The sequence below is a fragment of the Nymphaea colorata genome, chromosome 13 (assembly GCF_008831285.2).
Source record: "Nymphaea colorata isolate Beijing-Zhang1983 chromosome 13, ASM883128v2, whole genome shotgun sequence".
In the NCBI taxonomy this organism is placed as follows: Eukaryota; Viridiplantae; Streptophyta; class Magnoliopsida; order Nymphaeales; family Nymphaeaceae; genus Nymphaea; species Nymphaea colorata.
Window position 1 is genome coordinate 17,678,870 of NC_045150.1, and position 72,089 is coordinate 17,750,958.

The 72,089-nt window shown below is 35.7% G+C and overlaps 1 protein-coding gene and 1 pseudogene across 1 annotated transcript; both read left to right on the forward strand.

Moving 5' to 3' along the window:
• The first annotated feature begins 31,033 nt into the window (after positions 1 to 31,033).
• On the forward strand, positions 31,034 to 43,186 carry LOC116266778 (malate dehydrogenase, glyoxysomal-like; annotated as a pseudogene).
• A 4,563-nt stretch (positions 43,187 to 47,749) lies between these two features.
• On the forward strand, positions 47,750 to 55,055 carry LOC116266619 (probable aquaporin NIP-type). Its single transcript, XM_031647902.2, has 5 exons — positions 47,750 to 48,181; positions 51,658 to 51,879; positions 52,148 to 52,345; positions 53,161 to 53,222; positions 54,687 to 55,055. Exons 1-5 carry the CDS (start codon positions 48,053 to 48,055, stop codon positions 54,895 to 54,897), a joined length of 822 nt encoding a protein of 273 aa, XP_031503762.1. The 5' UTR covers positions 47,750 to 48,052; the 3' UTR covers positions 54,898 to 55,055.
• Positions 55,056 to 72,089: the final 17,034 nt, after the last annotated feature.

Here is a 72,089-nt window from a genome sequence, read left to right on the forward strand (position 1 = left end):
TCTTAGGAGGTTGTCATGGTAAATAAAATATTGGATTTTGGACTCGTGGGGTTTGTGCAGTAGTGGTCTTGGAGGATTCTACTTCCATAAAATTTTTGGATATGCCTATTATAATTGGCTCATCTTCTTCCATATAATTGTCAACTGGCTTCAAAATTGACATTTACCCTAACATTTCCCATTGTGCCTACAAATAAATTAACTTCTTCATGGATTTTACCTTCTTAGATTAATTTAGTTTCTGATCTAAGGATATAATCTTCTAATAGGTTAAATCCTTTAGGAAGTAGGATACAATTATGTTCTAATTTATGCATTATTCCTCTATTCGGTATGAAATGCTTCTAATTCATTTCCATCACTTAGCTATTTTTCTTTATAGTCTATAAATCTTATAGTATAACTACCATTAGGATTTTTAAACATTAGGCTTTCTTCTGGGATTTCAATATTGCAGTTTATCTCCAAGTTTTTACAAATATTCTAGTCTAATTCTTCTAATTTTCCAAGATCAATATCCATGGGTTTGATCATTTTTGTACCCTTACTTGTCATAGATTCAATGATTGCTTTTATATTATTTTTGTATTTTTTGTACTGCTGTTAGTTATTTTGCCTAGAAATCCTAGATTTATGAGCAAGTTCGCTTGTCCTGTAAAAATTTCATATCCTTTACTTTGGATTCTTACTACTATATGTTTAAGATCTCTTATACTCAGTAAGAAATCATGTGCACAATCAAATAGTGCTTTATTCTCTGACATGTCAATCTCCATACCAGCTATGATAGCTTTTTTGGCATCACTTGCCTATCTTTTATGTAATAAAGTGATCAAACCTTTTGTTCTTAAATTTCTCCTAGCCAAACCCTTAATTCCTATCACTATGAGTCCAAGATGAATAAATCTATTTTGGTTACATAGCAATTTTTTGATACTTTCTTGACTGACAATACCTATATTTTGGTGTTCTTTGGTTACATAGACTGTTATCACCCCAAAATTTTCCAAAAAAGATTGCAGTTTTTTTTTACCCCAATGCAAATTCAAAACTCAACATTAGACGTGAGATTTAAATCCAAAACCCAACTCTCAAATCCAAATAAGATCCAAAATCCAAGTCTAGACCCAAATTCACCATTTCAAACTCAAAACCCAAAAACTGAAACCAAGACAATAAAATTTGAATTTATGAGCACTGCACGTGCATGCACAGACCTTCCCTTTATTTTATGTTTCGTTCTCATGCCAAAACATGTTTTTAAGCTTAAGTCATGCGCTAGAATGAGTCAACCATCAACTGAACTCAATCCAGATTTAAAAAGAGCCCAGAGTCAATCAAAACGGAGTCGGCCCACCTATTTGCAACAAAAAGCATTTTTACACAAATTTTAATTTAAAAAATGGTTTTATGCTCTTTACGAACATTCCCTTTTATTTTTATTTATTTATTTATCTATTTTATCTTAATTTATTTTATTTTATTTAATTATATTTCAAAAGAAAAAGAAAAACAAAAATAAATAATAAAAAATAAAAAATTTCACGTCACATGACTGCCTTGCGCAATGTACGCACAATCGCTACAGCACGCAATAGCACATTGCATGCTGTCATGCATGTTTTTCGAGACGCCACCCGAGCCACTCACTACACAAGCCTCATTTTCTTTCAAAAACCAACCGTTGGAGGGTGATTTCAAACTTTTTAGGTGGGCATTAGCCCTACCCACAGCCAAAAGGGTGTTTGCAGGGCTAGTGGCCAATCTCAGTTAGTCAAAACCTATTTTTTTAAACAAAATTTGAAAATAATTCAAAAAGATTTAAAATTCGTATGAAAATATTGTCAAATTAAAAAAAAAATCAAATTTTTAGTTTTGGCTCAAAAACTCCCTATAAATACCCCCACAATACTCCCTCTTGAGCATGAGCTAACTCTTGGGAGAACCAGATTTAGAGCTTTTCGTAAGCTCTGTTTCCCCATTTCTTCTTTTCTTCTCATTCTTCTTCTTGTTTTTCTACTCCAACCTTGGGAGCGAGCTTCTCCAAGATCAAACTCTGTAAGGAAGCACAAGGAGATCTCTTGGGGCAATATCTTCATTATCTTGTAGCCTCGCTCAAAGTGAATCTAGGATCATTCGAAGAAAGGGTATTCATTTTCCTAAAATCACTTTCGTTTGAGGTATGTAACCAATATCTCAACCCATTTCTTTCTCTTGCATTCTCCCTTCTTCATCTCTCTATGGTCATATAAGATAGCTCTCAAACCTCCTTTTCGGAGTTAACAGCTATTCTTCAGTGCACCAGGAACATGAGAATGTGAAACAAGATTTCATTTTATAATTGAAGCATGTTTCTTTCTTGTCTTGAATGTTGCTTTGTTATACATGCTTAGTTGATTGTTTTTCCTATACGAATGAGAATAAGATTTTATTTTATGATTGAAGCATGTTTATTTCTTGTCTTGAATGTTGATTTGTTATATATGCCTAGTTAATTATTTTTTCTATATAAATGGATGGTGAGAATGAGTGTTTGGAGTTTCAGTTGTTCTTATTTTTATGTTAGTTTTTGAGGTTGGGACTTGTCCAACTCGAGAAAGCCCTTTACGTATATGTACATGTTAATATGCATCTTCATGTCATTCTTACGTTTAGTTTCTTTCTTAATCACCCGATTAGAACACTAATGAGTGCACTATTATGTTCCTTAACTTTTTTTCATACCCAACGGTGGAAGAAATATATTCTCTTCTAACAAACAAATTAATTATGTTTTATGTTCATATATAAAAGTATTTGAAATCATGTTTTTCAAAAGAATTTTGAAAGAGAGGAGCCTCTCTAATGAGACATTGGAGACTTAGCTTAGGCTAGGAGTCTCTTCTCTGGCCTACATAAAAATTGAAGTAAGATATTTTAAGTCTTTTCTTGATTTTTAATCCCATGAAGACATATATGTACATACATGTTATATATGTATATGTGCACATGATGGCATTCTTTCTCCTTCTTTCTCTATATTTCCACATTTTATCTTACAAATTTTTATGTACACATGAATGCATATATATATGTGTTCTATTTTCTTTCTGTAGAATCTTTTATTTCTCCCTTCAAGTTAAATGTGTTTTTCTACAAATTTCTTATATATATATATATTTCTCTCTCTCTCTCTCTCTCTCTCTCTCTCTCTCTCTATATATATATATATATATATATATATATTTCTCTATTTCTTTTCCTCTAAAGTCTCTTTCTTTCTTCGAATCAATATCCTTCTTTTTATAAACTTGCATATATGTGTATGTGTGATAGTATGTATACATATATATGCATTTTTTTTTCTCCCTCTTTTTTTTAAGAACCTCTTTTTCCTCTCTATTTAGGTTAATATTTCATTTTCAAAAGCTTTCACATATATACATATACATACATGTATACATATACATATATGCATGTATGTATATACATATAAAATACATATAAAGACACAGATCTTCCCCTCTTTTAAAATCTTTCATTTACTGACCTTTAAAATCCCTTTCTTTCTCTCTCTCTCTCTCTCTCTCTCTCTTTCTTCATTTACTAACCTTTAAAATCTCTTTCTTTCTCTCTCTCTCTCTCTCTCTCTCTCTCTCTCTCTTTCTATAGAGTATTTTATCTTTTCCATTCTTTTGGATATTTTTCTCCAACGATCTAAGGTTTTGACTTCCTATTTGTCGACTTCACCAAGACCAAAAATCAAGTAATGACCAAATATTGGAATCATGTTTGATGGTGTATAACCTCATTCCATTTTCAAAAAATTTTCTCTTTTCATAACGATATTTACGATAATCTCATAAATAAAAAAATGAGAAACTTTAATGTATGTGATGGTAGGAATGTTTTTAAATGAACGTTATGGTAGAAATGAATTATTCTCTTCTAAACATCTAGGATCATTGCATTCATGCATTCACACTCACTTAACATCACTTATGATCACAAGCACCCCCCAAAAGAATTTAAGCAAGATGAGATGGAGGTCGAACTAAGTAGTAACTGAATTAGAGCAAAACCTCAAACCTATTTAAAGCCTTAAGAGAACATTAAATCAATTTCAAAAATGATTTCCCAAGCTTTCCAAAAATTATTTTATAAAGATTTCTCAATTCAAGATTTTCTCAAATCAAAATGTTTTACACTCTCAAGTGATTCTTCAAGATTTTTTTTCAAAAAGTTGATACATCAAATCTTCAACATTTGCTCAAACACAATACCAGATTTAAAATGAAAAAGATGTTTAAGACAAAACAAAATATATATAAAATAAACATAGCCTTTGGATTGATTACCCCTGTTAAAGGTGTTAGGAATGGTCAATCCTCATACTGATGGGCGAGTTCCGTTCTATCTCATTTCAAAACAAAACTTCATTTTTCTAGAGCACTTCAAAAACCAAATAGATTTTTGGGGATGCGAACAGATGACAATCGTGATGGGACCCATCATCATTTGACTATTATTATTATTGATGCATTTCTACAAACTTGAACATCTCATATATTGCCGATGATAAAACATGTCCCTTACTTTGGCCTTGACCCCATTGGCTTTTCATTGTTTGGTGATTGTGTTTGCTTTCTTACATATAAGACTAATTGCGAAGGATTAATCATGTTTACATAGATTTAGGATCAAAGACAACCCTCCTCAATTTAAGGCTTGATTGAAAATAATGCTTACTCTTCTACGTATTTTAATCACCATATTAGGAAACATTGCATTAGAAACAACCGATTTTACATTTCTCATATTTCAAAACTCCTCATACCTATTTGTCTCGGTCATCATGTTGTCGAACTTGGTCTTAGGTGGTAGCACAAGACTAAGCCTTACAACTTGACCATACCTTGGTCGGGAAAGCTCTCCCGTTAATACCATGAGTAGCAACTTGTGGTATATCGACGAGTGTCCAAGATGAAGTTTGATAAACTCTGCCATTAGCTGCTTAAGGAAGAATCTATGATATTACTAAGCCATTCAGCTAAAGTATATAAGCATAACTTGATATTGGATTATCGTGACACAAAATTATCTCAATTAGGTCCCTATACCCCTTTTCTCCAAAACTATTTCACATGATCGAAGTATAGAGAGTGTTGATGTGCATAAAACGTTATGTGATGATTTACATATCTCTACTTCATATCATCCTTATCAACCTAGTTAATCTTTCCATTAATTTAATTTTTACCCTTCAGAAAGTCATCATTCAAATGTATTCTTTCCAACGTGGTGTCATCTTCCCTTATGATCACATCCTCTTCAGGGAAGGACCCAAATGATCTACCTATATCTCTCTTGAGTCTAAACTTTTGGCTCCCGAATGGTATCGGTCTTGGCATCCCACTTTCTCTCGAATGTTTCATTCCTACTTTGAAGAATGTGGACTAGAGACAGTGGTAGCTGGAGGAATGCAGTCAGTAGATGAGAATTTAGTGCATGCAATTGCTGAGCGATGGAATCCAAGGACCTCCTCTTTTTGGTTTTTATGGGGAGAAATGACAATATTATTAGATGAATTTACCGAAATATTAAATCTCTCCACCCTAACTTGTGACCCAAATGATCCATTGGAGAAATAGTTCCTCATGAACATAACTAAAGTTAAAGCAAATGGCCTTATAGCCCATTTTTCGGGATAAAAAACTTGGTCTCTAGTAGAAAACCATGAGAGTCCAAGCATCAACCTGAAAAATTTGTATGACGAATTTGGAGCCTATGCTGAACCTTCCACCTTATCTCGAAAAGCCATAGGAAGAATTAAACATTGTATGATGTTTTGCACAGGGGGAGTGACCCTTTTCACCAATGGAATTGTCCTCCTAGATGTTCGTATTGTCCAACTTTTCTGGATATAGGGACATAGTAGGACCCAACACTTATGAATAGCAATGAAAGCCTTGGCTTTCCTTTACCAAGGATTCACCCGCCTCACCATTGGAGATGCGAATTCATAGAAGGATGCACATATGCTTTACAATTGTGGTTCTTCAAACATGCGGGATCCCAAGCCAGTCTATTCAGGAACACTGATAGGGCATTGACAATCATAGAACACTACCGCTAATTGATCGAGCAATTGGATTGAGATGAAATCATTTGGGACTATTATGATCATCATCAAAATTTGCCTCGATACACTCACCATTATCATGGACGTATCACACTCTTGGCCCCTTACTTCATAATTGATTTAATGCTGATAGGTGCATGAGACAATTTGCTCAGAGGCAAAAGATGGTTTCAGTGCATACACCAATTGGGGCTATTCCTAAATTCGACCTCAGCTCTCCTCAATGGGCAGCATTGTTTGCAGTACCTCGACAAGAGTGAAAGACACACATGTCATGCACTTGGTTCGTAGGCCCAGTGGTAAAGAAAGAATATGCCGAGTCATGGGATGCCAACCGACCACCATCCATCCTTCCTTAAAAGTTTTCGTTGTCAACTTTGTACTCCTAATTTCATCTTTAGTCGTTGCCATCTTTGTTAGTGTTTTCTTTGTATGTAACTTTTAAAACTCTTAAGGCAATATGAACCTCATTTTGTCATCATTTCCTTTCAATGACTCTTCATTTTCCTATCTCACAAGGTGAATACTTGAAAGCCAACAAGATGGTACAAGTTATGCAGACTCCTCAGAACGAGGCTTCATTTTCTGAGCTTATGTGAGAAATACTTGGCCGCCCAACAATGGAGCCAGAAGGCTACCATATGTTCCACTTGTTCATGAAGCGATTCATTAGGAAACAAAAAGAGCAAAAGACCCTAATGTTTACTCTAAAACCAGAAACTGAAAAGCTGATCAAGCAAAAGAGAAACAATAAAGACAACAAATCCTCTCCTACGGATCGAGATAAAGGTCATATAGATTCAGACATAGCAATTAGTGAGAAGGAAAAACCCAAATTGCTTCCTCTCATAAAGAAAAGGACAACAAAGAAAAACAAAAAAAAAAGAAAATAAATTGTAGAGAAAAGCAGTTCACCTAGCCCTCTCACAAGCGAAAGTTCAGAGAAAAAGCAAAAAAGAAAGAGAAAGCTTACAAAGAAAGGCAAAAGGGAAAAAAAGTACATCCCAAGCAATAGCTCAGACAACGAGAGTTCTAAAGAAAAAAATATAGGAGATCAATGGCAAGAAGAAAAAGACAAAGCCAGAATTGGTCAAATCAAGTGATGATAAAAGTTTGACTAAACGCAAGTTTCATGAAATGGAGAAAAGAATGAGCAACCTCAAACTTTGGGGGAAAGGAAAACACTCATACTCATGCAAACTACTTCGGTATTGAAGGAGACGAAGACATGAAGAGTTTGCCTAAGGAGTTCATCAAATATGATAGAACCACCTGTCCCCACGTTTATCTTTCAACATTTCTCAATGATTGCTACAAGATTCAGGCAAATAACAGAACTTTGTTTCGCTACTTTCTAAGACGCCTTGATGACATCGCTACACAGTGGTACAAAGAAAATGTCAACCCAGTTGAATTGAAGGAATTTGATAGATTGGTTAACATGTTTGTCGAAAGATTTGAGCAAAATGCTCCCATGGCTCCAACCCTCAATACCATTTGCAGTCTCCATAAAAAACAAGGAGAAAAGGCACGAGAATTCACTTAAAAATGGAGAATTCAATGTAACAAGATGAAGGAACTCATTTCTGAAACACAGACTTTGTCACTCATCAGAAAAAATCTTGCCCAATCCTTGAAAAGTCTCATCCGCAATGCTCCAATCAAGACCTTTGCAGAGTTGATTGAACACGAAGGTTCAATAGAGGAAGGCGATTTTGATGGAATCATTGTTCCTAAGTACAAAGAAGATGGTAAGAAAGGAGAGAGGACATAGTTGCCCGCATACTTCATAGTTAATGTCGGCATGACAACAATTATAAGTATGACAAATAAGTCAACCACAAAAATAACACATAGTTGTCTATGGGAAATGAAGAAGGGAAGAACAAAGACCCAGGCTGGAGCTATGACCCAAAGTTCACTCCTCTCAATCAGTATCGCAAGAAGTTCCTAGAGTACCTTCTTGCTAAAAATGTCAGAGCCTCCAAAAATGATGGGAGGTAATAAAGAAAAACCATGTAAGTTTCATAGTACCCCTAGTCATGACACTGATGATTGTTTTGTCCTTAAGAATATTATCCAAGATTTCATCAATAAGGATATCAAGGTTGATGATGATAGCATCCCTAAGGTTTTAAGAAATCTGTTTCCTAATCACGAGAAGATGGCAATAGCCACGATCACCATAGGCACTCCACTCCCATATCATCCATAGGAGCACATCCGACCTTGTGATAGAAGCAGTTCACACAAAATCATGATGATAAATCAAGCAAAAAAACTTTTAGATTTTATTGCTATGATGAACAACAAGGCAGAAAGGTGATTCAAAAAACCTGCCATAATTTCAAAAACTTTTATCTTACGAGGTGGTGATGATGAATCATCAGATGACTCCTCAAATGAGGATCCATGCCACTTGGATGATGTCTTCCCCTTGGATGTATGAATGATTGAGGAAGACTGGATTCAAGCCTCTAAGGACCAGTCAATTACCTTTTCAGAAAATGACGTCTCAAAATGGGGATATTATAATGAAGATGCTCTTTACATTGTCATACAGGTCAACAAGATGGCTATGCCACATGTATTGATCGATGGAGGAAGTATTTTAAATATTTGTCCTGATCTCACAACTAAAGTTTTGATATTTTCTGCAGATAAGTATTGTTTCTATGATACCAAGATCTACGGATACGACGACCAAAACATGAATAGTAAAGTTACCCTAAAAAATAGACGTGATCATTGAATGCACCAGTCATTGCATTACATTCCATGTGGTGGATGCACCACCATCATATAATTTGCTCTTGGAACGACCTTGGATCATGAAGTACGAGGAATCTTGTCCACTCTTCATCAATACCTCAAATGAAATTTTGGCCCATCGGTCGTCACCGTACGTGCTGAAGATCCGGTTGAGAGATTGGTACAACCAATGCTCCCTAGGCCAATTGGTTCAGTGGACATACCCAACATAAGAACAATGAAAGAAGGACCTTTGGAAGAATGAATGGATGAAGTGGAGATAGGCGAATCATCCGGGAGTGCCTATACTGTTTCAAGCAGTCATCTAAGTCACCAAAAACATCCCTTGTAGGCTCATGTCGTGACAAACCCTAAGGGATTTCAGTTGCTTCTAAAAAGCGGTTATCGTCCATTCACTAGCCTCAAAAAAAATGAAGATGGTATGCTGTAGCGAATTAGTTTCCCTTTTCAGATGAATACTAGAGGATTGAGATATCATAAGGAAATTTGAAGATCTTGTGGGCTGATAGTATTCGCCTTTTGTTAAATCCTCCAATGAATTTTATAATCTTAAGTTCTATTTGTCTGGTCTCATGAGAGGAACCCCCTCTATGAACTAAGAACTTTTGATATGCAATGCAAGTAAACTTTTGTTATCAATTTTAATTTTGTTCAATTTTCCTCTATCCTCCTCTTTCATGATGTTAGAACTCAACATGTTTTAGTTTCTTCTTTTTGCTTGGAAGTCCCCCCAGAAAGCATTTGTCAAACAAACAATCGGTGAAGTAGAACCAATGACAATACATGAGTCAGAATTATCAGAATTCACTCAGATTTAGAAACAAGAACATCTTTCATCCTTAGTTAATGATCCATTTGAAGAGATTAACATTGGAACCTAAGAGAATCCTTAGATCCTTCAAATTGGCACCAGTTTATCAGTAGACGAGAAGAAAAAATTGATGGACTTTCTTATAATCCACAAAGAAGTTTTTTGCATGGACCTATGAAGATATGCTATGCTTAGACCCTCAGTTGGTTGAACATCGTTTGCCCCTAAGTCTTAGTTTCAAGCCAGTTAAGCAAAAATTACGCAAGCTTGATTCTCAACTAGAAGGGCTCGTAAAAGAAGGATTAGATGACCTACTAAATGCAAAATTCATTTGTGTCATAGATTACCTTAAATGGTTGGCTAATATTGTCGTGGTACTCAAGAAAAATGGCAAAGTCATGTTGTGCATTGACTTTCAAAACCTGAACAAAGCCACGCCGAAAGATGATTATCCACTTCCAAACATTAATTTATTGGTAGACATTACTGCAAGACATGCCATGATCTCTTTTATGGATAGATATTCGGGTTATAACCAAATCAAATTAGCAGTTAAGACTGCTTTTACTATACCCTGGGGCACTTTCTGTTTTGTGGTGAAACCATTTGGATTAAAGAATGCTGGAGCAACTTATGAAAGAGCCATTGCCGTTATCTTCCATGACCAGATGCACAAAATCATAGATACATATACCGATGACATATTAATCAAATCACATATTAATCAAATCCAAGGCAAGTGAAGATCACATTGAAACCCTTGCCTAGGTGTTTAAGAGATTCTTATAGTACAAGCTTCGTTTGAATCCTCAAAAATATGTGTTTGGGGTTGAATCGGGTAAACTTTTGGGTTTCATGGTTAGTAAGAGGGGGATCGAGATAGATCTTACCAAAATAAAAATAATCATTGATATGCCACCACCTACCAATATCAAGGAACTACGAAGTTTGCAAGGGCGAATCCAGTCTATCAGACGATTCATTTCCAATCTAGCAATGAGATGTGAACCATTTAACCAGCTGCTGAGGAAATGCGTCAAGTTTGAATGGGTTTTTTAGTGCCAACAGTCATTTGAAAAGATCAAGAAATACATTTTAAATCCACTAATTCTAAAACCCCTAGTGTTGGGTAGACTATTGCTGCTTTACATTACAGTGAATGAGTAAGTATATGGTGGCTTTTTGGCACAATATGATGAAGGAAGTTGCATCGAGCATGTAATTTATTACATTAGCAAAACTTTTGTCCAGTATGAAAAGAAGTAATCTCCAATGGTAAAAACTTGTCTAACATTCGTTTGGATCTGTCAAAAGCTGAGACATTATTTATTAGCTTGTAAAATCAAGATACTCTATAAGCTAAATCCTCTTAAGTACTTCTTGGAGCAGCCCTTTCTTAGTAGGCGCATCGATAAATGGCAAGTTTTGCTGATGCAATATGATCTTGAATATGTGTCCCAGAAGTCAATCAAAGAACAAGCAATTGCAGATCAATTAGCAGACTTTTCCCAATATGAGGAAATCAGAACAAATGATGAGTTTCCAATCAAACATGTACTAAGATTGGAAACAGTTTCAATGTGGAAGATGTACTTTGATGGATCCAGGAACGTGATGGAAGGCATTTTACTTATCACTCTGGAAGATGAAATGATCTTGTACTCTTCGAAACTTGATTTTTCATGTACCCATAACATGACCGAATATGAAGCTCGTATACAATAACTCCGTTCTTTATTGAGTTTTCAAATACAAAGGGTACATGCCTTTGGCGAGTCTCAACTTATTGTCAATCAAGTGAATGAAGAATGGCAAGTCAAAGATAAAAAGTTGGTGCTGTATCAAGAGAATGCCACTACCTTGATCCACGTCTCTTTTCGAACAAACAAAGCAATCCGTTCTTTTGAGATTGGAAGATTAGAACACCCTGCTTTTGAAGTGGTAAAACATGTTCAACATAAACAAGAGGGGAATACGCTGTGGTATCATGACATCAAAAGATGCATTGAAAGTGAAGAATTCCCGACTGGAATGCCAAAAAATGAACAGAAAACAATTCAACGTATGTTAGCAAGGTACTTTATTCTTGCAGGAGTGCTATACAGACGTGGATTTAGTACTGAATACTCTTGGTGCCTTAATGAGGATGAGACAAAGGAAGCCATCAAAGAATCATATCGAGGAGATTGTGAGGGCAATTTTGGTTACCAAACCCTCACCAAACAGATAATTCAAACAGGGTATTATTGACCTACTATGCAAAAAGATTGTTTCTAATTCATTAAAAGATGTAAAGAGTGTCAACTGCATGCTCCAATAAACCATGCACCAGCCTCTCACTTGCATTCTGTAACATCTCCTTAGCATTTTCAATGCAAGAATTTGACGTAGTCGGACCAATATCCCCTGCAGCTTCTAATGGCCATAAGTATTTTCTCACTACAATGGACTATTTTACCAAGTGGGTAGGAGTCGTCACACTCATAACAGTAGAAGGGTGTCACGCAGTGCTTTTCATTCACAAAAGTCTTCTTTGCAGATTTGGAGTCCCTCATGATATAGTATCTGACAACGAGACTTATTTCAAAAATGAAAAGATGAGGTAATTGTACAGCAAATACCGTATCATGCATCATTTTTATGCTCCTTATTACCCTTAAGGTAATGGGCAAGTGGAAGCCACCAACAAGATCTTGATATGCATCTTAGAGTGGACAGTAGAAACTAGAAGACATTGGCACAAAAAGATGCATAACACTGTATGGGCATATCACACAACTATAAGAACTCCAACAAATACCACTCTAGCGGAACTAGTCTATAGAACGGAAGTGATTCTACCATTACATGTACTAAAACCTGCTTTGAAGCTTGCTTCTTTCATAGAACTTCTCCTAAATAAATATCAGCAGAAAAGGTTAATGCAACTCGATTTGTTAGATGAAAAGAGGTTAAAAGTGGCTGAGCACGCTGAAGCCTATCGTCAAAGGGTGGCTCGACAATTTGCCAAGTTTGTTATTGAGAGACATTCCAAAGTGAATGATTTGGTCTTACTATCTGTGGTATACCTCAGAGGATGACCACGTGGTAAGTGAGCACCAAATTAGGAAGGCCTACATGTTATTAAGGAAGCCTGGCCCCGTAATTCATACTGATTGATTGATGCTGATGGGGTGAAACTTACCGATTCTGTCAACGTTTTTCACCTCAAGAAATTCTATGCTTGCTCCTTTTGTATTCACTTTCCAATCAATGGCAATTATTGTGTTTTCCACATTCAATCTACTATTTATTGTGGATTCTTCCCAGTTGTAAAACATAACGATTACACTGGTGTATTTTTTTTTATTATTATCAATCAAGACTTGAGAGTAACTTGTGCAGCTAAGGGGTTAAACATGCAATGTGAGGCAACCCATGCAGGTAAATGGTGAACCTACAACACAAAGCAACCCACTCAATGGCCATTATTGTGTTTTCCACATTCAATCTACTATTTATTGTGGATTCTTCCCAGTTGTAAAACATAACGATTACACTGGTGTATTTTTTTTTATTATTATCAATCAAGACTTGAGAGTAACTTGTGCAGCTAAGGGGTTAAACATGCAATGTGAGGCAACCCATGCAGGTAAAGGGTAAACCTACAACACAAAGCAACCCACTCAGGTAAGGGGTCAAACCTGAATTCAATCTTGTCCAAACCCACTTAGGTAAGGGGTCAAACTTGAACTCAATCTAGCTCAAATAACTCATTGAGGTAAGGGATTAAACCTTAAACATTCCTCTAAACATGTTCTGTTTGAAAAATCTGGGGTGTTTATCTTTGTCATTAAGCACGGCTAGCGCCGGCTTAGTAACAAAGAGAGGCATTTGTTATAACCCTAAATTTTTCCAAAAAAACTGCATTCCTTTTACCCAAACACAAATTCAAAACTCAACTTTAGACGCGAGATTTAAATCTAAAATCCAACTCTTGAATCCAAATAAGATTCAAATCCAAGACTAGAACCGAATTCACAATTTCAAACTCCAAACCCAAAAACTAAAATCAAGACAACAAAATTTAAATTTATCAGCGTCGTGTGCGCATGCACAAACCTTCCCTTTATTTTATGTTTCATTCTCATGCCAAAATACGTTTTAAGCCTAAACCGTGGCTAGAACGAGTCAACAAACAAATGAATCCAATCCAGATTTAAATTGAGCCCAGAGTCATTGAAAACAAAGTCGGCCTAACTATTTGTAACGAAACGCATTTTTACACACATTTTAAATTAAAAAAATTGGTTTCAAATGCTCTTTATGAACAACCCTTTTATTTTTATTTATTTATTTATCTATTTATCTTACTTTATTTTATTTTATTTCATTATATTTTATTTTTTGTATTAAAAACAAAAACAAAAAATGAAAAATAAAAAAATTTGAATGTCATTCACTTTGTGCTACGTGGTCGCTCGTCATGCAACGTGCCCGCGATCACTTGTGCGAATGTGTGAGTGATTGCTGCAGTGCGTTGCCTGTTGCTGCATGTATTTTTCCGAGACACCACCTGAGCTAGGGCCTGCCCACTGCGCAGGCCCCATTTTCTTTTAAAAACCGACCGCTAGAGGGTGATTTTAAGCTTTTTAGGTAGACATTAGCCCTGCCCACACCCCAAAAGGGTGTTTGCAGGGCTAGTGGCCAATCACGGTCTATTTTTTTTAAAAAAAAATTGAAAATAATTCAAAAAGATTTGAAATTTGCATGAAAATCTTGTTAAGTTCAAAAAAATTTGAATTTTAAGTTTTTGTTCCAAAACTCCATATAAATACCTCCACAATCCTCCCTCTTGAGCATGAACTGACTCTTGGGAGAACCTTTAGTTCTCTCATTTGAAGATTTAGAGCTTTTCCTTAGCTCTTTCTCCCCCCATTTCTTCTTTTCTTCTTCTTGTTCTTCTTCTCCAACCTTGGGAGCAAGCTTCTCCGAGATCCAACTCTTCAAGGAAGCACAAGAAGATCTATTGGAACAATATCTTCATCATGTGGGAGTCTCACTCAAAGCGAATCTATGATCATTCGAAGAAAGGGTATTCATTTTCCTAAAATCACTCTTCTCAGGGATATGCAACCTATATGTCAACCCATTTCTTTGCATTGCCTTCTTCCTTCTTCATCTTCCCATGACCATATAAGATAGCTCTCAAACCTCCTTTTTGAGAGTCAAGAGCTATTCTTGAGTGTACCGGGAGCATGAGTAGGTGAAACAAAATGTTATTTTATAATTGAAGCATGTTTCTTGCTTGTCTCTAATGTTGCTTTGTTATACATGCCTAATTAATTGTTCTTTCTATTCAAATGAGAATAAGATTTCATTTTATGATTGAAGCATGTTTCTTTCTTGTCTTGAATGTTGATTTGTTATATATGCCTAGTTAATTGTTTTTCTTATATGAATGGATGGTGAGAATGAGTTCTTAGAGGTTTGGGTTTTTGTCATTTTTATGTTAATTTTTGAGGTTGGGACTTGTTCGACTTGGGAAAGCCTTTCACATATATGTACATGTTAATACGCATATTCATGTCATTCTGAAGTTTAATTTCATTCTTAATCACCCGATTAGGAATCCTAATGAGTGCTCTATGATGTTGTTTGACTTTCTTTCGTACCCAATGATAAAAGAAATATATTTCCTTGTAACAAACAAAATAATTATGTTTTATGTTCATATATAAAAATACTTGAAATCATGCTTTTCAAAAGATTTTTGAAAGTAAAGACACTATGAGGGCTTAGAGACTTAGCTTAGGCTCTTGCACGAGTCCAAGTTTCTGTTCGGCCTACATAAAAATTGAAGTCGGATATTTTAAGTCGTTTCTTTATTTTTAATCTCATGAAGACATATACATATATACATGTTATATACGTATATGTGCACATGATAGTGTTCTTTCTCTTTCTTTCTCTATATTTCCACATTTTATCTTATAAATTTTCATATACACACAGAATGCTCCCCTGCGTCTAGAGTCTGTACAGTCATTTGCTTTGCAATGTACTTTCTTTGTTTATGTTGAGTCTTGGTGTAAGCTCTAGTGTTCACCTGTGTCGGAGTACCCTCCCAAAATGGCCCAAGTGTAATATTGTGATTAATTATTTTGGATGGTCGGCATGAGAATTCTGTAAGCGGCTTCGGCAATTCTTTGTAAGTAAAGTGGAAAAGCTTACTTGCTTTCTCTCGTGATGTACTCAACTTTCTAAGTGAATATATTGCAAAAAGCTTACTTGCTTTCTCTCGTGATGTACTCAACTTTCTTTGTGTATTTTGTGTCTTCTATTTTCAAAAAACGTTCAAGTGATTTGCACCCACTTGGACGAGGCAAAGGCTTGCAGCTTACTGGTGAGAGTTTGTCACGCCGCACGGTCCGAAGGACAGAATGCATATATATATATATGTGTGTGTTCCATTTTTTTCTCTCGAATATATATATATATATATATATATATATATATATATATATATATATATATATATATATATATATATATATATATATATATATATATATATATATATATATGTGTGTGTGTGTGTTTGTGTTTTTCTATTTCTTTTCCTTTAAAATCCCTCTTTCTCTTCGAATCAATATCCTCTTTTTGTAAATTTGCATATATGTGTATGTGTGATAGGATGTACACGTATATATGCATTTCTCTCTCTCTCTTTCTCTTTCTCTTTCTTTCTCTTTCTCTCTCTCTCTCTCTCTCTCTCTCTCTCTTAAGAACCTCTTTTTCCTCTCTATTTAGGTTAATACTTTATTTTCGAAAGCTTTCACATACATACATATACATACACGTATATATACACATATATGCATGTACGTATATACATATAAAATACATATAATGATACGGATCTCCCCCTCTTTTAAAATCTTTCATTTAGTGATATTTAAAATCTCTTTCTCTCTCTCTCTTTCTTTCTATGGAGTATTTCATCTTTTCCATTCATTTGGATATTTTTCTCCAAACATCTAAGTTTTAACTTTCTATTTGTCGACTTCACCAAGACCAAAAATCAAGTAATGACCCAATATTGGAATCATGCTTGATGGTCTACAACTCCATTCCATTTTCAAAAACTTTTCTTTTTTCATAACAATATTTATGACAATCTTATAAATAAAAAAATGAGAAACTTAGATGTATGTGATGGTAGGAATGCTTTTAGATGAATGTTATGGTAGGAATGAATTATTATCTTCTAAACATCTAGATCAATACATTCACACTCACTTAACATCACTTATGATCACAAGCACCTCTCCAAAATAATTTAAGTAATATGAGATGAAGCTCTAACTAGGTGGTAACTGAGTTAGAGCAATACCTCAAACCTACTTAAAGTCTTAAGAGAACACTAAATCCATTTCAAAAAGATTTCTCAAGTTTTTCAAATGGTATTTGTAAAGATTTTTCAATTCAAGATTTTCTCAAATCAAAATGTTTTACACTCTCAAGTGATTCTTCAAGAACTTTTTCAAAAGGTTGAAACATCAAATCTTCAACATTTTCTCAAACTCAATATTGCATTTAGAATGAAAAAGTTGTTTAAGCGAAACGAAATACATTAAAAATAAGCATAGCCCCTTGGATTGATTACCCCTGGTAAAGGGGCCAGGAAAGGTAAATCCTCTTACTAACGGGCGAGTCCCTTGCTCTCTCTTTTCGAAACAAAACATCATTTTTCTGGAGCACTCCAAAAACCAAATCGATTTTCGGGGATGCGAACATAGACTTCTTTTCGGCTTATTCGGACCAATTGGTGATTTATGCTCTAAAACCTTGTCCTATATATCGTGCTTGGGTTTAATAGAGTTAGTTGTTGATTATTATAAATTTTTAAATTCCTATTTATATCTATCAATTCTTCTAAAGTTCTAGAACTAGGACCTTGACCTCGAACCATGCTAGTTAAGATATTTTCATCCATTTGTCTAATTTCATTAATATTACTAAGGGTTCTACTATGACTGGAGAAAGAGTTTCTTGCAACCATTATTTTCTTGAAAAAACAATACTTTTAGGGATAGGGGTATGTTTTATTTCACCATTTCCTATGTTCATATTATCTAATTTCCTAGTTAATTCTTCTAAGTTTACTCCTTGCAATTCTAGCATTTTTCCTATGGTTCATTTAATTTGGACAATTTACTGACCTAATTTTGTTATCATGATGATTATCATATTTAATTGTCGAATGACTATTTTATCAAAACTTATCTACTAGGGCCTTCAACATCCAGATAAGAAGTTCTAGTTTCTGTTAATATCCTTTTTATCACAGGAATAAAACATATATAATTCTAAGTAGAAAAAGGCTTCACTGGTAAACTTACTAGTTTTAAATTTCTTGGATTTTTTATACAAATCTATATCCAATATTCTAATCTATTCATACCATAAAATTCTTAGAAAGTAGGAATTGTTGACAATAGTAATATCTATAACAACTATTATAAATAAAACATGAAGAAAATACTCAACTATCTAACACTGATTTTGGCTGATCAGAAATATCTAATATCTATAACAACTATTATAAATGAAACACAAAGAAAATACTCAACTATCTAACACTGATTTTAGCTGATCAAAAATATCTATAGCCAACTTAGTACTTGTCTCCCTTAGTCCCATAGTCTCATGTATCCTTCGTACAATTCCAGACTTTGCTTATGAGTTTTTGTTTTGAACTTAAAAATTTCCTTTCACAAGACCAACATGTAACACATCTTTTACCAAAAAAAGAACAAACTAGAACATACTTGGCTTATGGTATTTTTCCCCTAGATTTGAAAACTTTTTGGATTTCTGTTTCATAGAACACCATGTGCACAATTCGTCATCCGATTCAAATACCACCGTTTATGTATTTTTTTTCTCCTAAACGGCTCCCTACCTCAGTGCAAAAACTCAGAAACACAAACGCAATATCATCAATAGATTATGATCTAATAGGTTCTCTTCTATAACTCATAGTTCCTACTCATAGATCCTGGCTAGGGCCAGAACTTCCAGTGCAAAACACAAATTCATAATAACAGATTATTAATGTCTATGCAGTGATACATTCTTCTGGGAAGAGACTTTTTCGTTTAGCTTACAAGCTAAGAACAATGCAAAACTTTAAACACACATAAAACTTTCATTAATAACAAAACATACTTACAACATCAAGAGCATACTACTCTCTGATACCACTTCAAAAGTGTTAAAAGTAGTCAGTTCAACCATACATTTCATTTTCAAAATGGAAAACATTTACTTCATAGTGAAGACAATAATTCTATGTTTCAACAATTAAATAGTATAACCAACATACATATTGCCCTAGCATAAAACTTAGAATCTTATAATACAAAAAATTAGAATCTTTTGCAGCCAGTTTACGATACTTTATCCGTAAAAAATAATACTTTAAAGGAAATATTAGTAAACCAAAAATATTTGAAAGATCAATTAACCACTATCCTAAGTTAAAAAGCTTGCAATAATATGAAGATAATATTGAAGTCTTACAAAAACAAAGTTTGGAAAAAATAAAACACTCACAAGATTTGGACCAAAGCTATATAAAAGTAATTAAGATAGTCAGTGACATGAGCATGAATGGAAACATAGATCAGGAAGTAGTGATCACACATGCATACAATGGTTACCAAAGCATAGAACTTAGGTTCCAATGCAAAATATGCACACTTGAAGCTTATAGGTTTTGTTTAGAAGAAAAACACTATCGATTCACCATAGAAAATAAGATAGGATGAAAAGATGACACTATGGAAAGAAGAATTTTAGTAACAGAAAATGGATGATTTTGACATTTAGACAACTAAACTAGAAGCTAGATTGGATGTTTTAAAAAAGAAAGTGGAGAGACTTGAAGCAATGAAAGCTAAGATAGGTCACCTAGAAAATAAAGTAGACCTTGAAGTGTTGAATACAACAATAAAGAAAAAGAGATAACAATAGAAAAAGGTGAAAGAACGTTGACTACTACAAATCTTCCTAGTATGGAACCCAATTATAAAGAACATAGTGCAAGAAAAACTGTTATAAGAATACCATGCATATTTAAAATAGATGATTGGAAATAAGAAATAAATGCCTTAGCTGATACAAGATGCAATGATTTGGTCTTACACAAAGCACTTGTACCCCCAAAATATCATAGGTGCTTAGATCCTACCTTCCAACTATGGGCATAACAAATTGATAGATCATTACATAGGAATGATGAATAAATATGCAAATACAAAATAGTTTTTAGAATATCAGAAGAAGAACATATGACCTACCAACCCAGGCCTAAAACATTTATCAAACATATGCAACTACATGATAGTACAAAATGCATTATAGGACTGAACTTTATATTAGAAAAGATAGCTGGATGTGTTATTACTAGAACTGGCCCTTTCTTTCTTCCATACTAAACAACTCCTTGGGTGCTAGATCTTAGAGTTGGGTATGAAAAGGAAAAAACCCCAAAAATTGCTAATGCAAGATCCTAGAACTTGCAAAGAAAAGATAGAACTGGTGTACCTAGAAGAAGAAGATCTAGAAAAAAACCTCGAATATAACCTTATTTATATACAAAAAATAAATAATAAGCTAGAAACATGTTGCATAGAAACAAACAACTTAATTCTGATACTGGAAAAAGAAGACATCATAGGAGAAATACCTACAAAACATTGGGATCATAATAAAATAGAATGTATATTAGAAATTAAAGACCCATGATTCACTATTTCCAATAAAAAAAATAAGTGCAACAAATGAAAAAATGAATGACTTTGAAATACATATAAATGACCTTTTAAGATTAGGAATTATAAGAGGAAGTATAAGTCCTCATAGGAGTCCAGCTTTTATTGTTAACAAACATAGTGAACAAGTTTGAGGAAAATCTAGGATAGTCATATACTATAGAAAGCATAATGATAATAATATAGATGACTCATATGATATCCCTAACAAAACTGAATTAATTAATAACATACAATATAACAAAATATTCAACAAGTTTGACTGTAAGTCTGCCTTTTAGCAAATAAAAATGTATAAAGAAAGTATTTAGTGGACTGTGTTTACTTGTCCTTGGGAAGTTTTGAACAGTTACTTATGTCTTTCGGTTTGAGTCTATATAGATGATATTCTAGTTCATAGTAAAATAGATTCATAACATATAAGACACCTTAAAATAGTTTTAAGAGAATTTCTAAGAAATGTAATTATAATTAGTAGTAAAAAGGCACAATTCTTTTGAAAACATATAGAATACTTAGGCATGGAGATTGGTAAGGGTAAAATTAAGTTACAACCACATATAGCCACAAAGGCCTTAGAATTTGAGATACATGTTATAAAAAATTTATAACAAATTTTAGGATTGGTTAATTATGCTAGACCATTCATTAAAGATTTAGGGAAAATGGTTGGCCCCTTATATAGCAAACTTGGTTCAACATAGAAGATATCAAACAAATAGGTAAAGTTAAAGAAGCCATTAAACATTTGCCCAAGATGTATCTCCCCTTAGATTCAAATTTCTTAATAATCAAGGCAGATGGATGCTTCGATGGGTGGGGAGTTGTGTTAAAAAGAAAACCTGATAAATATGCCTTAAAAACAACAGAAGTTGTTTGTAGATATAGTAGTGACCAATATAAAGAAAATGACTTACTAGCAACATACATAAAAAAACCTTAGCCCCGTATTATATAGGTTAAATAGTTTTAAACTATTTTTGCTCAACAAAAAAGAAATACTAGTAAGAACAGATTGTGATGCTATAGTAAAATTCTATGAGAATAAAAACCTAATGAGAATAAGCCAAAGAAGGTGGATGGCTTTTAAAGACACCCTACTAAATCAAAATGATAAAGTTACATTTGAACATATTAAGAGAGAGGATAATAGATTAGCTAATATTTTAAGTAGATTTCTAAAAGATGAATTGAGAAATTAACATTTACAAACCAAAAATTAGAAGGCTGAATAAAATTATAGGGTACTTAGAACAATCTAAAGGATGCCTACATGATATTGATCATCCTATGTCCATTGAAATAAGAAACCCAGCGACAGTTTAGTGGATATTGTTTTAAGCATGCAACAATTAGTCACCACCATGAAACAGTTCAGAGTTCGTTCATCTTCATCAAACTCTTCTATCAGGCCCAGGTAGCAAGAGTAGGGATGTGGCCCCATTAAAGTGGGAGCAACAAGCTATATCTTTTACTTTTGGGAAAGGAAAAGCATCATATAGAATAAATTTAAACTTCTCTATAAGTAGCCATTAGTCATGATAGCTAAGATAGAATGCATTGTTTTATCTAACATAAACTTACATTGTAGGAATCATGACCTCTACAAGTCAGATACAGTTTCTAGACCTAGACTTGGGATTACTTGCCTTTCCTCCCCATTCAAATCTAACCTTTCGCACGTGCCCAGGCTTTATTCTAAACCTAAAAGACCACATTCTATTAGACAACCTGTGGCAAAACAAAAGGAATTTCACTTATCCAAAGATCATTGCTTTAATGGCAACCCATCTAAACCTAAAAAATAGGCAGATCCAGTAAAAAACTCAAATAGGCCTCTTCACCGTACATATATCTCTTAGACCTCAAAGCCTAGATGCTTATTTTACGTTAGAAATAAGCTTCAAGGCAGCACAAGCAGAAATTAGCTAGAGAAAAAAGGAAAAAGAAGAATTGAGGGGCCATTTGATGGCCTGGAAATATATTTCTGGAAATATATTTCTAGAAATATAGGAAATGGAAAAATGGAATGGAAAAGATTTTTTTGATTCCAATTTTGGTGTGTGTGTGATGACTCAGAAATATATTTCCAATTCCATATTTCTGAGTTTGATGGTACAGAAATATATTTTCAGAAAATTAATTCTTAGTTTGATAATAAGGAAACATTTATCCAGATTTACAAAAATATGGCAAGAACATGGTTATGAATGTATGGATGTATAGACCGGCTATAATCGCCCACACAATCGATTATAACAATTCTGATTTGCCGACCTTCTGCCCCTTTTCAAGTTGACATTGATTTGAACCTTTCGGTTCAAATTCACCCACCGGTCTAATGATGAACTCATTCACCCGGTTGAAGAGGGAGCGCCTTCCTCAACCGTAAGGATTGCATGAAAACAAAATCACAATTTTAATATTCTAAATTGAGATATTCATTACAAAGTACTGAATTGTTGCCCAATTGCATCTCACGCTCGATTACGCGGATGCAACAACTCAATTATAAGGAACATATAACAAACATGAAAGCCATAAAAAAAACCAAAATTCAACAACACTCAATAGGCTATCAAACATACCATACAATTCAACAACAAAGCGCAACGTCAACACAACATACATAGTCCCATGAGTGATAAAATGCGCATCAAACCACATACAAAGTCCCATCAGTGATAAAATATTTACATATTCCCATCAGTGTTCACTGTTCAGAAGAGCTTCAACATTCAATAGAAAGCCAAGTGCATGTGTCGAGCATCCATAGAAGCAAATACATATGTAGTGTCTCTGCACCATAAGAAAACAAAAAACACAAACAGAATCAAATTTTCCCCTTGCACGACCTTCGAACATTCGTCACAATCATGTCAGTGCTTCATCTTCCATCAGTCCTGAAAACATAAACAAAGACATCACATTTTCGAAGAGATTAAAGCGTAAAAAGCGATAAAATGAAATTGTTATTGTTACATCTAACCATTTTGAGAGTTTTTAAGTGGTTTTTCCGAAAAAGAAAACTTGTAGCTTCAGATTTTCCCATATAAGCTGTGGCTTTGTCAAGCTGCAAAGATGAGGCAAGGTTAGAGCACAGTTTTAAACCTTGGTCAGTCCAGTTACAACCCAGACTATTACTTCAGACCTGCTAGTTTCTCAACCATAGCAAAACCCAATTCTGTCTATCAGCAATATCTTGTGTTGTTGGGACCTAAACCTCAACCAGAACCAATCGTATCAGCTAGAAGTTTGTTTGCTGCTAGATGTAATCCTTGTTCAGCAGAATCAGACATCCATCATCTGTTGTTTTTATCTCAGTTCAACATACAATTAAGTGCTTGTTCATTCTCTTCCATCTTAAGCAGATGTAATGAACAAAACCGACACATCCTGCATATTTGCTGCAATGCTTGTCCTTTCACTTTTGAAACAAGCAGTGGTGCTGAAGGACAATCCAGCAAAGAAGGGACTGTGAATCTGTGATGCTTTGTGCAAACACTTACGTTTCCCCTCAAGAACTTACTAAGCGCATCAGCTTATTTGAAGTGATGTAAGTCTTTTATCATTGTTAACTGGTGCTTGTCATTTGGCATTCAAAATTCAACTTATCCTTTGTTTGCAGCTCAACAACTGTTCGTGTGAGTTAATCCCTTGATTGTACATGGTATAAGGGATGGGTATGCTTGCCTGAACCCTGGCCAGATCTGACCTGAGCTGATTTTTGGCCAATTAGTCTGTTTTTTGCTGCAAGGACATGGCCTGGGTTGCAGGTGAATACTGTCTGCTTAATGTGTAAACTGGTAATCGAGCAAAAACTAGTAGGAAAGGACGTGCTTATCAAAGCTATGCGTGCAATGGTTCAACTGGACCTAATAAAAGGACATGGTTGAACCTTAATCTAAGATCTGAATCTGATAACCCTTATAAGTAATGCAAATGCACATCACATTCAGAAACAATATTAGTAACAGTTCTGATGACAAAATATGAAATGATCAAGACAAATGTTCAGATATCATTGTGATAATCAAAATATATGTGAATCAATCAAAACGCTTATTAAATTTTTACTCTTAAATCATTAAATAAATGTGAAGATTCTGAACTGATTAGAAGACATATTCAGGTATCATTTCAATGACACGAATCAGCCAAATCTGATAATAATTCAAATGGATAAATCTGAAGCAATTTGAACACATATTGTAGTTTAACGTGAATATGAGAAATTAACAACCCTTGCGAATTGGATAAGAACAAAGAGTGTCCGTTGACCCATCTGTGCTGCTTGAGTCGTGTCTTCTACAAAACAAATGTCTTGTTTTGGAGCCAACACCAACTCATTAAATTGCTACAACAACCAGAAATCCCCCAAATGGCTTGAGTAGTTGGAAACACTAAAGCAAACTTTTTCAAAATGTTGAGGATTACATTTCCATCAAATGCGTGGTTCCAATATTCACACAAAATGTTTGACAAAAAATCAGTGAAATAACACATAAGAAACTGATATGCAACTGAGAAGTTGTGTGCTTTACAATGTTGAAACATCATACCAAAAAACAAAAAATACCGAATATTACACAAAAAAAGAGAGGAAAAAACGAGAAACCCTAACCGTGACCTAATCGGACGCATTCAGGCTCCTTATAACAGAGCAGATAGAGAGAGAGAGAGACTTACAAAGGACTTCTGTTGAGGAGGTGGATCAGGAGCAGCGCCACTCAGCAGCGGTTCTCTCTGACGGCAAGGAAAAGAGACGGTGAGTTAATCTGGCGATCTGTCGAGTCCTCTTTATCTTCTCCCTCTGTCTAGATTGCAACGGATGGGGAAAGAAAGAGAGAGGTGAAGACGAAGACGAAGAGGCTGCGCAGGTTGCTTCAGCGGATTAAAAAGGGCTCCATTGAAAAGGCCGACTTGGAGAGGGGAACAAGAGAGAAAATGAGAGAGGGAGAGAGAGAGATAGTACCTTGCAAGAAAGAGAGGAACGGGAGGCTCGCGGCTACAATGCTTGGGTGGAGTGGAGGGAGCGGCTGTGAGACGATGCGGCTGAAGAGGGAGTGCCTGTGAGACGACGGGAAAGAAGAGGGAGCGACTGCGGCACAGGAAGGAAGAGAAGGAAGACGTGAGAGCGCTCGCGTGCCCTAATGGGCAAAATTTTATTTCCGAAAAAAAATTTCCGTCTCTCCAGGTGGAAATTTTTTTCTGGAAAAAATTGTCCGGAATCGACCTCAACGGTCGAATAAATTTTTCTCCGTTTGATACAGTGGAAAAATTTTAAATATTTGAATTTTATTTCTCGATGAACAGTGTATTTCCTGTTCATCAAACACCCCCTGAAAGAAAAGATAGAGAATTTAGAAGCAGAAAATAAAGTTTTGAAAGAATATGCCGAAGAAGAAATAAATGAATGAAGAAATTGAGAGAAAAAAGGGAAACAATTCCTCCAAATATTCAAGTAGTAAAAGACCATATCTACTACCTAGTCTTGAAAGAAAAAAGACAACAACAAGTCAATATGCAAGACTTGCTAAGGATTATGGCAAGAAGTCCCAACATGAGGAAACATGGTTTAGGTTTTACTTTAATTAAGGATCATCATGAGAACAATTCTTTTTGCGAATGCGAAAAGGGATTCACCATAGTACATGTTATTCTTAATCTTAAGAGATGGCATGACCAAAAGATTCAAGGAATGAAACTGTCTCCCAAAAATTTAATAGAGCAAGAGTTTTTGAAAAGACTTATGGTAACCAAGGAAGAACATCAAAACAACTAGAATTCAATTGTCGACTAACCTATTCAGCAAGACAACTGTTTAAACCTTAGGAGCACTGACAAAAGTAAACAACGCAAGTCATCTGTTGATGAGGACTATTGTTCATTATTGAGTGCAGTTGTGAACAATGTAAAGATACTTGTAGGAGATAGCAAAAATCTTCAACTTTGCAATTGTGCAAAAATTTTACGAGATATGCATGAAACAGACTAATAGATGCTGATATTCAAGTGAGAGCACTTGATATGTTAGATATCCGTCACAGAGCATCATTTTCCTCAACCTTAAGCCTAAGTTGCATTACTCTTGGTTGATGACAAAGCTATCAATGTTTTAGGTATGCTATATTCTTCAAGTTACTCAATTAATTGTTTTTAGATAAGCCTTGGTAAATGTTATTATGTAGATATGCTTGAATTCTTATTGTTATTTCTTATTTGCATGCATTTGTTTTAATACAAAACTTGTTAAATGATATATCTGGATTTCATATGTTTTGAATTTCACATTGAATTTTATTGTTAATACGTGAGTATGTTATTTAATAGACATGTTGGACGCCAATCAAAGATGACGACTCCTAATTATGCTCATGTTAGTGGTGCTTCTTGGTATCATGAGACATTTACGTCCATGTCTACACGTTGTGCATCCATATAGAGTTGCTGGTTCCTTTTTTTATTGAAAATATCATTCATGGTCACCTAAGAAATTGTTTGGATCAACTACGTATGGAAACACACACATTTATGACATTATATAATTCATCAAGATGTAGAGGTCTATCTAAAGATGCTCGTGACATAAGCATAGAAGAACAAGTACTCATATTTCTTTAAACAATTGGACATAATAGGCACAACCGTTCACATCAAAATATATTTCAACATTCAAGACAAACAACAAGCAAGTGTCAATACATGCTTACATGAAATTTGTTAATTTGAGTAAGATTACATCCGATGGCCAAATAATGACATTCAATCTAAGATTTTCATTGAATATCAATTCTATCCATATTTTAAGGTACTTATATTCCATGTTAGAACAATTTTGACTTTATAACTGTACATAGCATTGCATTTGCCTACTGATGGCAGTCATATACTTGCTTGAATGTCATTGTCTGATCAAGCAAGATTTCGTAATAAAAAATGAGTGCTTTAAAAAATGTATTGACTGTAGCTGAATTCAATATGCAATTTGCATTTTTAGTTGTTTTTATTGTCTTGCTACACAAAAAGGTTTGTCATTCTTGCGCTTTTTCCTATCAGCCCTTGAGTATGATCTTGTTAGTTCTATTTGTACGTTGAACTTAGATCTTCTTCATCATTTTATTATTTTCTTGACTTTTTAACTTGGACATTAGTATGTTCTCAAAACTTGCAATTATGGTTTAGGTGCCATTTTCTACTATGGGTGTGTAGGCACTTGGAGCTTTATTTTCATGCTTTGCATCAAAGAATGTCAAAGAGAAGTGAAAAGGACACATTTTCATTCTGCAGACTATTTCCGCATAAGTTATCAAGTTCATTTTTTTGTTTACCCTTTTCTTCTTAACCATGGAAAAACTCATACCATAGCCTCCCATTGTTAAAACTTATGTCTTTCATTAACATCACAACATCATTGTATATTTTTGAAATTTTTAGGTGGCAGCCAAGAAATCTGATGGTCCAGCGACCGTAGTTTTAGGGGCAGAAGCTGAAGCTTCAACGAGTCTGCATTTTAATGGCAGAGTCAGGGATATGTCATTGCCACTAATCTATCCATTCACTAATTGGCCTATTGAATAGCTGGGATCCAGCAAAGCTATTAGTCCAGAAGTTATCTCTTTGAAATTTCAGAATCCGATTGAGCTGGGTGGATAAAAAATAATACAAGTTGACCATTTAAGGCAATTTTTTGTTAAAATTGGCTTGAATTGGCTAGTTTAAATCGAATCTGCTGTAAAATGTTTTAGGTTAGAAACAGTGGCTCATGATTTGGTCAGCTTGTTCCGAACTGTCTAGAACATATAGGTAGTTGGCCATAAATGCTTCGTTCTCTAACAGAGGGGCACTTAGTTTTCTTGCAAGTACTCCCTTTAGTGTTTATTTATGAAAACTTGCTAGGTGGCAGGGCTTTAATGGACTGATATCTGTTAACTGTTAACCTCTAGAACATGTTCTTCTGTAGGTTTCAGTTTTCTCTGGAAGTGTAGACACATCTGCTATTGAAACAAAAGGAACTGTTCTTACTCAAAGTGCTGAGCATGTAATACAAAATATGGCTACATGTAGTTTCTTCAATATGGCTGTCGGGTAACCATGCATAGTTTTTTTCTTTGTAAATTTTATTCAAATAGAAGTACAATCCCCATAAACTACTAGTCATGATCACTTTTCTGTTAGTAAGTTAAACCATGTTGAAGCATGATAGCTACATAGACATTATTTGACAACTATATATATACATATATAATGAAGTGAATTGTGTCTTCTACATAATTTCATAATCTGATGCTGGTTATTGTTCTTTTCTTTTTCGTTTTTGGCAAAAAGTCCGAAAGAATGAAGCTTTCAAAGAGATATGGGTCATGATGCCAAGGTGGGCAGCAGTGTTAATTGTTCTGTGCAGCATCACTTCTATCATCCCTGTGAAGTGATCAAGACTATCAACATCTACAATGTAGACGCATCGTCTGCCTTTTAACTGGTCAATCGTCTCCGGTTTGATGTCTTCTGGTGTCTTCCATCTCGCTTTTTTTATCTTCTTGTTGAGGCGCTTTTGGTTTCATTTTGTTGTCAAGTAGTTGACTATAACTCAAGTAAACAATAGCTAATTGAGTTACGGTGGCTGTAATACTAATTTTTAAGTATTTTTATCATAGTTGCTTCTTGTTGGATTTTTAAACTGCTATGGAGTTGTGCTTTAACTTAGAAGGTTACAACAGCTAATATGAATCAACGGTCTTCTAATTCTTGAATTTTTATTCCGTTTCAATCAAATAAGGCATTTTCAATATCGAACACATGTAGAAATTAGAATTGGATGGAATTGGAATGAAAATTTCAATTCTATTTTTAGGTGGATTTTTTTATTCTAAAAGAAACTTTTGGAATCAAAATTCCAAACAAAAAAATAAAAAAGCAGCATCTCCCAGCGTCAACCTTTGCCAAACTTCTTGCTTCCTTGTTAGGGCTGCACACGAGTCGAGTTGAGCTCGAGCTTCACAACTCCAACTCGAATTTGACGTGAGAGACTCTATTCGAGCTCATACTCGACTCGTCGGCTTGTTTAAACTCATCTGCACAAGGGGTACTTGAGCTCGACTCGAACTTGCTCGAGTAAACTTGACTCGAGCTCTAACTCGTTTTTTATCAAATCGATATCCAAGTCGATCTTGTGTTTAGTATATTAGTGAGTCTGAGTTTGAGTTGGTTGGACTCACTAAACTAAATTCCAGACTTTTTGTTTTGAGCTTTTTATTTTCCTTCTCTTTCTCTATCTCTTCACCTACCTTTCCTCCCACCTTCATCATTACACCCACCTCCCTCTCTTTCGTCATTCATTTTTCCTCCTGTTTTTCTCTCTCCTCACCCACGCTTTTCCTCCTCCTCACCTACGATTTTTGAGAAAAACATACATAGATAAGGTCAGATTTGGCGTAAACATTGTCGTTGGTGATTGAGTTTGAAACTGTCAAATATTTAAGTCTCATTGGGGTTTAGGGGATTACCAGTTCTGATATCCTTTTTTTTCGTGATAGACGGTCTCCCTTGGTCGTGAACCCTGTCAACCGTGACGCCCAATTCTTTCCTCCAGTCTGCCCAAATTGAAGCCGGTGGAAGCCATTGATTGTCCGGTGGTGATGGCAGCCGAGGAAGGCCCAAATTATCATGTCACCAACAGAGCGCCAGACTTTGAGATCAGAAAGTATGAGCCCTCCATCGTCGCCGAAGTGACCATTGACCCGATGGAATTGACGGCAAACAATCAGAACGGTGGCTTCACCGACATGCTTGCGAACTATGTCGGTGCCCTCATCGGCGAGATCTCTGCCACTGGCCCAGTATTCACAAGGGGTGGAGAAGGCAACAATCCCATGACCGTGCAGGTTGGTTTGCCAGAGCAGGAGAACGCTGCGTTTCGGGGCGTGCCTCAGCCTATGGACCCGAGAGTAGTGGTCAAGCGCTTAGAGGAAAGGACATATGCCGTGGCCACACTCCATGGTGGTGCTACCGACGAGGTAGTGCAGGAAGAAGTGAGGAACTTGAGGAGGAAACTGGAGGAGAATGACTATAAGGTTGTTGGCGAACATCTGCTTGCTACGTACAACACTTCTTTGGCTCTACAACCTTTAAGGGCTGACGAAATCTTGATCCCAATTAGTGATCGTCACCTGTACTGGCAATAGCGACTCATCCTACTTCGTTCCCCTTTTCTTTTTCTTCTGATGATGAAGGAAAGTAATAGGGTTTTTAGACTTTTAGATCGGTTGGGATTAGCGGAGCCGGTAAAGGAGTGCTGCATATTTTGGTGCCCTATTCTGGTTAACCTTCAATAATGCCATCTTGCTTTATCATAGAGTTTAAGTTGAAGTACTTAGCAGTTTTCTCTCGCATGAATCAGACTTTCACTTGTGTACAAATGGTGTTACAAACTGCTTTTCTTTTGTGCCCAATAAATAAAAAACTTCTAACTCTTCCTGCCTCTGTTTTGCAGAAAGTAGTTTCCTGACCATGAAATTTTTTATGTATGCACATTTTTCAAGAGCTTCTTCCCAAATCAATAGCTTATAGCACACCAAGATCTAATGTTCAAAGAATGGCGTTGAACTAATTGTGAAGTATCAACATGATACTAGTCGATCTGGTCTAGCCTGCGGTTTTGTCAGTTTTGATTGTAACAGATCCGATTAGAAAGGACCATGCACCAATGTGTATTTCTCAGGTCCAACCTGCTTGAATCCATAGCACCAAGTATACCATTTTCCCAGTTGATGCAGCTTTAACCATTTCAAAAGAAACTTCATCTCTAGATCATACAGGGGCTGGTGCTATTTTGACGGAATTTCTAGTGTGAACTGTATGTAGGAATAATTCGGGCATGATAGAAGCTTTTATCGTGACCTTTAAACACACATGAAAATTTTAGTAAAGCATCTGAAAGAATCAGCCTTTTGAACTTTCGGTGTCGATGTTATTTTGAATCGAGAGCCTTTACATTAGCAGGAAGGTTCTCCTCTGACTGACTGAAGATAGGAAAACTCTGTTTTCAATAAATTGCTATTATCATGTGAACATGTTAGAACGGGGAGATGAGCGGAAGAAATTTATCTAGTGAAAATTGCTTATTTTTTCTACAAGAACTTATCTTATGCCATCTTGGCCTTGCCATTACCTTAGTAGTATTGATAAGGCATCGGCTTATATAGGTATCAGTGCATTTCAGGAATCAAAATCTTTTAGTGCTTCAGGATAATAGTGGTTATAGTAGTGTGGGCAAAGCTCAAGTTTTGTTATTCAATATTACTTCCTTTCTGCTATACTAAGCCTGTAAACCATAATATCAGACAGGAAATCGCTGTTTTTATGACAAATTCTGCTACTAAAATTGTCTCAAGTTGATATACGCTAATACCTTGCTTACATGTTTCTTGATCATGCAATAATTGTAATTGCCAACTTGGCTACTATCAAATTTAACGAAAAGTTGAACAATTAAAGTTTAGAAGTTATATAGCATAGAAAAAAGTTATACGTAAATATCAATTTTTTTTTCAATATGATGGAATAAGCAAATCTTTATCATTTTTTAGTTTTATATGGTTGACCTATTTTTGTAGTATAAACTGAGTTTTTTTCGAAAAAATATGTTTTCTGTGACTATGAATTTAAAAATATGCATTCATAGGCACAAATACACAAAATACACGTATATATTTAATGTAGAATCACATGCAACAACTTCAAAGTGAAAAAAATAGCAAAACAAGCCAAAAAAAAATAGTCACTTAAAAATGAAATAAGTAGAAAAAAATAAGTTGTCAGTGGGAAAGTTTAAGATATTGAGCACCTAAGCCCAGTCATCCTACATTACACACACACACACACACACACACACACACAAGTTGAAAAAACATAGACTAACATAAAATATTCAAAGTAGAATAGTGTTTGAACTTTAATTCTAACTACATGTTTGCATACATACGCACAAATGCAAAGACATATTTTTAATATAATATCATATGCAATAATAAAAGAGTGAGAAAACTGCAAAAGAAACAAAACAAAAGAAGTCGCTTAAAGATGAAATAATTACAAAAAAGACTTTAGGTTGTCAATGAAAAGTGCTTAGGCTATTGAGCACCTAAACGACCCTAGGCATCCTAGGGAATGTTTTAGGCATTGTCTAATGGCAAGGTGCATAAAATTTTGCTAGTATCAGTAACCAGCTAAGCCTGAGATGTTAAGCACCTGGGGAGAAGCCTGGGTGAGCTTTTGACAAGATAGCTGTTGGTCACCCTATTATCATTGCATTCATTAAAAGTACTTGTCAGCTTAGTTTTGGTTTGTTTTTCATACCTACTAAAAAAAGAACATCTCAGCTAATCTTTAGTACTTTTATTCCAATAGATTACTTATGTGCTTTGTATGTGGATAATTTCTTCTAAAATCATGCTGGTTCCCTTACAATGTTTATATGCCATTCTTGAATGCTTTTCATTGACGCCCCAATAGTAGATGAATTTTTGTATCAAATTGAAAACTATCATTAATGCTTCCAGTGGAAAATGACATAAGAAAACAAGTAAAGATATGTAAAAGTTTATCAAATGCTAAAGCTGAGAGTGCAATTGTCAGTATTATGTTCAGTCTCGGCACAAGTTATACATATCTTGTCGTTTTCTACAACTCAATACCTGGAATAGACAAAATTTTAAGAAGAAATATTGAACAATCTTGTAGTTTCGAACTATGAAGATAAAAGTAAAGGTTCTCTTCCTTTAAAATCAGCTTGGAAACGTGTAACGTGTTCCAACCTAACTTTAGAAGAGAAAAATGATATTTAATAAGATCTTATATATATATATATATATTATACATACGTATCTTTCCTCTTACAATGAAAAATTTGATAAGGGACCACTTAACATATGAACCATGATGGTTTATAGCTGGATTTTTTACGTAGGAAGATTGAAAACTAGTTTCTAATCTTCACCACCACTTTTAATCAAATCAGTTATAAATGCTTGAATCAAAACGATTCAAAAATAAGAGAACTCAGGAAAATGCTCAAGCTTGTTTTTCAAGATTGTTGCCATGTAAGTGTGGATCACATTCATGAGAATGAATCCATCCCTAATAGGCAATTACATTGTAATTGCAACAAATATATACATCTCTCTCACTATGGAATCCTTTTATAATGGGGAGTTAAAAATGGTTTAGGCTAGCTGTTTTTGAAAGAGACGTGGCTTTGGGGTCCTTTTCAAAATTTGATTCACGGGTTCTCCTTTTAAAAAACCGATTTATGCATGAAGAGATGTATTAACATGTACATATGATCATATTTTTCTTAGCTAGACGTCATTCTCAGTTATAAAATATAATCAAAATAAAACTCTCCCCATGAATATGGAATTAAAATGACAGCAAGAAGCTAACATGCGTAGAGAATAGGTTAGAACTGCCCCCACCTTGTGGTGGGGCCTAAGTGTTTGGAGTTCTTCTTAGCTGGTGATTTAAATCCAGCAATCTTAAGCAAGATTCCAGCTTAGCATGACTGCAAAGAGAGTTCTGCTTTGCTGGAAATTGATGAAGATTTCCTTATAATGAAGATCCTAAAGAAGGGTCCACCAAAGTCCTTAAATGGGTATCTTTAGGCATTCAATAATCATATGATTTTTTTCAGGGAACAGATGATAGCTTCACACTCCATGTAATTGATTGCACTGTTTTACGTGCAAGAGAAACAAAGAACTGGTTAAACAATTGAGTGCACCATCCCCAGGTTCAAAGGACTTAAGTTTCCAAACTGCAGAATGGTTGGGGACAGTTCAAGGCCTGCCTCTGAAAGCAGCATCTATCATACTGGAGAAATCCTTCATACAACTTGTCTCGTATTACATGCGTAACCTAACCAAATGAATTTATGTGGCTTTTTAAGCAATTGCCCATGCATGTATGCATGCGCACACATGAAATGCATCTTGTTCTTGAACGTAGACAGACATAAGGATGTATGCAATATGCTAACTTTGATGGTGGATATAAAAAGTGTTTCATGAATCTATTTTAATTTTTAAAGAGAGATACCAATTTCTTTGGCTAAAAAAGTAAAAAAAAAAGAACGCAGAAGTTCAGAATTCGGAGTGAAATCCTGGAAATTTTGTACATATAAAACATTCTCATAGGAAAATATTTTCCAGTGCTTGATATCTCCAAGCATGGTAGTTGAGATTTTTTGACGAAATGGGACACCCAGAACAATTCCAACCACCTACTAAATGCCCCTGATGACAATTGTGTTTCCGCCATTTTAGTCGTGAACCCATTCAAATGAATTCGGTTGCTGACAAATAAAGGAGTTCAAGCAACTACAGCCTTTTCTGAGGAAGGAAAGAATGCCAATCTCTATCCTTACAAACAAAGGTGGGCGTGATGACAGAGAAAAGTTTTCTCTCGTTACGGAAAGGGAACCAGTGACTTCTGTCTCAAAACTTGTGATGCCAAGTTGTGGAAGGAAAGAAGCTTTATCGCCTCTGCCCCTTCAGGCCTTCTTTTGAAATGCCATCTTTGATGGTGTTCTGTTTGTTGGGGAAGGGGAGGGGAGGATGGAGCTCGCTGAGGAGAGAGGAGTGCAGAGCAAAAGGTGGAGCTCCGGGTTTCAAGGTGGCAATCCTCGGCGCTGCTGGTGGAATCGGCCAACCTCTCTCCCTGCTATTGAAGATGAACCCCCGTGTGTCCCTTCTGGCCTTCTCCATCTTTATGATGTCGTCAATTCCCCTGGAGTTACCACCGATGTCAGCCACATGGACACTTCCGCCGTGGTACTTTCACTTCTCTCTCTCACCAACATTTTTTTAGGTACTGCCTATTCGTGCAAGAGTTATATCCGAGAATCTCGTTCTTACCAGAGGTGCTGGTTATAACTAAGAAGGCACCCACTTGTTAGAGACGTAGTAAGGGGGCCATCAGTTCGTTTTTCTTCCAAAGTTGGCCGATTGCCATGGGAAATTTGGTTGTTTACAACATCGTGGTATATTTATAGATTGCAAAGGAATGATGCCATTTATAAAGGGGTTGATCGATATCTATATAGGTGCTTTGTTATGTTCCTTCCATTTTAACTTGCTCTTGCCCTTTGGCACTGATCAGTGCCCATCACATCTTCTATTTACCATGACTTGTAAATGGCTGTTGTTTTCGTTTTCCCTCCCTAACTCCTTGTTAGGTGGCTGATAGTGTTACTACAATTTTCTCTCTCTCTCTCTCTCTCTCTCTCTCTCGCTTGTTGCTATGAGAGTTTAAGTTCGTATGAGAACGAATCAGATGATAGTCGGAGTTGGGGGAGTGTGATTTGGTATTTGGTTTTAGGTGATGAAGAATCCATTATCCATATTGTTTCCTCTTTGTTAGTTGATCTATATAATTGGAAGACTATGTTGTTTCCCCCTGCTTCAAAGTAGCTTAGTTCTGTTTTGCAGAAAATCTTGGAATTTGTATACAGTTTCCAGGTCGCTGGACTGATTTTTTGCTTTGTTTTGGGACATTCAGGTTACGAGTTGGTCTGATGCTCCATAGTTAATTTGGTTTAACTTGATGATGTAGGAGATCAGGACTCCTACTTTATAATTAAAATATTGAAAATATAGTAAAAAGGATTGATTGAAAGGAAAACTATGGAAGTTTGGAATGGACTTCCTTTAGCAGCTTAGATAGAAGAAGAAGACTGATTCACGAACAAACGCTAGGATGTGAAAAAGTAATGTACCACAAGGGCCTAATACTTTTGCATTGTGTTACAATGGTTTCGGTGCTTCTCCTGAAAAGCTCTTGGTTTAGTAGATTTTCATTCTCAAATATGAGAATTTCTTGTTTCCTCTGTTCAATTCTTAATATTGGAAGCTTTAGAAAAAAGGTTATATTGATGCTTGGTGGTACTTGTCTGTCAATGTAATCTTCCCTTTGCGTACAAACTACAAACTGTATGCTCTTCAAAATCTGATTGCAACTGTGCATCTTCAATTTTAGAGAGTGCTTCTTTTGGTTTTCCTTTTAATATCCAGAACAATTCAAATTATATTTCATGATTGTTTATATTCCATCATTCTATAACTGGTGAAGCATCTTTACTGGAATTTTGTTGTCAAGGTTTATCCTTATCTTTTAGCTTATTACAGAAACTTAAAGGTCCCTTTCTTTGTCTCCGTTTACCCTGTTTCTGTTCTGGGTTTCAGGTTCGTGGATTTTTGGGGCAGGACAAACTGAAAGATGCCCTTACAGGGATGGACCTTGTTATTATACCAGCAGGTGTCCCTAGGAAGCCAGGCATGACTAGGGATGATCTGTTTAACATAAATGCTGGGATTGTTAGGACACTTATCGAGGCGTTTCCAAGTACTGTCCTTATGCTGTTATTAACTTGATTAGCAACCCTGTAAATTCAACTGTGCCAATTGCTGCTGAGGTCTTAAAGAAGGCAGGCATATATGATCCTAAGCGTCTTCTGGGTGTGACAACACTTGATGTTGTGCGAGCAAATACATTTGTGGTACTCCTTTCTTGCCTGTTTTGAATTTTGATTTTGTGCTTCTGCAGCTGTTCATCTTTCATGTTCCATACGTGCTTGTCTTGGAATCTCATTGATATCTGTTGTTGATGGAAAAAATTTTCATGTTGCCTGTACTAGATTGTAAAATGTTTCTGCTTCTCATTCACTTTTTCATTTGGGCAGGCTGAAGTATTGGGCATTGATCCTAGAAATGTAGATGTTCCTGTCATTGGTGGACATTCTGGTGTGACAATCCTACCTCTCCTTTCACAGGTTATTGAGATTGCACAAATTGCATTGGCTTGTCATTTTATTTTATATTTGATTCATTTGTATTAGGCTATTGTTCTCCTTATAGTGCTGCTAGAGTTTATCTTTCTTAGTAATCATTTTGGATAATCCATGCAGGTGAAACCACCCTCTTCTTTCACTCCGGAGGAAATTCATTACTTGACCAATCACATTCAAAATGGAGGAACAGAAGTTGTCGAGGTGATGTTTCTCTTGAGGAAATTTGACTTATATGTCTTTGTTTGCAATTGTTTGTAGTTCAACCTAATATTGTTGGCTCTTTTTTATCAAATTGTGCTCTCTAATTTGGTCATACACCTCGTTTACTAAAGCTAGCAGACCATATTCTGTAAAATTCCAACCCCCTCCCCCCTGAAAAACGTTTAATCCAACACATACATGCACAAAAAAGAGTTTGCTGCTTTGAGTGCACCCCATGCGCTCTAAGGTAAAAAAGCAGATTTCTTATTCAATCTAATAGCACTGATTGGTTTAGCGGATTCAACATTGTTCATTTGATGAAATCATGCTCTTAATCATGTCTTTCTTAAATAGATCTTTCAAACCACCATATTTTGATGCATGGTCAGCCATTGGTTTCCTCCTGATACCCTTGATTTTCCCTCCTTAATATTTGATTGATGTGACCCAAAACTATTTTCTAAAATAAGTTCATGATGATCAAATTTTGATGTGTTGTAAGTAAGCCATTGGTTTTTATGCCCTTGACTGCCTCACAAATTAGATTGATGTGGATCCAAAGCTATCTTTTTATTAATATTTTGCAAAGTCGTGCTTAAATTTTGAAGAAATAACAAAAACATGCTCATATTTGCAGCTTTCATATTTGGCCACTTGCAGTTTTCTACACTCTAGTGCCTTTGTTTTTTTATGTTGCCAGGCATTAGGCATATCTTGTAAAATCTTTTGTATTTTTACTAAACAGACTGCAAATAACCACTCAATATTTAATGTATTTAGAGGACCTAACATTTGAAAAATGGCAAATAACCACTTGAAACTACAAACTAATTCACAAACACACGCTTCATAAATGAACATACTAAACTATGCTTTTAAAGACTATTTTATACATAAAATAAAAATAATTTATTCCAGAATAAAAATTTCAGCAACCACGTTTTAAGCTATGTCACACGGATACGGGTACGGGTATCCTACGGATACGGGTACGGGTACGCGGACACGGTAATTTCAAAATTTTAGGATACGCGGACACGGTGAATATTATATTTAAAAAAATTAAAAATGATAATGAAATAAAAAAACATGAAATTTATAATAAAAAGACTAACGTCCCTCTTTCTTTGTCCATACTTTGTCTGTCCTCAGAGACACAGCCAAAGAAAAACCCACTTTTATTTTAAAATATTAAAACAATTTAATTTTTAAATATATATATAAAATAATGTTGATAGAAAATGAGGTTACGGTGAGTTTGCAAACAAGTTAAAATTATAACCGTTTTTGTTTAAATAACACAAAATTTAGGACCATTTTGAAATTTGTTCAAATGAAAGCTATAAAAGGCCCCTTTCGTTCGAAACCCTCATTTTCACCCTTCGTTTCTTTCTCTCTTCACTCATCCTTCTCTCCCAAATCACGATCCTTCTTCTCCGGAGGCCAGCATGCCACCAGCGGCTCCAAGGCCGGCGACGTGGTAAGTATGATGCAGCTGACCGGCTGGTGACCCGCCATGGTAGCAGGAGGATGGGTGCTGAGCCATGAAATGGTGAGTTTTTTTTATTTCGAATCTTTATTTCTTAATTTATTTGTTCTTTTCTCACTCTCTAGGTTTTCCCTCTAGGCTGTGGGTTGAGCGTTCTGGTGGAGGGAAACAAAATCCGGTGGATGAGATGGAATGCACTTCAAAATAAAATAGAAGACGTAAAAAAAATCGAGGTTAAAACGGATTATAAAAGTGGTTCGGATCGGGTCTGACCCAGACCCGATCCAAAACGTATCCGGCCGTATCGCCGTGTCGGGATTCCCGTGTCGACGTGTCGACACCGGTACTCAACCCAATCTGCCGTATCCGTGTGACGTAGGTTTTAAGTCAGTCTCCCATAATTTCATATTTGTCTCTCTTTCTCTCTCTCTCTCTTGCCTTTATTCTCTATAGTTGCAGAGAGAAAAGGGCAAAATCAGAGAGACTAGCAAAAACAATGAAAATTATAGTGAACTCTTTATTTAAAGGTGTTCTATTTTTTAATTAAGGGTAAAAAAGTCTTCTTAAACATGTTTTAGTGTTTTTAATTCACGAAGCATGTATTTGGGAATTATTTTATAAAATTCAGCAGTTATTTGTAATTTCCAAACTATAGAAACGTTGTCAGTAAATATGTCAAAGTTGGGTAGTTATTTGTAAAATTTGATGCACTGTAAGCCATTGTTGTTGATGTGATGAAAAAAACTATATTTTAAAATAATTTTTTGAATGGTATACCATGAAACTTTAATGCCTTGTAAGCAAAGTCCTTGACTTCCTCCTAATAAATTAGATGGATGTGGTCCAAAGCTATTGTTTATGAATATTATGTAAAACATTATTAACTTTTGAAGAAATAACAAAAAACTTGCTCATATTTGAAGCTTTCATATTTAGCCTCTTGAAGTAGAGACAAGTGGTTCTGTTTGGCTCAAATGTTTTTCTTCTATGTTGCTAAGAGTTGGGCATACTTTTTTCCTTTTTTACTTTTATTAAACAGACTATGTAGTTCATATGAGCTTTTCCACTATAGATGTTGGAAGACAACAAGAACAGGGTAGTGTGACATGCAATGACATAAGTATGAAAAACCAGAACATGGGGGAATTCTTTCGCTTAAATGGTCACATTAACATGCACAATTTTGTGTTTGTGACTTTGTGTATATGTATATATATGTGTTGGTTCTGTGTGTATGTGTAAGTGCACACCCATACACGTGTCCTCATACATGCACACACACATATAATAATGAAGATTGTATGTGTATGCATAAGCACACATGCATGCACACACACATATGATAAAAGAGAGTGTATGCACATGCATAAGCACACACACATCTATTCATAAACACAAAATACTATTTAAGGGAATGAATTCCTCATGTTCTAGTTTTTCATGCTTCTGTCATTCCATGTTATGCTACCCTGTTCTTGTTGTCTTCCAATTTTTTTGATCAAATCTGTCACATGGGTGTGGGGCGTGAACATCTATGGGAATTATCTTCAAAAAACTTGGATGCGGGAAATCACAATAAAGTTTTAAGTAAATAAAAAAAGATATTCATCCTTTACACTCATAAAATAAATATTACTATACAAAAATATGAAAATATATTACAAATACAAACAATGAATCTACCGCGTCTAGCCGTTCGTCATGGATGTTCTGCTTTTCCAGGATTGTCTGTGTGACGGAAGATCCACTCTAATTATCGTGCCTTGATCTATGACATACTATGAAAAATGCAAGAACTGCAGAACCGTTGCATTTGTCTCTGATGCCAGTTTTAGGAATGCATCTATTATATATCAGTTGTGACCTATGATACACAGTGATGGAGCTTGTATTCTGCATTAAGTGTAACCCATGGTGCACCCCTATTTCTTATCATACTGTACAAGGAGGATAGGAATTTGAGCATCCAACAGTCATCTGAGATGGTAGGCATGCAATTGAATAATGATTTTTTTATTTGCATGAAACAAACCCACCTGCCTCTTGGGATCCAAACTGAGAATATTACTAAGAAATCCTCTTCTTTTAGTCTAGATGATCATCAGATCGCTGAGTGCTTCTGAATTTAATGTCTCGACTCTTGACATGTAGAGTTGGTCGCTGGCAATAATGACCAAAAACATATGAACAAAAAAAATTATTAACATTAGAAACTTGTCAATATGGACCATCGACTTGTTAAAGGTATTTAGAAAGATAAGTTATGTTAGTCATGATCAAACTTGTTTTGTATTATAAATTTTTTTTTGCATGAATTAAGCGTAAGAGAAGTCCTATGTTAAAGGAAAGTAATGGTAGTAATAACCATCTAATAAGCCTGTTTACCCATGAGATTGCCTGATCCTATCTACATCCTTTGCTGGTCTGACTGTCTTAAATGCTGCACTGAACTCCCAACTTATGCATTTGCTGATGATTTAACCCTGGTCTTGGTTCAAATTTTGTTAATATCTTATGTCTTTAATATCATTTGATGGCATCAGGTTTATTTATTTCACTATTCTTGTTCACCATTAAAACAAAATTATTTTGTTTAGTATTTATTTTTTCCATATGAGTAGTGATTCCTCTAGTACGAACATATGCGAGGCTCCTTTGTTGCAGAATTCAAAGTGCTCTAACTACGTCAATACTGAATGAAAATTAGCAAGCAAGTTGGAGTAACTGTCATGGCGAAAGTTATTCTTTACTTTCCATCACTGGCCAAAGTGTTATATTTTGTGTCCATGTGTTAGTAATTCCAACCTGTGACAAATATCACTGGATGAACATGTGGCAGATTGATGTTGGATTAGTTTCCTGGACAAGTTTTGCTTAGGCCAGTTTGGTTGAAGGGAAAGCTAGTCAGCAAATCTGGTTCCTACTCCACTATGGGCCCCATGGGACCATACAAAATGCACAATAGAGATTTTGCAGGATCTCCTTTTGATTCTCCAAAAGTAGAAAAGGCTAGGACTATTGGGGATTGAACAAGTATCCAAGAAAAAGCTGGATATGTGTCCAGCTGAAGTTACTCGTGCTATCAAAGCTGACCCTTAAAGCAATATATCCTCAATTTCAAAGAATGATGTCTAATATAGCTTTATTACGTGTACCATTTTGATATAATTTAATCTACTTGCAAGTAAATACTTTTTATGCCTGTTGTCTGTTTATGATGCAACTGAAAGTGTCCTTGTGGTCAAGTGCCTGGTTCACAGTTTCTGGTTTGGTGGTTTAGTAGGTTATCGAGAAATACAGACATGTAAATGTTCTTATTCTCACTGTCTAGACAATCGTTTATATGGCTTCAATGTGACGATGCTGCTCATTGCAGGCAAAAACTGGAGCTGGTTCTGAAACACTGTCAATGGTTGGTGCTACTCTGACCTTTTCCATTTCACAGTCATTGTGTTCATGGATTGTGCTACATATACTGATCCTTACATTCATAACTACAGGCCTTTGCAGCTGCTAAGTTTGCAGATGCTTGCATGAGGGCCTTGCGGGGTGATGCTGGCATTGTTGACTGTGCATTTGTTGCTTCTGGGGTATTCTGCTGCTATTTTTCATCTCATCCTTTTATTATCTTTTGTTTTTAGCACTGCTGTAAATTGCTTTTGGTGTTACAGGTGACAGAGCTACCATTTTTTGCATCAAAGGTTCGGCTTGGGCGCAGTGGTATTGAAGAGATCTATTAATGAGTTTGAAAGGTACGTATACTTGGTTCAACTTTGGACGCATATATTGTTTTAGTGTTCAGCGCAAGTGTGAATGAGAGAGCGAGGGAGAGAGAGCTATCGGGTTGAAACTTGACGTGTTCTTCTTTCCTCTTCTTTTTTTACAGGGCTGGCTTAGAAAAAGCAAAGAAAGAGTTGGCAATAAGCATTGAGAAAGGAATTTCCTTTGTCAATAAATAAACTCTCCCTCTCCCTATCTGTCTCGCTCGCGCCTACTTGCCTTAAGTAGGTTGGTTGGAAGCAGTCATAGCTTCTTTGGAACTAAAGTCTCTTTTTAATTAGAGAGTACTTTTTAATTAATGGAGGGAGAGATGATTAATCTTCAAAATTATCTTGCCTCATTATCTCAACTCAAGAGCATAGGTTTGCAACTATGCTTTGTGGAGCCCTTAATCTCCTATCTCATGGGGAAAAGGGAGTTTTCCACTACTTGCGCATTCTCCACTCTCTCACCATTGTGGTCCACCAGAGTCACCTCGCCAGCCTACTCAATTCCATCAATGACCATCAGCCCAAAGCCATTGCGGATGGGATTGATCCTCTGGCAAACCCTAGCAAATGACATAAAAATAGATTTCAAATGTGTTATGCTTTGAAAAACCAACCTCTAAACAGATTCGAAAGCAAGGTTTGGAATATACGGAAAAAATAGAGTAAGAAAGAAGAGCCAGTGAATCCCCTTCACTTATTGCATCTCATGTCTTTACATTGTCCACGACCTGTATGTGTGAGAGAGAAGGGAAAGCGAGAACCTGAAGGATAGTCGATGGTGAGGAGGAGAAGATAAAGTAGAAACCAGTGATCTATAGAGGAGCATAACTAAGATGAAGATGCCTTCCAATAGAAAATAAAATAGGAGGACTGTTTACTACGAAATGAAAAGATACCATGGTTTGTCCTTCTTTAAATGAGTCCAACAGCAGCTAACAACCACTGCCCACTGGTAAAATGGAGAGAAAAAGGACAGAGCATTAGGGAACTCAAAACAGAAAAAGGTCAAAGATACATGAAGCACCAAAACATGATGGCATCAATGAAGGAGATAATGTCATCTCCAGTACGAAGGTTGGGAAAGTAGAAGAAAAATTTCAAGTGCTCACTGATAAATCCTCTCCATGATCATCAAGTGGAAGAAAAATTTTGAGGGCACAGAGCAGTCACATGTCATTCCTTTCCATGGTCGTTCGGAAAAAAAAATTTTCAAGTGGTTCCTTATCTCCACGATCATCAGAGGGAATTTTTTTTTTTTTTTTAGCACAGATCTTTCCAATCGTTCATGTTCTCCAGAATCATCTGATAGAATGAATACCCTTCTTTAAATCACATGAAAGGAAAAAGGTTCACGGGGTTGTGCAAGGGTAAAAGCCCTTGCAAGGAAGGGTGTTCGTGTTGGACCCTGGAGTGACGAGGTCACGGGTGTGTTTTTTTAACATCGTTCCATGTCGATCCGTGGGTTACTCCCGATGCCGGAGGTCAAGAAAAAACTAATATAGGTTTTAGTTAAATCCAAGATGAGGAGCTGCGGAGGAGGTGAATAACTGAAATGGCATGAATAGTTAAATCAGAGTACAGAGAAATCGGAAAAACAAAGTGTAATCAACCTTAAAAACGTATACAACTCGAGACAAATTGAACATTGACTAGAACATGGATTACATATATAAGAGAAAAACAGCACGAATTGAACATTGACTAGAACCCGGATTACAGATAAGAGAAAAACAGCACAAATACTTACTGTTTAGAGTAGAATCCTCAATCCAGCAAGAAAGTGGCTGGTGGTAGGTTTCTCTCCAAAATTTTTGCAATAAAATCAATAAAAATAAAAAACTTAAGACTATCAGTAAAAGTGAAAAATAATGGCCTCCAGAGGTTATAAGTTATAACCGGACACCGTTGTTGTGCAGTCCTCGGCCGATAGTCGGTGACGGCAACACCATCAGAGGGAAAATGCAGCACATTGATACATATATATATATATATATATATATATATAAACTCACCAATGACATACTCAGATCCTCAATCGAGATGCCGGAGGATTGGGCATGTGCACCGTGCAGTCACTGGTAGTTAAGTGTGCATCCTGATCCACTTCGCACTCATCCAAGATATACAAGCTATCCTTCAATCTATCCATTCTAAGCTAATCATACTCCTTCATTGACGGTCCTTTAGTTCATAAAAATTCTCATTAAACATTAAACCATAATTTGAATTCTCACAAAGATTGGAGACTGAAAGGATGTTAATGATAATGTCTAGTACAGGAAGGGATGTTTTTCAAGGTAATGGCTAAAGATATGCAAACTTCTCCAACATGGGATACTTTAATTTTGGTTCTAAACGTACACAAGTTGATAGGTGGGTGGTTCATGTATGTTTAAAAGGAGATTAATGATATGGTGAGTTGCACCAGTATCAAGAATCCATGGCTGGTTGGAGCTTATGCATGAAATGGTGGAGGGAAGTTTACATGAAATATTCACTTTGGGTTCAATGGCGCCTTGCTCAAGATTCTCCATGAATTCAAGAAATTTTTGAAACAATTGTGTATTTTCCCATTGATAGAAGAGGACCCTCCTACATTAGCCTTCATCGATGCACTAGAAAAAAAACAAAACTTGTTTGGGAAACCAACAATGAAATAACATTTATCTTTGGTGTCTCCTAATTTGCCACAAAGTTCACATTTGAGCCCATGTCTTGCGATCTTCTCCTTTACTTGAAAATTTTTATTCCCTTGTTGAGTTTGAACAGTGAAAAAAACGCCTTTTTCTTTAATTTGGACAAGAATCAGCTCTCTGTCTTTCTTCTTGAACAAGAAGGGAATAGCATTTTCGCAATGGTGAGAACTGGATCCACACATAATTAAGATCTCACCTTAGATTGCAGCATAGCTATCATTCAGGCTGTTCAAGAACTGAATAAGTGTTCTTGCTGTCAAAGATCCATATCAGCTTACATAGATCTACATGAACAACTGGGAACATTAATATATAATGCTGGCAAGTCTCACAATCCTTTCAACTTAATACAATATGCTGAATTAGAAGATTGTGGTTGTTTGTAGCTTACGATTTGACATTGTATTTGATACACACATGGCTCATTTGATTGACAGAACCTAAAGTGAAAATCATTCCATGCATCTTCAGATGTCTTATCATACAAAAAAACTAGTCAATAAGTCCTTGTGAATGGAATTAAGGATCCAGGATTAAACTAGATTATGGAATTGCTTGCATGTGTTCAAGGAACTTGGGCTAGCAGGTTTTTCAATTGGTGCCACGAGTCCACAAAACTGAGCTTATTTTTCATGTTCAGTGCCACAATCATAGATTTTCATCGCATCATGTGGTTATTATCCATCAACATGGGAAACAAGAGTCGTACCAGGTCCAAATCCTTCGATCTGTTCCTCATAGCTTCTCTCTGCTGGTTGTGTCGGGGTCAGGTGTAAATGTATTGCACCATCAGCTTTGTACTATTCTCTACCCCATGAGGACCAAGACATAGTGCGCATGGCTGGAATCAAACTAGCAACGCTTTTTTTGTTTTTTTCACACTACCAGCCTGACATGCTACATTATTCTCCTTCAGGCTGGTCTTCGTGTACTTTGCATTTGCCAGAGTTTGACTTGATAATTGGTTCTTTCATGGCCATCCACTCATTCCATGCATCTGGCAGCTGATATGATAGAAAGAAGGGAAAAGTTATCATGCTTTTTAGCTCTTAAGTCCTAGTTCTAAGTGACAATAAAATTTATTCCAATCTTTTCAACGTCCTACATTTCAATTTTAAACGGATCAATAAAATGCTCTTACACTCCATCTTTTCAATTTTCCGTTCCATGTGAGGACGAGAAACCAATCTGAGATACCAAACCCTTTTAGCTAGCTATGCTGTTCAGGCAGTAAATTAGTCCTACATATGGGGCAGATTCAGATACATGGCTTCTTCATTTTGGCCACTGGCAAAGCCAGAATTTGGGCTAGAGGGACACTAGTTCCATAACTTTAGTACTATTAGGGGCACCTATATATATATAAACAATCACATATATCAAAGCATTAATGTGAAAACAAGCATACTTTGTGAGGCTGGTATGCGCAACTACTCACACAAGCCACCATGTGGCTCCGCCACTGATCCTTTTGGCCCATTCCTCTGATTATGAGCCAGAAATTAAGACTGCATGTATAATTGTTCAGGGTCCACTAGTTTGCAAGTTGCAACCCTCCTTAGACCTTGACAGAGGAATCTGGCTCTACAAGCAAGGAAGACCTCACTAAGACAAGGGAAGTGAAGGACTTGGATTTGAAGTGGATGCACCGTATATCAGATGTTTTCACATATTCATATTGGAATTCGGTTTCAAATGGTTTTAAAACTCACAACCTGAATCCGGTTTGACATTCGCATCTTCAGTCCAATTCAACGTCGACTTTTAGATATACAACTGAATCTGAACCGCATTATGATATGTCAAGAACCAGCTTCCAAAATGTATGAATGTGAGATATATGATATTCATTAAAAAGAAATACAAATTCAAAACCAAATCCGAAACCAATCAGATATTTATTTTAAAACAAATTCAAATCCAATTGGTTATTTACTTAAAACATAGCCCAAATCCGATTGGATGCCAGCTCCTTAAACTGAACCCAATCCAATTTTTTTAGTGGAAACAAACTTCTTTCCAAATACAAATTTCTAGCTAAAAGCAATTCACTTGCATGTCTTATCCAAATCTGATTCACTGACATCCCTCCCGGGAGTCCCGGGTCCCAACTTGGATGCATACTCATGATTTGGGCCCACCCACCCAATTGGCAAAATTAAGATGTTTAGGGTTTTCAGCTCTCAAGGTGCAGGGAGATGACTTGTGGACTCTGCAACTCTGTCAGCCACCTAACCTTAACCAATTTCAGTTGGACTAATCCTCCTCTCTATTCCGATCAGATGCAGCGTGGATTTTAAGTGCTATGAAATGGATTAGGATGAAAGTCCGGGTTTTCAGGATCTAACGCTCCAGCTGCATGCTATTTAACGTCGATCCAGAGAAAGGGGCCAAGAATCTTGCTATTCTCTTTCTCTTCATCCCCGTCGGCATCTATCAGCAACTTGGTGATTAACGCCTCTGCTGGTAATTTGATCTCATTAGCCACCAAAAGGGAGAAAGAGGAGTAGAAGACGATCGACTTCGGCCATGTCCATCAGAAAAGAAGACTGCATTGAAGAAGATGCAACGAAGCTGGAAGAGGGTTGCAGCAGAGTTCAAGCGCAGCACAATTCTCCACAGAAGGATTGCTGCCCATCGGTCATGTTCATACAGAAGGTGAGTTGGCTGCCTTGGATTAATTTCTTTGTGACATCGCTTGCTGCTTTTATCAATTAGCGGCTTATGAATCTGCTATTAGAGATGGGATCCCTTTCTCTTACCCTCGGAACCAAAAACGGAAAAAGTTTCTTTCTTTATATGTCAAAAATATCTATCACTACGATACCCTAAGGAATTGCAGCAATGGAGGAAGGCTGTAAGTGTGACCCATTAAGTATTGCCAGCCATAGTTCAAATTCCACAAGCACAGTCACGTGTTGTCCATGTGGAAGACGAAGACCCATCAGACCTATATCGTCATATATCCATCTGTGTTCCTCCTAAATCTTGTTATTCTTCTCGATCGTAAATCTTCTGCTTCTTAATTTGAGTGATCATAATCATCTTGGAAGATTTGATTGGCGTACTGGGAAGAAACATTAGTCGACTTTCTCCTTACATCACCTCAAAGATAAGTGTAACGAAAGATCAGGAAATAGAATATTCTGTACAATATTTTCCAGGTTGTTAAGCGAACATGGAACTCGATCGGTTTATCGTCTTGACAGATACTTCAAACTGGTGGGCGTTTGCTATGGACCTTGTCGTGATGTTCGACACTGCTGTCAAAATTTTAAACTGAAACGATTCAGGGAACCCAATAGGTTATGCGAATTATTTTATATATTTAAATACATAAATGAACATAATATAAAGAGGAGGAAAGAGAGGGAGCCTGGATTTCCATATATATATATATATATACATGAGAGAGAGAGAGAGAGAGAGAGAGAGAGAGGCACGCTGCCAATTTAATCTTCGATGGATGATTGAGAGAAAAAAAATGTGAATTAATATTAAATACCAAAAATATCCATCAAGTTTTTCTTCTTGCTTCTTTTAACTACCTACCATGTTAGATTAGATAGCTTTGGTTGGATGATTTAGTGACTTTAAAAAACCAGACCATTGAATTTATATATATATATATATATATGAAAGAGAGAGAGAGAGAGATAAAATATAAAAAATAACGAGATAAATAACGTATTCCAAACTTGTATTCAGCTGTCCAATTTACTGTCTCAGATCAGATCCGCATTCCAGAATTGAATTCAGCTGTCTCAGATCTTACCCATTTGTAACATCGCCTCTATGAAAGATTGATTTCCCGCAGATCTCGCATGGACGTGGTCGGATTAATGCTGATCAGTGTGGGAATCAATCAACTAATCAAGTTGCAGATAAGATGAAACCAATCATACTTATCGAAGTGAGGTAAATAAAATTGAAATTTAGTTATTGCGAAACCTTATTAGTTATGAGGAATGAATTCACTAGACGTGGAAATAGTAATGTATGAAACGGTTTTTCTCCATAGATAAAGTGGACACATAGATTTAGCTGGACGCTATCCTTCTTGGTTTTGGATTTTAGATAATATTAATTACATATAAATTTAAAATTGTTATTGTATGAAACTAATTGAGAAGAGTAGAAGGGTACAAGACTATGTGCTTGTGTGGGCAGTTTCCTGAATGGACTTATATTTTTGTAATACATATTAGTTCCTCTTCATATACAGTTTAGTATTCTATATATTGGTGCTGCTTAAATTTAAGATTTTCTAAATTTCTGGCTCAGCCATCTTTTCACTTAAATATGCCAAATTAGTCCTTGAGATTAAGTTTTGTCTATAACACTTACTTTTCTAATAATGTAGTTAATTAAGCACCATTAGCAAAGGTGAATGGGATTAACTAAAAAATAGAAATACAAACATTCTCAAATGACAGACATCTTTAACTGACACAGAACCATAATAAACTTCTAACATAATAAATAATACAAAATAATGGATTTTTTTAAAATGCACTTGTTTATAGCCTTAATAATACAAAAGACTATCAAGTAAGCTGTCAAATCTCGTGAATTGGCACCACCTAGTAAAATCTTCTCTTGCTAAACGGGTCAAAATCCTAATTTTGGAATAATAATATACCCGTTTTGTCCGTAATGGTGCCACTAAGAAGTATCACTGCGGGTAACCTTTTTAGACCGGCTTGACTCAGACTGTGTACTTTTCTCGGCTTTAGTTGTTGTCCTGCGATATTATATTATATTATATTACTGATTTTTTTTGTTTAAGTGTTTTTTCTAAAGTTTTTTGTGAAATTATTTAGTAAATTACCATTTAAAAAAAATATGGCAGCATCTGCTATTCCTTCAAAGAGAAGGTTCAAGAGAATATCAAATCTTTTGATCGGATTCCTTTTTGGCATCATGATGATGACGAGCCCCTTAGAAAGAGACCCGATCATCTTGTTGAGTGGTGACCGAGTTTGAGTAACCTTACACCCTTTTGTGGAGAAGATTTTTTATCCTCAATTGGAAAGAATGGGTCTCGTGCTAATTTGAGCTATTTTGAGGAAGCATCGGCTCTCTGCCAAGCAGAGGACTTTCCTACTCACCCGGAAATGTTCTTCTTGGACTTGACTTGTTCAAATAAGAAATGAACATTTGACTTGTTCAAGTTACTAAAAGTTAAGTGTGCCCGTGGGTACACCGGGAAGTCATTGGTTTTTCCTAACCACATTAAACTGTGTGCATTTACATATATGTGTAAATTTTTAATTTTTTTTTTTTTTTTAGATAGGGCCAGACTCCATACCTTGGTTCTGCCTCTGCTCTAAAGTGCAAGAAAATGATATCATTCCCAACAGTCTAATTTATAATCTTCTTTACGCCACCACTATAACACACCGCCAACACCCAAGCATGTGTCTTTCTAACCAAGTAAATCTTTGTGTTTGTGTATGTTTGCTACTTTTCTTCTTCTTAAAGTGGAGAGTGCAAGAAAACATCGTTCATAACCGTCTCTTGCATTGGTAGCCACCACTACAAGATGTTGAAGATCTTTGGCCTTGCCGAACCATGTAAATATTTGTGTACTTGTAATGCTTGTTTCCTTTTTTTTCTTCTCAATCTCAAGAATAGTGTAATAAGACGTCATTCTTGAGCATCTTTTGCCTTGGTAACCACCATTATAAAACACACAAATTATCAGCCACAAATTAAGTCGCATGGGTATAGGTATAGGTATAATTCGGACTTACAAGTACGGAATTGGTAATTTTAAAAAATAGAGGGAGATGAATACAATACGATATATATATATATATATATGTGTGTGTGTGTGTGCACGCAAAATAGTAAGAAAATCAAAATAACAGCGACATTCAAATAAACAAGTAAGATAAACAAATACGTTGTATAGTAATGAACAGTAACTCTAAAACACAGAATGAAATCTGAATTAAAAAAATTTAAGTCAAGTAAATTAAGTAGTTGGATCAACTTTGAGATAAAAAAACACTCATGTGTGTGTTCAAGTACTCACTTTTTGATACAGTCTAGCGATATGTGTACGTCGACCTTGCAAAGTGCCTGACCTAGGCCACATAACATGCAGTTTTTCTGAATGCACATTGCAGATGATCGCGGAGGTATTCGGGACGTACTGTGTGATCTTCAGCGGGTGTGGATCGGTGGTTGTGAATGACATATATGGGAAGGTGACGTTCCCTGGCGTGTGCATCACATGGGGCCTCATCGTCATGGTGATGGTGTACTCGGTGGGACACATCTCGGGCGCCCACTTCAACCCTGCCGTCACCCTTGCCTTTGCCATCTTCAGGCGCTTCCCTTGGAAGCAGGTCAGTCGTTTCTTTCGTCACCGAGTCTGCCGGACTCGGACCATTCAGTACTAGGGGTGGACATGGACCTCAAAAATGTTCTTATTTTTATATTGATATCTTTTAGGTAATATTTTTTATTTTCATACTAAAGCACCTTAAAAATTTAAAATTTAATATCTAGTGTCCTTTAGCAAGACCTTTTAGCTCCACCCGTATTCACAAAAAAATCTTGACTCCACCCTCTCTTTCTGTCTCTCTCCATAACTGTTCTGTGTGTTTGAGGCAGGTGCCAGCTTATGTGGTAGCCCAGCTCCTGGGCTCCGTCATGGCCAGTGGGACACTACATTTGTTGTTTGACGTGAAGCCTTCGGACTACTTTGGAACGGCACCAGCCGGCACTACTGTTCAGTCCTTTGCCATTGAGATCATCATCTCCTTCATCTTAATGTTCGTCATCTCCGGCGTAGCAACCGATACGCGAGCAGTAAGTACTACCAATTATATACATATTGCACGTAAGTTCATGAGCTATACATCAAGTCTTTATATATATATATATATATATATATATATGTGGGGTATGTGATGAGTTATGAATTGAATAGTACATAAAATGATAGCTAGTCAAATAAAGACATTAACAGATTAGATTTGAATCAGATGTATCCTATCGTTTGTATATCAGACTTGTCGGATGTTTACATATTCATGTCAATTTGAATCCGAATTTTACAATTTACAATCTGAATTTGATGTGGGTCCAACCTTTTGTCGTCACGCCCGAATCCCACTTCTAAATAAAGTGATGTGCAGCAGAATCCAAACCACTTTATGATATGTAAAAACTGAATCCTCGTGGCTTCTTCTAGTAGGCCTTTGAAAACGTTGTCTTAACTTGGTGTTAACGCCACAACCACTTGGCAAGAAAGTTGGAAGTTGAACGTACTCAGTTGTTGACAAGGGTTAACAACTTGTTTGTCAGTTTTCTAGGAAAAATCAGATGAAAACTTCAGCAAATATTTACAAATAGGAGGGCGAAGAATTTTTAAATGAAGATAAATAATTTAAATTAAGTTTAATTTGATTTTACGATGATATCAATTTAAAAAAAAGAAGAACGAAGAAAAATTACAAAAAAATGATAAATATTTTTTAAATTATTTTCTTTAAAAAGAAAATGCTTTTCTTTCTTACTTTTTCCGTTTTCTCAAAATTTTCGTTAATTTTGCGGCTATGAGGGAGATCATATGCAATAGAAGAGGTCATGTTCTTAGCTGTTTCCCTTTCTTCATGTGGCAGATCGGTGAATTAGCAGGGATTGCGGTAGGAGCTACCATATTGCTAAACGTGCTGGTTGCAGGGTACTCTCTCTCTCTCTTTACTGTTCTGTTTCCTACCATTTTATAATGCGGCAAATTCAGATCTGACCATGTTAACTTCAGTTCTCAGATAATGTCGGTGTTGGCCGAAGTTTGTGCTAGTTTATAAGCTTGGTTAATTCTGCTCTAGACTTATAACGTTTTTTGGGTACGTGGACCTGGGATCAGGCCTGATCCAGGTTTGGATCATAATCTGATGCCTGCTGCTTATCGGTCGGGCCAGGGCAGGGCCGGTTAATTTTGACAACTGAGCCAGGTCCAATATTTTTAGTCAAACTGGACTTGGGGACTGCTGGTTTAATTTGTTCAGGCATATATTATTGTCCTGAGCCCACCCTGACCCAGCTAGCCGCATATCTAGCCGGTACCTGACTCAAACCTGCATTCTTAGTCCTTTTTTGCTACCTAAATATAGATGTGCATGACTGGACACACCTGGTGATTTGGGAATAATTCTGGGTGAGGGAGAGGGAAGTCCATTGCTCAGGTGAGAAGCGGAAACCTCCCTCATTTCTTTTGGCCGGAGGGTCTAGAGATGCATTGAGAATGAGTAAACTTACTGTTATTCCCTTCAACTCGATAGTAGTATCTGCCACCCTTTGCAGCATTGGGGATTGACACCGCATCAATCAAACTTATAATGACTCTCAATGGCCTACACCTAACCAGTTATGTTGTGCCCCTTAGGGCTGATTTGGGAAAGAATTTTCCCATCTTTCAAAAAAGAAGAACAGGCACATCAAATACGCCATTTCTTGTAACCTCTTCTTACTTTTAAATGATTGATTCCATTTTTGTAGCCCCTAAGTCTGACGCTAAGTTTTAATGGCATTCAGTTAACAATTTTCTTATTAAGTTTAAGATGGCTCTTAAACATAAGGATGTCAATGGATCTGATTCAGGTCAGACAGATCATTTATCATATCTGATTTATTGGATGTTCATACCTTCAGATTTGAATACCAATGAAGAAAAGTCTAAACAATATATGAATCTAACTTTTAAATTCACAGTTCAAATGCAATCTAGATCCAACTGAATCTGAATCCAGCTTCTAAATAAACAACCAAATCTCAAATCCATTATGATTTGTTAAGAACTTACATTCAGAATGACTGAATTTTGGATGTGGGGACTTTTATTTGAATCTGTATCTGAATCGGATCAAGTATTTATTTAAAAGTTAAAACCCAATTCAAATATGGATTTGATTAGATGCCATTCTTAGATCTGAACCCAATCTGATTTCTTAATCAGATGTTAAACTATTTTCCATATTCTGAAGCAGTTTGGTTGAATATCGGATCCAAGTCCTATTCCATTGATATCCACACGATCCTCTCCATCATTGCATCAATCACCCCCTAAACTTCCCTCTATATAACTAAATTTACTTGGTGAATGATTCGTATCGGTCTAATTTTTTATTTTTTATTTTGTAAACAGGCCCATATCTGGAGCTTCAATGAACCCCGCCAGAAGCCTGGGGCCTGCAATTGTTATGGGTCACTATGATGGCTTATGGGTTTACATTATTGGTCCTCCACTGGGAACAGTACTTGGCGCCTTTGCCTATAACCTTATTAGGTTTACGGACAAGCCATTGCGAGAAATTACAAAGAGCAGTTCTTTTTTGAAGAGCATCTCAAGGAATTAGGGTGCACAGTAGTTACAGATCTTTTCTTTCTCCTAAAAATATAGAAGAAAAAAAATGCATTTCTTTATGTCTGCGTTAGTTCATAGCTTGTGTTAGACAACCAAACTCCTGTATTCAATGAACTGATTACCATTTTATGTTAATAATTTCACTATGAATTAAACATCTCTTGCTTACATCTCCACTCTATGAAAATACTCACTCACAAGAGAAATTTTCTCATCAAATATTACTAAATAAGGTTGACCTAGTCACACTACAAGAGATCAAACTTTTACTGACAGGCAAAAGATAACCCGTCAGTAAAAGTTTGATTTCACAAACAAGTCGTCGATGATGACAACAAAGGAAGTATTTACCGATGAACGGACAAGGTTGTCAAAAATGCTTCGTGTGGTAAAGACTAAACTTGTACTGATGGCTGAAAGGGCCTTCAGTATTAGGTTGAAGCACTGACATTTAACCAGATCCGTCAGTATTTTTCAGATTCACTGATGCGGGCTGTGTTCGTCATTAGTGGTGTTCCTTTTCTTCTACCAGCAGGCATGCTAATACTAATGTGGTCTATCATATATGTTAGGGGGAAAAAATGATCTGTACACTGTAGTAAGGCAATTAGGGGGGAGGGGGAACAAATTTGACCAGGCAGTCAAATTTAAACAATCAGTTTGACAAACGTGGCTTTGGTGAAGGCCGCAAACTTTTAAATCTAAATGGGTAAAGAAAGCTTGGTTGAAGGTTTTTCCTACGGCTATATGGCCCCTTTGGGAACATGGAAATGCAGTTTTTTATGTCAGTGATTCTAATACAGCTGCTTCATTTTGGGGCTGCCTGTGTACAAATTGCGTGAACGAGGAGGAATGGGCCCTTAATTAATAAGTCGCCCTTTAGGCCAATTTTCAAGCTGATGGAATGTCAACTCATAGGTGTTCAATTGTGAACGAATCATTTTTGGGTGAAACAGGAAGTATTGTAGTCATCAAAGCCGATTAAATTTGATGAAGGGGACAGTCCCTTCCTCTTCCATTCCCATTAAAACAACTAAAAAAAGGCATCTATTTTTATGCAACTTAAGAAAATAAATCAGTGAGATCAAGCTGCCTACGTGACCTTGAAACATAAAGAACTACTTCAATCAGCCATTTTTATTTCAATTTTTAGTATTTTTAGTTTACTTAAAAACCGAAAAATAGTATTTTTGTATTAAACACAGTTGTTAATGAAGATTGGGTCGATTGACTTTATTATTAACATATTGTTTGATATTATCTACGTAAAAGTTATGTTGATGTTATTTATCATCGATCATTTTTAAGACATTCACCAGTGAAGATTGAAGCAATTGAATTGATTACAAACATATAACATTGTATTGTCCACGTAAATATTATGTTGATGTTATTTATCATCGATCATTTTTAAGACATTTACCAGTGAAGATTGAAGCAATTGAATTGATTACAAACATATAACATTGTATTGTCCACGTAAATATTATGTTGACGTCAATTATCATCGATCGTCTTAAATACTATCTTTAATGAATATTGACTTGATTGATTTGATTACGAATGTATAACTTGGTATTGCATATGTAAATGTTATATTGATATTATTTATCATCGATCTTTTTAAATGTGTTTGTTGATGAAGATTGGTTTGATTGATTTGACTACGAACATGAAACTTGCTATTGTCTCCATAAATGTTAAATTTGTTAATGAAGATTGAGTTCATTGGTTTGATTACAAACATGTGGCTGGTTTTGTCAACGTAAATGTTTTGTTATTGTTATTTATCATCAATCTTCTTATAAACATTCGCTAATAAAGATTGGATCAATTGATTTGATTATGTACATATAGCTTGATATTGTCTACGTAAATGTTACATTGATGTTATTTAACATCGATTGTCGTAAAGACATTAATTAATGAAGATTAATTAATTGGTTTGATTATGAAACTGAACTTGTAATTGTCTACACAAATGTTATGGTAATCTTATTTATCATAGACCATCTTATACATATTTGCTAATGAAGATTGGTTCGATTGATGAAATTACAAACATATAACATTGTTTGTCTACATAAATGTTAAGTTAATGTTATTTATCATCGATCGTCCTAAATATATTTGTTAAAGAAGATTGATTCGATTTTGGATTCATAACTTGGATTTTACATTGATGTTATTTATTATCGATCACTTTAAACACATTCATTAATAAAGATTAGTTCAGTTGACTTGATTACTTGATTACGAACATGTGACATGGTAATGTTATTTGTTATCGATGACCTTAAATGAATATTTGATTTGATTACGAACATGTGACCTCTTATTGTCTACGTGAATGTTATGTTAATATTATTTATCATCGATTGTCTTGAACACATTCGTTAATGAAGATTGATTTTATTGCATACATGTGGCCTGGTATTAGGGCTGGGCCCTGGGCCAGGCAGCCGGCGGGGGCCCGAGACCCAGCCCAGGAAAAACCTAGCCCGGGCCGGGCCCGATCGGCCTGTTAAGGATTTAAAAAAATATTGTTTATATTTAAAAAAATATTTTATAATTTTAAAAATATTATTTTATTATTACCGGGCCGGGCCGGGTCGGGCCCGGGCTCGGGTTATAAATATTAGGCCGGGGCCGGATGCCCACCTCTACTTCGTATTATCTATGTAATATTAGGCTGATGTTATCGATCGCCTTTAATAGATTCATTAATAAAGATTGGTTCGATTTATTTGATTATGAATATATAACTTTGTATTGTACGTATAAATTTGATTACAAATATGAAACTTGATATTTGTCCATGTAAAAGTTATGTTGTTGTTAATTATCATTGATTGTCTTAAACACATTCGTTAATAAAGATTGGTTGGATTGACTTGATTATGAAGATATAACTTGGTATTGCCTATACAATTTTATGTTGATGTTATTTATCATTATTCGTCCTAAACACATTCGTTAATGAAAATTGATTTGATTGATTTTGCAAACACATAACTTGGTATGGTCAATTAAATGTTATACCGATGTTAATTATCATTGATCCTCATAAATATATTTGGTAATGAATATTGATTCAAATAATTTTATTAAAACCATATAACTTGGCATTGTCTAGGTAAATATTGCGTTGATGTTATAGACTTGATTACAAACATTAAACATGCTATTGTTTATGTAAATGTTATGTTGATGTTATTTATCATCGATCACTTTATACACATTCTTTAATGAAAATTGATTATCAATCAAATCAATATTCATTAACAATTGTCTTTATGATGATCAATGATAAATAACATCAATATAAATATTTGCGTACTGATACCAAGACATATATTTGTAAGCAAATCAATCGAACCAATCTTTATTAACAAATATTTTATTATTGATCGACGATAAATATCATTAACACAACTTTTACATGAACAATATCATGTTATACGTTCACAACTTAACCAATCAACCCAATCTTCTTTAATGAATGTGTTTAAGATGGTCGTTGATAATGAACATCAACATCACATTTACATAGACAATACCAAGTTATGTGTTTGTAATCAAATCAATCACTATTAGTAAAAATATTTAAGATGATTCACGATAAATAATGTCAATATAACATTTATGCAACAATTGTTCATAATCCAATCAATCGGATCAATCTTTATTAACAAAAGTGTTTAAGACGATCGATGATAAATAACATGAACATAACACTTATGTTGATAAATCCAAGTTATATATTTACAATCAAATCAATTTTGATAAATGAATGTGTTTAAGACGATGGATGACAAATAATGTTAATTTAACTGTTACATAGAACCAAGTTGTATGTTTGTCACCAAATTAATCGAATTAATCTTCATTAATGAATGTGTTTATGACGATTGATGATAAATAACAACAACTTAACATTTACATAGACCAGACCAAGTTATATGTTTGTAATCAAATCAACTAAATCAATCCTTATTAACGAACGTATTTATAACAAATATTGATAAATAACATGAACATAACATTAACGTCAACAATGTCAAGTTATATGATCGTCATCAATTCAATATTCATGAAAGAATGCAATCGATACGATTGATGATCAGTAATGTCAGAATAACATTTACGTAGACAATATCGAGTCATATGTTCATAATCAAATCAATCAATCCAATCTTGATTAACAAATATGTACTTATCGATCGATGATAAATAATTATCAACTTAGACAATAACATGGTATATGTTCATAATCAAAACAATCAACTCAATCTTCATTAACAAATGTGTTTTAGTTGATTGATGATAAATTACATCAACATAATATTTACTTAAACCATTCCACTTTATATGTTCCTGATCAAATCAATCGAATTCATTTTTGTTAACTAGTATGTCTGTGATGATCAACTATAAATAACATTAACATTATATTTACATAGACTATACCAAGTTATATGTTCATAATCAAATCACTCACATCAATCTTCATCAACAAAAGTGTTAAAGACGATTAGTTATAAGTAACATCAACGTATCATTCACGTAGACAATATAAAGTTATAAGTTTGTAATCAAATAATTGAATCAATTTTGATAAACAAATGTGTTTAAGATGGCCGATGATAAATAACGTCAACAAAACTTTTACATATATTATACCAGGGCATATGTTCGTAATCAAATCAATCAAATCAATCTTCATTGACAAATGTGTTTAAGACAATCAATGATAAATAACATCAACTTAACATTTACATAATCAAATCAATCTTTATTAATAAACGTGTTTGAGATGATCGACGATAAATTACATCAACATAACATTTAGGTAGAAAATATCAAGTTATATATTTGTAATCAAATAAATTGCCCCAATCTTTATTAACATATCGATAATAAAAAACATCAACGTGTCATTTACATAGACATTACCAAGTCATACGTTTGAATCATTCTTCATAATGAATGTATTTAAGATGATTGATGGTAAATAACATCAGTAAAATGTTTACGCGTAATACAATGTCATAGGCTCATAGTCAAATTAACCAAACCAATCTTCATTAAAAAGTATGTTGTTATCAATGGATGATAAATAACATCAGCATAACTTTTGTGTAAGTAATAGTGTGTTATATGTTTATAATCAAATCAATTGTCTCAATCTTCACTAATGAATGTGTTTAAGACGATCGATGATAAATAATATTAACATAACATTTACCTAGACCATTCCAATTTGCATGTTCTCATTCAAATCAATTGAATCTATCTTCATTAACTAATTTGTTTAAGTTGGTAAATGATAAATAACATCAACATATCATTTGTATATGTAATACCAAGTTATATGTACGAAATCAAATCACTTGAATCGATATCCACTAATGAATGTGTTTAAGTCGATCAATGTTAAATAACATCATCATAACATTTACGTAGATTATACCAACTTCTATGTTTCTAATGAAATCAATCTTCATTACGAATGTGTTTAAGACAGTCGATGATAAAAAAAATCAACATACTATTATGTAGACAATATCAAGTTATATGTTCATAATCAAATCCAATCTTCATTAGTGAATATTTTTAAGACGATCGATGATAAGTTACATCAACGTAATGTTTATATAGACAATATCAAAATCAATCTTTATAAATGAGCATGTATAAGACGATTGATGTTAACTAACATCAATATAACATTTAGGTGTACAATACATAGTTATATGTCAATCGAATCAATCTACATTAAAGAATGTATTTGAGACAATTAAGGATAAATAACATTCACCATAATATTTATGTAGACCATGACAAGTTACAAGTCCATAATTAAATCAATCGAATCAAAGACGATCAATGATAAATGACATCAACTTAACAATTACACAAACAACACTAAATTATCTATTTGTGAAGAAGTTAATCGAGGTAATCTTCATTAATAAATGTGTTTAAGATGATTGATGATAAATGACATTAAAATAACATTTATGTAGACACAACCAAGTTATAAGATCGTAATCAAGTCAGTTGAAACATGAATAATGGATGTGTATAAGACAATCAATGACAAATAAGATCACCACAACATTTACATAAACAATACCAAGTTATATGTTTGTCATCAAATACATGGACTCAATCTTCATTAACGAATGTTATTAAGAAAACAATGGTAAATAATACAAACGTAACACTTACATAGACAATAAAAAGTTATATGTTTGTAATCGAACCAATTGAATTGACCTTCATTATTGAATGTATTTAAGACGATTGATGATAAATAACATCAACATAATATTTATGTAGACAATACAAAGTTATCAATTCGAGATCAAATCAATCGATCCAATCTTTATTAACAAATATGTTTAAGACGATCGATGAGCAGTAACGTTAACATATCATTTACATAGACAATACCAAGTTATATGTTTGTAATTAAATCAATCAAATAAACAAATGTTTTTAAGACAATCGATGATAAAAAACATTAGCAGAATAGTTACATAGACAATACGAAACTTATATGTTCAAAATCAAATCACTCGAATCATTCTTCATAAATGGATGTGTTTATGACAATCAATAATAAATAACATCAACTGAACATTTACATGGACAATGCTAAGTTATATGTTCAAAATTAAATCAACCGAACTAATCTTCATTAATGAATGTCTTTAATATGATCAATGATAAATAATATCAACATAACAATTATGTAGACAATTCCAAGTTGTTTATTCGCAATCAAATTCATTGAACCAATGGATAATATATAACATTAACATAACATTTACATAAACAATATGAAATTATATGTTCATCATCATATTAATCGACCCAGTTTTCTACGGAATGTCTTCAAGTCTATAGATGATAAATAACATCAACATAACATTTAAGTAAACAATATCAAGTTATATGTTTGCTATCAAATCAATCGAATCAATCTTAATTTACAAATGTGCTTAAGATGATCAATGATAAATAACATCAACATTATATTTATGTAGACAATGTCAAGTTATATGTTTGTAATCAAATTAGTCGAGTCAATATTCATTAACAAACGTATTTAAAACAATGATAAATGACATCAACATAATATTTACATAGATAATATGAAGTTATATCTTCATTGTCAAATCACTCGACCCAATCTACATTAACGAATGTCTTTAAGTCAATCGATGAGAGATAACATCAACACAACATTTACATGGATAATACAAAATTATATGTCCATAGCCAATTCAATCGACCCAATCTTTATTAATAAATATATTTAAAAGGATTGATTAAATAACGTCAACATAGCATTTACAGTGATAATACCAAGTTATAAGTTTATAATAAAATCAATCATTAAAATAGGCAGTACTAAGTTATTTGTTTATAATTAGTTCAATCGAATCAATCTTCATTATCAAATGTGTTTAAGACGATGGATGATAAATAACAACAACATAACATTTAGGTTGACATTACTAGGGAATTAGGGGCACAATTAGGGTTATCAATGTAATAAAGATTTTCCTCTGATGAAGGTCACCCTAACTGGGTTAGGGCAGTGGAAGTTAGCAGGTGGTGGCGAACAATGGTATCAAAGTGCCAGGAAGACAACGCCACCATGGAAGACTGAGTCACGATGCTAGATGCCATGACTGCTGTAGATGCATATCACGTGTGCATGGAAAAGGAGTTAGGAGCAGTGGACAGAAGAATTCAAAGACCTGAGCAGTGGATGGAGGGTGTTGATGCTAGACTCAACACGATCTTCACAGAGCAAGAAGCTCTGACGACGCTGCAAGAAGCTATTCGTCAAGTTAACCTTCAAACCTCAACAACTGGAGATTGTCGATCGAAGAAGAGGGAGACTTCCATTGCAAGGATTGACCAAAAACGAGATGTCGTATAGGAGATGTGGGAGACTATGATTGCAGAATATAGGTAGATGCATCTGATGCTAGAAGAGTTTATAGGTGGCCTCGATTATAATGAGATGTTTGCACCAGTAAGAAGGCCTCGATTATAATGAGATGTTTGCACCAGTAGCAAAAATGGTAATAGTTTGAACGCATTTGAATGAGGAAGTCTATATGCAAGTGCCCCACGGAACTGGTTCCACAAACTCTCAACAACCCTAGAAAAATTCGGATTTGTCCAATCTAAGGTAGTTCATTCCTTGTTCATGTATCGACAAGGTAACATATTTCTTACTGTTTTGATATATGTTAATAATTGATTAATTGCAGGAAATGCAAAAAATTACATTACAAAATTCAAGTCCTTCCTTTGCCAAAAATTTCACATGAAGGATCTGGGAAAGTCAAAGTATTCTTTAGGTATTGAAATTGCTTGCTCATCTGGGTATTTATATGTCACAACAAAAATATGTGTTGGATATTTAAGAAGCAGGTCTTTTGGGAGCCATACTGGTTGAATTTCTGATGGAGCCAAGACATGGCCTAGACACTGATCAAGGAGAATTCATCAAAGACTCTACTCATTATTGTCGTCTAGTAGGAAGGTTGGTTTACCTCAGCATTACTCGACTAGATATACAGTTTGTGGTGCATGTCCTAAGTCTATTTATGCAATAACCTTGTCTACCTCATCTTCAAGCAGCATTGCGTGTTGTTCGATGTCTCAAGTTGAACCCTGGACAAGGCATTCTAATGAGCAAACAAAATAATATGCACCTAAGTGCATTTTGTGACTCAGATTGGGGAGTGTGTTAGAAGATGAGGTGCTCAAGCACTGGCTATTGTGTATTTCTTAGGTTCGTTCCAATCTCTTGGAAGACGAAGAAGCAGCAAACTGCCGATCATCCGTCGAAGCTGAATACAAGTCGATAAATGGCTAATGTGGTGGGCGAGATTACTTGGTTGAAGAATTTATTATATGATTTAGAAGTAAATCAAACACAACCTGTTACTGTCTTTTACGATAATCAAGTTGGATTGCATATTGCGGCGAATCTGGTCTTCCATGAGCAAACAATACACATTGAGTTAGATTGACATGTCGTTCGAGAAAAACTGCTTTAACGAATAGTACAAGCATGTTATATTCGTAGCAGGGACCAATGGGCCAATCTATTTACTAAGGCACTTGAGGCATTCCATCATTTACTAAACAAATTGGGTGTTTTGAACCTCCACACTCTAGTTTGAGGGGGAGTAGTGTTAAGAACTAATGCATAACCTGAATTATCACATTATGCAAGATGGCCACGAACTAGGAGTGCACAACGAGTCGAGTTACTCGAACTCGACTCGTTTAACTCGACTCGTTAGTGTAAATGAGCTGCTTCATTAGTTAAACGAGTCGAGCTCGAGTTCACGAGTCAACTCGTTTAACTAATCGAGTCGAGCTCGAGTTCACTTTGCGAACTCGTTAAAGCTCGACTCGGCTCAATTAACATACCGGTTTTAAAAAATCCAGTTCACTAGTCACGACTCACTTTGCGAACGGGAAAGGGTTTTTTTTCGTTCTAGGGTTTGTTAACTTTGTTTTTGTTCTCCCTCTCTCTCTCCGACTCCGACTCTCCCTCTCTGGCCTCTCGGCTCTCGCCTCCTTCTCCGCCTGTGCTCCCGCCCTCTGTGCTTCTTCTCTGCCCGCCTGTGCTCTGCGCTCCTGCTGCCCTGCGAGGCTGCGTCAGTGTGCTCTCCGCCTCTCCGCTTCTCCAGTGAGTCAGTGATATCCAACTCTCAAGGAAGAGGTTCTGCCAGCAGTGTAGCAAGTTCGGTGGCTCTTTTTCCCTTCTCTGTTTGCCTTAATCTCTGCTTTTTGTTGGTTCCGTTGACGCATCAAAAGTCTCTTTCCTTCTCTTTGTTCTATCGGATGTCTATGGTGAATTCTGACAGTAGCCTATTATTTTCATGGTTTGTGCTTGATTTAAAGGGTCTTACTTAAGATTCCAAGGGTATCATGCATCATTTAAATTGAGTATATGTGCGATATGATGCTTGGCTTGCTCGTATTTCTGCCGCTTATTTCATGAACTATGGTCGGTCGTTTGTTAGTCTGGGAATTATGGATTTATGCTGAGGTTATCGTCTGGTTTTTTTGGGTACTTCCCTCGACTCTGTAACTTTTACCGAACTGTGTTAAAGAGTTTTCTTTGTTTTTATTGCTTTATCTTGTTTGTGTTAGGTGGAAGTACTGATGAACATCTGAAGTCTCCTTTTCCCCTATAGTTGTCGTTGTCATCATTAGCAGCAGGACCATTATGTCTATTATGGATAATGTCGTTCTCCTGTTGACAGATTCCTTTATGGCTTCTTTTACAAATGGCACTCTAGTTTCTTATGATGAAGTTGGTTAATTTGCTGCTAGCTTGATAACTGATGCATTTTTATTGTTTAACGTGTTGTGACGGAAAGTTCTCATAACGGATCTAGGCAGCAGAAGAGAAATAGGGAAGAAAAGGAAAAACTGTGGAGAAGATAATGTCTTTCTCTGCCTTCACCTAATCCCAAAATATGCTCTGTTTTACTCTTTCTTTGGTCTTGGTTATTTGTCTGTCATGCTACTTATATGTGCTAGCAAAGGTATATCAACCAAATAGGGTACAAGGAAAATTAAGTGGACCATTTTCTAGTTGATAAGTTACATGACCAGGTTCTCTGATGCTTAGTCATCTGATGCTTTTGGAGAGCTCTCGGGTGTTTCTAGACTTGCTGTTTTCTTCCGTGTGATCCATCACAGCAGTTCGAAATGCATCCACGGTAGCACTTTCCTTGAACTTCAAAACAAATGTAGAGAGGGTGTTCCTTCCTTCAACAAAACTATTAAAGCACGAAAAGGTAATGCCTTTCTTCACCAGTTTCAACTGGGACCTCCTGCATCACAAGCAGAGCATTTCCACTGGATTTGTTAACCTCTGTAGATGAAGAACCAAGACCCAGAGGAGATGAGCTTCCATTGTTTGAGCTTCCAGTACCAAACAATGGAAAGGATGTGCTGCTGCCCTTTAAGCTAAAGGTAGAACCTGCAACTAGTTAGATAAAATGATCAATAGAGGGATTAATCTGCAACTAGTTAGAGAAAATGACTTCTAGTGGTAGATATTGTACTTTGCAATTTGGTAGATCATGAAATCAATGGTTTTGTTTAGTTCGATAATCTGAGGGGCATTTATCAGCATGATCTGAGGGGCATTTATTTTCTTGTTGGTGACCATGCTCACCCAAGATCTGAGGACATATATAAGATGCTTAATTGCCTGATCAGCTATATGAAATTTGTTGGTTATATTCCTTGTGACATTGATACATACGATGAGGAAGAAAACCTGTAATGAGGAGATGAATCATTGGAGGGCAGGTATATATTGCCTTTTTCTTGAGAACAATTTCTCTTGCTGTTGTGCACATCTACCAATCATAGGTTGAGACATCTCTAGTGGCAGGATTTCTTAGGAACTCATCCTCTTAACAAGAACTTGGTGGATCATGCATGGAATTTCTTTCCTAATAGTAACGGTCAACAAATTATTTCCTAATTTGAATTTAACTTTCAAATCTGCCATCTCATTTATTCCTGCTTTTGTATCTAAAAAAGCAAAGTCACTCCCATAAAAATAACAGAGAATGCAGTCCTTCTTGTAATCTGTCTCGTGTGGCTTTGTGTGGCTTTGGTCTGTGCATTATATGCGTCCTTCTTGTAATCTGTCTCGTGTATGCAGTGCTGGTTGCTTTATGTTAATGCTTGATTTTCTGAAAAATACTAAAGCTAGATGTCACATGTGATCTGATTTGCATGAGCCCATGAGTAACATGATGAAATGTCGCTAGGTGAATTTCACTTTAGATCTTCAAATTCAGTAATCATATCTGTGTATTGTTTCTTGTTCTTCATCGGTTATAGTCCATGAATTATATGTTATAACCAAAGAATCTATAAACTTTCGGATAAGGTTAGTGGTTGACTATATGATTCTCTAATTTACATTATGCCATGAATCTGGCATAATTGCTCAAGGCATCTTAGTTTGCTCCTTTTCTAAACCTTTTTTCTGTTCTATTATCGAACTAAACAAAACCATTGATTTCATGATCTACCAAATTGCAAAGTACAATATCTACCACTAGAAGTCATTTTCTCTAACTAGTTGCAGATTAATCCCTCTATTGATCATTTTTGAAGTAAAGTTATGTGAGGGGCATTTATTTCTGTATAAATTAACGCTTTTTGGTTGAAGTAAAGTTAGAAGCATTTTAACTGTGTAAACTGAAACCTTTTTGCCTCTTCTCGTTGCAGCTCAAACTGCTCAACTTCAAAAACTCTCACCAGAAAACGCTGCGTCCGCCCCTCCCTTTGGTGAGCAGTCTGGCGGTGACAGTAACATCTCCGGTGGGGGCAGCTCTCTCCCTGGCTGTGACAGCTCTTTCTCTATGGCAGTAGCATTCTCTTCACATTGCAGCTTAAGCTACTCAATATCAGATAATCTCACCAGAGATTCAAAAAATGCTGAACCCCTGCCTTCAGTGAATTAGTTTTTTCTTGCTAGAATATTATCTTGAGAACAATCACATTTAGCTTAACATTTTTTTGTCTATGAAATTTGCTTTGTTTTCTTTGAACCCTTCACAATTTGCATTCAGTTTTGCTCCTTTTTTTTCTGATTGCTTAGTGAATGGTGGAAGTTCATAGCATTTGAACCCATCTTGTTTTATGCAAGTAGTCACATATGTAAATGTCATAACACGGTAACAGGTTGCCAAAATTCTTTACCCGTCCAACTGGTTTGAATTTAACCTTCCCTATTACTGTTTTCTGAACTTCATTCTTTTGTCAGGCTACAATGATCAGCCATGCAAAATACAAATGAGGTATGAAATCAAGGTCGATAAATGTTGGATTGACTGCATGTCTTCGATAAACCCCATATTGGTTTATATTTTTTATAAGAATGTGATTCATGTAGGAATGATGCTGTTGAGGATGGTATCTTCAATGACCTGTTTGTTTTTCAGCATGATCTACTAAGAGACTTGGCCATGTATTCTGCCAAGTCTAATTGTTGCAAATCATCACTGTTCTTTTGTGACGTTGATGAGGCCAATTGTCATTCAGGACTGAATATTGCAAACATGTTTCCAGAGCTCACAGAACTCGAGATTGACTATTGCAGTAATTTGGTGCGTCTACCTCCTGGATTATGTGAGATTATCAAACTAAAGAGCCTCAGATTTTTTGATGTGTTTGACTGTGCAACCATCAGTAGCTTCCCTGATGAATTTGGTGACCTGACAGGTTTGAGAAAGATCAACATGAGGTGGTGTTTGCAGTCATTGCTTGTATGTATAATGTATCACGAACTTGAAATTTTCCACTGTGCCCCTCAGATTGTTCTTGCTGTGATCTCGAACTTGATACAGTCATTGCTTGTATGTATAATGTATTCCAAAAATTGTTGACAATCTGAACATAATTAATGTCAGGTGGTTTTATATAACTTTTTGATGAAACTGTTAGCAGTAATACAATTGGTTTGATTCAGTAAATGAGTTAAACGAGTCGAGCTCGACTATTGGTTTAATTCTTAAACATTAAACGAGTCGAGCTCGACTAAACGAGTTAAACGAGTCGAGCTCGACTATTGGTTTAATAATCAAACGTTAAACGAGTTAAACGAGCCGAGCTCGAGCTCGACTATGTATAGTCGAGTCGAGCTCGAGCTCGTGTTAGGAACTCGACTCGAGTTCGAGGTCGAGTTCGAGCTCGAGCATTTCGAGCCGAGTCGAGTTCGAGCTGGGCGAGCTCGAGCTCGACTCGGCTCGTGTGCAGCCCTACCACGAACGTTACAACGTGGTTACCATTGGGAGATGGTGTCTATTGAAGAAAGTATGGTATTTTCATATCATTCCATTATCTATGTGTGGCAACCTCTATGAGTAGCAACCACAAAAGAAGAAAGGTTGTTTCATGCCCGTTGTATTCTTAGACGTTGTTTCTAGATGTTAACTTTTTCTTTTGTTAAGCATATAACTTCTTGTACAAATTCTTCAAAAAATAAGAAAGAAAGAATACCTGCTTTCTGACCTTTTCCCATCTCCCTCGTCGACTTGAAACCTTGTCTTGGTTTGTAACATCTACAAGTATCATTTTCTCAAGTTCAAGAAAAAATTACCTAGCGTAGCATCCAAGTTGTTGGCAATGATAAGATAATTTTGAATAGTCATATGTTGACTGATCTTTTACCCTTTTCTGCATCCACTGTGCTCCAAGATAGCATATAGAGGGAATGAGTGAACTCTTAGAGGAAGGATGAAAAGTGACCTAAAGGAAGACATGAGACACCCTAAAAAAGAACATGTTGATTGTGGAATGATCAAAAGATCATAGACAAAGCATAGTGCAAAATGCATTAGCAAAATTAAACTAACAAGCAGTCAACTCTATTAAAGTAAGAGTGCACAAAGAGGTGTAGAGAATAAAGCAAGCTACCTAGTCCCGAAGTTGCTTTCAAACACTTCATATCGCAATGAAGACTATTTCCATACACAAGGAATATTATTTCCGAATTGAAACACAAGAAATTGCGGAATTATAGAGTGAGTGAATGGAAAAAAGGGTCAAAGGACCCTAGGTCATCGGCGTTCAGGTTCAGCCACCAGTCATTGTCGTTCTCCATCGCCCTTTCTCTCCTTCTCACACCCCCCCACGCCACTCTCTGCACACTCGTCTATTCTCTCGCTCTTTGAAGCCCCTCCCTTCTGCTTTTGAGTGGGTGGCACACCTCCCCGTTTTGCATGGTTCGTCCTTCCACCAAGTATATGCCTAACGAAAGCCTCCATAGCTAATTTATGCTTGAAAAGATTACAAATAAATTCTCAACAAATGATCTAATAACAAATAGGCACCTAACTTTTAAATTTCATCAAAGAGGCATTCAGCTTTTGCTTCAAACTCCCAAACAACCACTTTTCCAATAAAAACTTTAAAATAATAACTTGAACTACACACAATGCCCTTCTTTAAACAATTAAAAAAAAAAATAATAAAGGACAGCCGTCACAAGAAGGCACCATTGACAGCAACCAAGGGCCGCAGCGGTGGCGAGGGATTGGCAGCAACCCTCGCCATTCTATAAGAGGGAACAATCTTACATAGTCCGCCAACTTTTGAACACCTCCATCGGTCAAGAAGTTCCTCCATTGGCCAGGAAGCTCCTCCAGATCCCTGATCTCCAATGCCAAAGCTTGTGAGCATGTTGAACTCTTTATCCGAACACCATGTGCCTGCCCCAATGAACTTCTCCTCGACATCTATCCTTGTTGGTCCTCTGGTCCTACAACTTGAAGAAGGGGCAGGAAGTGAACTGTAGAGCAGCTAGCATTCATAGGCGAGTTGAGTCATCTTGTAAGAAGGCTGGTGGCCAATGCCAACAAGATCAGAAGGAGGAACTTTGAGGAATGAGAGAACACTATGTACTAGGGGAAAAGCAAGTGAAAGCCATGTTATGGCGCCTTGCAAATGGAAGACCAATCTTCTAAAATTGATCAATCTTCATGGCATGGGAGACACAGTTACTCTATTTTGCATGCCCACTGCGATAGGTTAACATTTTTTCGAAGCAACACCTTGTTCGACATGTTAGGCTGTGTGCCATAAGGATCACGACTTAATGGGGATTTTTAGGGATTACCTATTCTTTGTAAGTTCTTGGTAGTCTTACACTCTATCTATGGTACCCCATTTTGTATGTTTTGAGTATCCCATTCTGATATTTCTTCTCTATCTTTTGGAGCAATAAAAGGGTTCAGGGAGCCCTTTCCCCTTGTAGGTTGCATTGGAAAGGACCCTTTGAGAGTACTTGTTAAAGTAAATGGGACTTTACTACCCATGTTTTCTGGCCCACAGATATCCATGGTCTCACTTTAAGGCATTTGGATGATGCCCCAAAACTCAACGTAAAAAGCGATTTTCCTTCAAAAATATTGTTTCATGAGCATTTGAATGACATAAAAAATGAGTTTTGCCAAGAAGATTTTTGGTAAAAACCAATTTTCAGACGAGAATGTCATGTTATTATTTTTATATTTTGTTTCTATTATCCAAACATAAAAACCAGTTTTTCAAAACTGATTAAAAAAATAAATTTTTAAATGCCGTTTCCATAAAAAGCATTGTTTTAGCATGTAATCCAAACGCTACTTATGTGAACGTAGAGAGGGAGAGAGAGGGAGGGATGAATTTGCATAGAGATCGATCGACTTAACTAAAACATATATTTCGTGGCGAGATGGGCCACCATGCGTTTTAAAGTACAAGTGAGCATGAAGCTACTATTGCTTCGCTTTGCGTTTTCGACACAAGGCTCAACCATATTCCGAAACATTGCACACGCTCATTAAGTTCCTAGCGTGGGTCCTCGAGACAAATAATTCTTTAATCCATGTTTTGCCCACCAATCAGGCGATGTTCTGTCATTCAATAATTATGACCTACATGGTTACTTGAGCCTTTTGTCTCTCACTTGTGAATTTCTAGCTGCTGCAGTTATGGTTAGGGATTCTGATTTGCCTCGGGATCTATGTTGGCCAATGCTTCCCCCCATATCACTTGGTCATGTCTTTACTTTGTTAATTTATTTTTATTTGATTTTTCTATTTCATCGATTTGTTTACATGGCTCATTCTGAAAAAACTTTTGTTACAGGATCCGTATATCAAACATATCCATGAATAGACTCAACATTGATGCAATCTCTTCTACCTTTCATGACTTTTGGGTGAAGAATCTTGATTATGATGAGTGAGTTTTCATGAATTTTTATTAGGGACCGGGTCGTCGGTCCTGGTCACGGTCGGGTTCATTAGGCTAACCCAAGAATAAATAAGGGTTGGGCAGTTGTAATTAGGGTATCGTAAAAATTATTGAGTGTTTCTCTAGAAAGAGAAACCCTAGTATGGAGATTAGGATATGGCTCATCAAGGTTACCCGTGGCTAACAATGGTATCAGAGCGAGCGAATGACTGACACTATGACAGCCATGGACGCCCTCCAAATACACATAGAAGAATCGATGGAGGCAGTGGACCAGCGTTTATAGGCGTTGGAGCGACATCATTTGGAAATGGACGGAAGGATTCAGCTGTTCTCAGCGAGCAGCAATCCCTCACAGCAATG

Excerpts from the sequence above, each read along its gene's own strand:
- LOC116266619 (XM_031647902.2), top strand. The coding sequence starts at position 48,053 with ATGTCCATCAGAAAAGAAGACTGCATTGAAGAAGATGCAACGAAGCTG. Across the intron at positions 48,182-51,657 it reads CGGTCATGTTCATACAGAAG|ATGATCGCGGAGGTATTCGG; the intron begins GTGAGTTGGCTG and ends TGCACATTGCAG. Across the intron at positions 51,880-52,147 it reads GGCGCTTCCCTTGGAAGCAG|GTGCCAGCTTATGTGGTAGC; the intron begins GTCAGTCGTTTC and ends TGTTTGAGGCAG.